The 72,089-nt window shown below is 37.9% G+C and overlaps 5 protein-coding genes and 1 long non-coding RNA gene across 9 annotated transcripts; 2 read left to right on the forward strand and 4 right to left on the reverse strand.

Annotated features, from left to right (window-relative positions):
* Positions 1-3,403: 3,403 nt before the first annotated feature.
* Positions 3,404-7,191, reverse strand: LOC135643640 (serine/threonine-protein kinase STY13-like). Of its 3 annotated transcripts, none has more exons than XM_065160852.1 (3): positions 7,015-7,187; positions 5,756-6,826; positions 3,404-4,027 (listed from the first exon to the last, which is right to left on the reverse strand). In XM_065160852.1, exons 2-3 carry the CDS (start codon positions 6,670-6,672, stop codon positions 3,691-3,693), a joined length of 1,254 nt encoding a protein of 417 aa, XP_065016924.1. In that variant the 5' UTR covers positions 6,673-6,826; positions 7,015-7,187; the 3' UTR covers positions 3,404-3,690. The 3 variants fall into 3 exon arrangements, with proteins under 3 accessions (XP_065016924.1, XP_065016923.1, XP_065016925.1); XM_065160851.1 differs by having other exon boundaries at positions 6,901-7,187; XM_065160853.1 differs by having other exon boundaries at positions 3,921-4,059; positions 6,901-7,191.
* Positions 7,192-9,159: 1,968 nt separating this feature from the next.
* Positions 9,160-22,170, reverse strand: LOC135643360 (cycloartenol synthase-like). 2 transcript variants are annotated; one of them, XM_065160198.1, is made up of 19 exons: positions 22,037-22,170; positions 21,693-21,920; positions 20,698-20,883; positions 20,285-20,374; positions 20,003-20,197; positions 19,539-19,623; positions 18,811-18,977; positions 17,376-17,564; positions 16,579-16,692; positions 16,313-16,435; positions 16,097-16,219; positions 15,936-16,034; positions 15,811-15,867; positions 14,053-14,099; positions 13,827-13,970; positions 13,294-13,471; positions 12,061-12,141; positions 10,022-10,105; positions 9,160-9,409 (listed from the first exon to the last, which is right to left on the reverse strand). In XM_065160198.1, the coding sequence occupies exons 2-19, from the start codon at positions 21,888-21,890 to the stop codon at positions 9,290-9,292; spliced, it is 2,280 nt and encodes a 759-aa protein (XP_065016270.1). In that variant the 5' UTR covers positions 21,891-21,920; positions 22,037-22,170; the 3' UTR covers positions 9,160-9,289. The 2 variants fall into 2 exon arrangements, with proteins under 2 accessions (XP_065016270.1, XP_065016272.1); XM_065160200.1 differs by lacking the exon at positions 10,022-10,105.
* Positions 22,171-22,692: 522 nt separating this feature from the next.
* Positions 22,693-26,868, forward strand: LOC135642640 (gamma-glutamylcyclotransferase 2-2-like). Its single transcript, XM_065158937.1, has 9 exons — positions 22,693-22,953; positions 24,036-24,332; positions 24,416-24,492; positions 25,453-25,509; positions 25,586-25,642; positions 25,731-25,771; positions 25,887-25,958; positions 26,040-26,119; positions 26,533-26,868. Exons 2-9 carry the CDS (start codon positions 24,224-24,226, stop codon positions 26,694-26,696), a joined length of 657 nt encoding a protein of 218 aa, XP_065015009.1. The 5' UTR covers positions 22,693-22,953; positions 24,036-24,223; the 3' UTR covers positions 26,697-26,868.
* Positions 26,869-27,476: 608 nt separating this feature from the next.
* LOC103991764 (proteasome subunit beta type-6) lies at positions 27,477-33,525 on the reverse strand. Its single transcript, XM_009411311.3, has 8 exons — positions 33,330-33,525; positions 33,119-33,195; positions 31,622-31,677; positions 31,267-31,339; positions 30,698-30,809; positions 29,594-29,667; positions 28,517-28,591; positions 27,477-27,980 (listed from the first exon to the last, which is right to left on the reverse strand). Exons 1-8 carry the CDS (start codon positions 33,430-33,432, stop codon positions 27,846-27,848), a joined length of 705 nt encoding a protein of 234 aa, XP_009409586.2. The 5' UTR covers positions 33,433-33,525; the 3' UTR covers positions 27,477-27,845.
* LOC135642641 (uncharacterized) lies at positions 29,102-29,486 on the reverse strand. The gene is made up of 2 exons (XR_010498021.1): positions 29,348-29,486; positions 29,102-29,230 (listed from the first exon to the last, which is right to left on the reverse strand). It is a non-coding gene; the product is annotated as an uncharacterized LOC135642641 (long non-coding RNA).
* Positions 33,526-49,491: 15,966 nt separating the features above from the next.
* Positions 49,492-50,495, forward strand: LOC135642733 (uncharacterized). Its single transcript, XM_065159124.1, has 2 exons — positions 49,492-49,710; positions 49,804-50,495. Exons 1-2 carry the CDS (start codon positions 49,543-49,545, stop codon positions 50,350-50,352), a joined length of 717 nt encoding a protein of 238 aa, XP_065015196.1. The 5' UTR covers positions 49,492-49,542; the 3' UTR covers positions 50,353-50,495.
* The last annotated feature ends 21,594 nt before the right edge of the window (positions 50,496-72,089 follow it).

Here is a 72,089-nt window from a genome sequence, read left to right on the forward strand (position 1 = left end):
AAATAGAACATTCAAGTATTATAAATCAAAATCGGAGAACACTTTTTTTGCAATCAAAGGGTGCTAATAAACAAATCTAAATATAAAATAGATCTGAAATACTTTTACGATCAAAAGTATTTGATTTCAAAATTTGATTTTGATACCAATTGTAAGCATAAAAATCATGATCATGTCACTATTATAAAAAAAAAATTAATACCAAAAATTAAAATCAAATAATGATGTATCAAAATTTTTGATGTGTACCTTTGGATATCACTCAAAAAGTCTTTATTCGATTTGCAAGCGTACAATCGTCGAATTCAAAGGTCACAACGATATTAATATGTAAGAATAACTAGACTCTTTTTTTCCTCTCTTCATATCCTTCGTAGGATAATGAATTAAAGATAAAAGAGAAATGAGAGACTATAATCTCTCAATAATTGATTATTTTATCTCGAAGAGGTCAATTTTTTTCTATATGCGAGAGCAGAGTATTTAAGATGATAATTAGAAGATTCCCTCCTATTAAGGTAATCTTCTAAGAAATTTTACTATAATTAATTTTTTTTATTAGTCGATAATTAATCAAAACCTAATTATATCTATAATATATCTTAAATAATTTAGGTAGTACCATATAATATAACAAAAATATATCATAATATTTTTTAAATAAAGCTATACAATAACACAAGAATCTATGTTAATTTCTACCTAACATATTCTTTCTTCTCCTACTCTCCTGTGCTTTCCGAAGAAAGAGTGTTGTAGATGTTAAAATCAATGAATAATTACACCAAAAAGATAATATATTTTTGTAAAGTAGCATGCTTTCGTAGCAGTCGGACGTTTGGCCATACACATTGGAGGAGCCTCGCAAGCCAGCAATTCCCGCGATTGACTCCTACGTCTTTTTAGGCTCCGAAGGCCCTCTTACGAGCGTACGGAATGTCTGCACTACGGAAAGTCAGAAGTCTCAGCGTAGACAGGAATATCTGCAGTCAACGCCCAGCGACCTGAGCCATTTTTGCGCCAGCGACCCTCTTTCGCTCTCTCTCTCTCTCGCACAGGCTCAAGTTGTAGTGCATGCCATCGTTATCTGTATGCTCAGAATTCCCAGCCTGCAGATTTTTTTGTCTGATAAGGGGACAAAAGGTTCTGAGTAGAATCTACTCAGCAAGTCATAGCCAATCAAAGACTTCGCCCTCTAACCTCCTTTTAGATATCAAGAAACCCTTTGTTATCTTATTGGAAATAATAATATAATGCATAATATTTACATCGATGTAGGATATCAGAAGAATCAACGTACATAAGTCTACGTTTACTCGGTTTGTGTGTTGTGGGTCTGTGCTGCATACGTATCTTCAAGTAACCAAACACCATATCTAAGGGTCCCACTTGAGCGTGCAGACGTATGGAAATTATCGACAGCAGCTCTCTCACTTCCGTTCTATAATAGCGCATTACGTGGAATCAATTTGTTCTTGTTTAGTTTAGCTAGTAGTTTAATTATATATTATCTCATCTAATTAATTAATGTTTCGATCTTTATATTTTCAAAACTTATATTGGGATCCTTATATTTATAAAAGTAAAATATTTAATATCATTTCTTTTTACTTCGTTGATTTTGTTGATGAAAATATCGTAGAATTTATCACTGAGCATGTGTTGGTCGTGCTTCACTTCGGTTTATCATTGAGCACATATAATATTTTCATCAGCATAATTGATAACGTGAGGAGAAACATGATTAAATAATTTATTTTTGTAAGCGTAATGATTCAAATATAACTTTTGAAAGTATAAAAACTAAAATATTAATGATAATTAATTAAAGGAGATAATATATAAATAGCTTAGACCAATTATTATTCAATAGCTATCTCAGTGATCTTCTAGGTTTCATAAATTGTCTGAGTTTGATAAGAAAAAGTGAAGCTGCTGAAGACGATATCTTATCGTAATCCACGTCAGCACAAAACAACAGCCAGAGACAGTATCGCCTGGTTCTTCAATGCTTTCTGCAACATTTTATGGTAACTTGATATCTAGTCGCAAAGAATAGCTTCTCTCAACTTTTCTTAGAATGCATTTGGTGGTGCCATGTTTAATTTGACCATTTGTAGTGGATGGTATAAATGACAAAATGGGGTAAAATTGTAGGAACTTGCAATCGGGCAAATTGTGATGAAACATGTATCAAATTCAAGAAACAGAGTCCGTTTAAGAACTTTGTTTGCTAACATTGTTGGTGGCAGACGCCTTTCTCCCCTTGCATTTAGCTAAAGAAGTTTGATGGGTTTTTTGTTTGGATAATCTATAGCTTACTCTAAGTTAGTCGCGATGTTCTGTTCCTAAGGTGATAATTACAGTTCCAATCTCCTTTGTGGCAGATGATTGAATGGACCAAGAACATATCACTTCACAATAAATAATCACGTTGTTGATTCTCAATCTAAATGGTGTCAAGAGTGTTCATGTCTGGAAATTCCTAACCCTTTTCCTTATCCTGCCACCAAGCTTTATCCGTCGTCCTTTCTAAGGACAATGTTATTCAGGCTACTACCAGTCTCAAGCTTCAGTTGTGTCAGTAGATTCATGGCCATGCATTCCAATCCATTTTAAATTTATTTGCTTGGACAATACAAGTGACAGAAGCATTGGTGACTTACCAAATGATGTATCTTGTTTGATGGTGCTTTTGTAGGTTTTCTCTACATCAAGCCATAATTACATCTATATATATATATATATATATATATATATATATATATATATATTACCAAAGGCTTTACCAACCAACTAGACTAATTGATAAGGTATAGATGAAAAAAATTTTGAGAGCCTTTGATGGTTTTAACTTCAGATAAAATTTTCCTCATTGATGATAAATGTTTCTTTGTAAAGCGAATGGAGAGAGCATAAAAAACCAGTTGTGCAGAGAATGATATGAATAATTAGAGATAAATCATAAATGATTATTGTTACGACACTATTCAATTCTCTCTCTCTCTCTCTCATGCTCATGTCACCTTACGATGGAAAGAACAGAAAAGCCATCTCACCTGCATCACCAAGATGAATAGCCTCTATATAGTCTTCTCCGTTATTGAGAAAAGCAGCATCATGAAGACACTTGAGTAGGGAGGTGAACAAAGGGAAAAATGAGCTACAATTTTAGAGGTACATGTAATGCACAGCTGACTGTCAACATTCATACCAGTATTTTTGTGAATATGATTTCACAATTACCTGGTTAAAGACAGAAAATGAATGCAAATCAGTAATACGCTCCACATTGGCTTGCACTGCACCCAAAGTAACATCAATTATAACCTAAAAACTCACCCATCACATTGTCATCACTCGTACATGACCCGAAGAAACCAGTGTTGGTAGAAGTAGAGGATACACAAATGATAGAACTTGTTGTATTCAACCGATTTCAGAAGTCACAACAATGACAGTCGATCTAGTGGTAAACCTCAAGCTAATATTTTTCATTTATACCTATACAACAGAAAGATGAACCATCTAGTCCAGACAAAGATCGAAATCACCTATTTCACTTTGTAAGCAAAGGAATATCCATGATTGTATTTTGAACTGTGACCTTCTACAAAGGCGAATCAACCAACCTTCTCTTAATTGTCTTCGATTCAGAAGGTGTTTTTCATGCATGAATCACTACCTTTCTCAGTCGATGGCCATTGGTTGTATGCAACACCGGAAGCGTGCTTTACGAACAGTATTCATAACATCCTCTTGTGCACTTTGGAGCATTGTGATGATTTCAGAGAAGGAAGGGCGCACATCAGGGTTAGCATCCCAGCAGCGGGTCATTATCTCATTGAGCGCAGGGAGGCAATCTTGTGGTATAACCGGGCGCACTCCCTTGTTCACGACAGCAAATGCTGCTTGCACTGCTGTCATATTTGGAAATGGAAGCATCCCTGTAATTAGCTCCCAGAGAACAATGCCAAAGCTGTAAACATCGACTTTCTGATTGTATGGTCTGTGTTGTATCATCTCCCTGAGAATAAAGTGTGTGGTCAACAGATAATTCTGCATCAAATGATCATGTCGAAGCACCAAAATTAACAAAAAATTAAATAAATGCGTTAAAAAGATAGAGAAAACAAACATAAAAGTCAGTAGTTTGAATATTGGTAGTCATTAGATCTAGAATATAATCATCGTAATTAGTTTGAGAATAAATTTATCAAATTAGTAAAATATAAAATTGCCATACATTCTTTGTGGATGTACAAACCACCAGGTTTTAGGCAGGATAAGACACAAATTACAATTAATCAGTCTAAATTAACCTTTGGGTACAGGTTTTGACTTGCATTGGATTGAGAAGTATACTAGAGAACATGACACTAAATAAAAAGAGCTCCAATCTAAAATTTCAGATCTTTTCACACATATCAGTAATAAAACTTGTGAGAGAAAAAGCAAACAACATTCATAAGCTAATCAAACTACCTACAGGAACTCGTGCCTAACAAATGTGTTTGCTAATAAAAAATTGAACAAGGAAAAAAGTGTTCAATCCAATATAAACTTCACTAATCGTATGAAGACACCACAGAAAAATCTGCTAGCATATAAGAAATGAGCAAGCATCAGAAAAAGGACACACATAAATTGTTAACCGCAAGTCTGAAGGAACTTCCATAAGGATGACAGGTCATACGAACATGCATGGACAGATGATGATACAGTGATGAACGATCATATGCTTCAACAATATTTCCAAATACATATATCATCATGAAACCAGGAGTGTAACAACTGTTAACATGTGAAATTTGCTAGTAACAATTAAACCCAGACTTGTCAAACAATACACTAGTTCAAGGCATGCAATCTATGAATCCTCAACAGATTAACTCGCTCCCAGTTAAATAGCCTAGGACCAAAGATGCAACAGAGTCGACAAGCACCAGAGCAGTTTAATTTTTGGTAGTCTGTATACATAAAGGTTAATATTGAAAAATATTTAAAGCAGCTAGAGGTCATGCATTATCTTGTCTGTTAATCCATCCACATGTCAGTGATATATACTAAAGCTACTAGTATAGACCGATGACCAAGCTACAGAACTAATATTTCAATGGCTTATTTAGTTATGAGTTAAACAATTTTGGCTTTCACCCACATAGAACATCTATTAGACCACATGGTGCTTTCGTACAACTCAATTGACAACAGCAGAGATGCTTTGCAGCTCGACTGTACTTGAAACGTCTACCATGGAACAAAGTGCATAATTAGTCATGCATTTGATGCTTGCAATTAGGGCAAATGTCAGGAGTTGGTAAATCAATAAAATAAATTATCATCTTAACCAATAGATATGATAAATAACATTGTGGTGTGCATGACAGAACAAAGAGATCATTATCATGAAACTCAAAAGAGAAACCTAAATGAAGTTGCATGCTTGAATATGATTGCTCCTGAAACTAATATTCTTCACCCATGTAGGCAGTAGAAAAGTACAATATATTCTACTAAATGGTCTCACGAATTTTGGGTAATAGCAGACTTGAGAACTCCAAGCATACATGTTGGTAGATATAATGGCAGCATGGCCATACACAAAAGAAGAAAAATAAAAAAGCCAACTTGAACATAAAAAGATCTACAGCCATGGATATGAATGGATGATTAAAATAAGCTTGCAACCCTTAATAAGGACTTTAAGATGTTTTAAAGATGCTAAAAATCTAAAGAATGCAAGTTCACATACGGAGCCATCCATCGGTAAGTTCCAGTTTCAGGTGTCATCCCCTCAGTCTTGACCTCAATGCGGGCAACCCCAAAATCAGCAATCTTAATCGATTTGTCCGCAAATATAAGTAGATTGTCAGACTTGAGATCCCTATGTATAAATCCCAACCCATGCACATACTCCATACCCTTAGAGATATCCAGTGCTTGCTTGACGGCCAGCTTTAGAGGCACGGACCTATTCTGCCTTCTCATGAGAAACTGCCGCACTGATCCACCCTTTGCGTACTCTGTCACAATGCACCACACCATTGGCTTCCTGCATGCCCCAATAAACCTGACAATATTTGGGTGCTTGAGATTTGCAAGCATCATAACCTCTTGCCCAAACTGCTGTTCCATCAACTGTGCCCTCTCAGGGTCATTCTCCGGCTTTTCCAACAACTTAATAGCAACATCTTCTCCATCATAAGTGCCCCTGTAGAGCTTCCCAAAAGCTCCCTGAGCAAAGGCCACCCCCATATTCAACTTCCTGAGGTCGATGGTCCACTCATCGTAGTTCTCAAGAGACTCTGTAGAATATCGTGGGTCCATCAAAGCCTGAGCCAATGCATCCTCATTCATAGCATGAGAAACCCTTCCGGGTCGCAACACGCTGTGCCCCACCGAGAAGTTGGCCCCCGGGAACAGGCGGAGTCCATTATGATGCAGAATTCCAGTTCTCGAGTTGTTCGATCCGACGCTGCTGTTCTCCAAGGACATGGCAACGGATCCATCACAAGTGCTCGTCTGCAGGCTTCCAACACTATCCATGGACATGTTGGAGCCTTCATCGAGCTTCCGATAGAACCCCATATCATAAAAGCCGTTCCCAACAATATTGCCGCCACTGCCACCACCAATAATAAACCCAGAAAATTTTGAACCCTCCGCCATTCACAGTCGAAGCAACAACCAAAAGCCCACAAATTTCTTCAAGAAACCCTATAATTCACTCGATCCTACCACCAAAAACTCAATTTATACACCAATTCAATCAATAAGAAGTCCCAAAAGACTCCATAAAACGATCCCAGTATCTCATTGACACCTGTTATATCCAAATCGAAACAAGATTAAGACACAGGGATCAATCTATTTCATAGGAACAACCAAAGATAATACCTCGTTTACAAGATCGACCAATCATTGCCGAGAATCAGGACGATCAAGAAAACCTATAAGCGGGAACAAGGAAGCTATCTGAGCATAGGAAGCACCGATTCGAGCAACACGTACCGCAATCGAGACTGCACAGTGCGGCGCACGGGATTGAGAAGGCGGTCGCCAGGTCGGCGGAGGAGAGGAGGGTTGATTGAGGGGTTTTATGGGGAGATTTGGGGTGGAGGAAGACGACGACCAGTGCGGTCGGGGAGCAGAGCCGCAAGCTTGATATTTTGCTTTCCCTTTTGCCTTTTCTTAAACCTTCTTCCGCACCTAATAATATTATTTATTACTACTAATTATTTCAAGCTTTTAATTTTGAAGATTTCTATAAACAATTCAATTGTAAAAAACTTTAATATTCTCAACATATCACTTAATTCTAATAAAATAAACTCATTCCATACATTTATCTTTTCTTCCTCTTCTTCTTTTTCTTCTCTTCAGCATCTTTTATCATCGTTGACGTAAAATAATGAAAATGATAAATAATTAAATGGAATAATATAAAAATAAAAATAAAAGAAAGATATGAGAACTAATTTTTTATTTAATATTTTTAAGATTTAAGATATCATATTGCAAGTCCAGTGGATCCAGAAGATGTCCATTATGATTGGTAATTGACGAGTTATGAGAAATAAGAATTTGATTGATAATTATAAAATTATATTTTATATTTTTTTAAATGGTTGCCATGTTGAAGCATGGGATGGGGTTGCCGATAACCATGGAAGTCACAAGGGTTGTAAGTACGTTAGGTTAATATAACGCCCGTTGTGCAAATGTCAACTGATTGACTATGCACTTTCACCTCCAACTTGAATGTCGTATTATTGGATAGCTTCTTCCTTTTGTTTCTGCCAAAATCATATAACATACGTGTATTTGTTTCTAAAATTTCAAGTCTAGCAGATACATAATTCCTAAAAAATCATAAAAATTGTGCATCCGATACAGTTTTGCCATTAATCTTCAAGAGTTTACTATTATTTTAGATCGACTTTTGGTGATTGTGCTGGCGAGAATATTAATGGCGCTTTACGTATTTTATATTTTTATTTTTTTTAACTCAAACTAATTACTATTAGTTAAAGGTATTCAACAGCATTATGAGATCTATACATTTGCTATATCAAACATATACATACACGTATATTTAACAGGAAGTCAAAGTCGAAATATGGGTTGCAATAAGTGACCGTGTTTGCCAAAAACAGTCGATCTAAAATAGGCATGCTTAAACTCTTATCTAAATGGATATGAACACCAATATTGTATGATTAGGATAAAGCACAAAACCAATGACCAGCATGAAGACTTAAAAGCAAGCATGACAAGCAAATCACTGCAGGAAAAACAATAATACCTACAAAACAAACCATTTATCCTTTTTTTTTTGTGTTAATGCACTCTTAGGTAACAACTTTGACATAAGTATGTGTGGCATAGAATAGAACTACACACACATCTTTATTTGAAATCCAATGCATAGAACACAGACACACATGTTCATTGCATCGAGTAAGTCCCAAAACAATGTGCCGATACAAATGACTATAATTTATGCAACATTTCAGTGACCATGTCAAATTCACAAGCAACAGATTCAGGTTACACAGGGGTTCAAAATTCACCATTTCTAATACACATATAAATATGACTCACTATTTGATTGGTGCACATTTCAATGGCATCCATATTTGGCAATACTGGGGAACCAGAACAGGTTCATTAATGCATCTTCTTTGTTTTTTCTTATTTATCTTGAAGAAATCAGCACTTGCCACTTAGGTTAGGTGCAAGCAAGTTCCTGAGAACTTATACATACACAAGACTTCTCGTTCTACTGAATCAAGGCACACAGTAACAGGAATGTTTTCCTTCTGAAAATAAAGCAATAGGCGAAGAGAAAAACAAAAGAAAATAACTGTCTGTTGAAACTATCCCTTAGTCTCTCGAATGTGCTTATGAGAAATCTAAGCAACAACCTCCAGGCCTCCTTTAACAACAAAAGAAGTATAATGATGTCCTACTTTAGAATTTCCAGCAATTTGCCAATGTTCTAAGCATGGCATGACAGTTCTAAGATTCAATGTACACTACAAGCCTAACACCTCCAACTTGCACTTTCACTTCCAGATCATGAAATCCATATGCAAGATCAATTAAACTGTGGAACTAAAAGTTGAATGACTGAAACAAAATTGCTTTGGGACCTTAACAAAATAAAATCGGACAGATGACATTATGCTGACGAGAAATCCTGAATTATTCCAATCAAAACATAGCAAGAGAGAAAACTCGGTTGTTATTAGAGCTTGAACATAATACTGCAAGGAAGAGAAACTCAATTGTTCTTAGGGCACAGGACACGGCTTCGATATTCTCCAAGAGCCCAGATTGGAAATATATTTCGATATGCTGAATAACTGATCATGCAGTTTCTGTTGAAGACCCCCATAATCTCCTGCACAAAGAAACATATCATAAGTAAAGAAAGCAAAACACATCTAGGTTCTTAAAGCATGCTGGTGTGAAAAATTCCATCATGTATGAATGGGTCATGGAATTTTTTTAGTTCACTGACTCCAGCTTAGAAAAGTAGACCTTGGTTCCTTCCAAGTGTTTGGAAGACTAGGCTTTTCTTTTTCCTCTTGGTAAAAAGCCAAGCTAGTATTTGCATTAGAGGACTTACATCAGTATATTTATCTGTGGAGATCGTGAAATATAATTGAATATGGCAACCATAATTAAATAACTCAAGATTAGTGAAGAGAAAATATAATCAACAAGTAGACCTGAGCAGGGGAAGGAGAAAATGACAATTTTCAATGAACTAATTTAATAAAATATACATGTGCATGACAACAATAGATGTGCCACTCATGATCATGGATAAATAACATACCATCTAATAAGTTTCACAAACAGTAGATCCATATTAAAATTATAGTTCAGTAAATCAAGATATGCATGAACAAGAATTGGGAAATTGTAGTGAACCATAAATCTAGCTTTAATAATTGTAGCATCCATTTTTGCATTTGCTTAAAGCTAGCTAGGATGATAGATGTCTTACTTGTTGGGGAAACTCGCCATTCTCCATCTGCATATTTATTAAAACTTTTGCTGCTCGATGCAATGGTTTTGGATCTCTCTCACACTGCTCCAACATAGTTATGAAATTTTAAAATCTTAGAAAGGATCTCCTTCACGTGGCAAGTCAGTTGTTTAATCAAGAGACCAAGTTATATTACATCTTACGCATCATACAATACATTTTGCCATAAAAGAACTGTTAAAACTTGCATGTGAATAGAATGTGATAATAACGATTCTAGCAATTCTGGCAGCACAAGTACCTTATAGTTGGCAAATACGTACCACATTCAGTATTTTTCTTTTCACATTGTCTTTTGAACATACCATATTTAATAGGAAATGTTGCACTGTTTTTTCATATATTTTGTGGACTTGTTTGTACTAGAATTATTGTGACCAAGGATTTAAAATTTGGCTGCAAAGGAGTGTTAGCAAACTGTTAGAATGCTGCATGGTAGGCTGCCTTGCCATTGCAACAATACAACAACGTACCACAAAGTCCCAGCAATTTGGGGTCACTTACATAGATCTTCTCTTGCCATCGAGTTCCATTGAGGGCACTATCACTAGTGAAACAAAGTGACATCAAATTTTTTATTTTATCATTTCCAATAAAGTTTACTTAGATCGTCCTGATGGAAATATTTCTTGTGTAACCTTTTATACTGAGCCCACAAATCCATTTTAGCATCCTCACCTCAACGTCACTAACTATATATGTGTTGTTTTCTAGCTAACATTCAGATAATATACCTCTATTGGAACTGCTCTTAATTGTTCATGGATGTAATAGTTCTTACATACTATCTTTATTTTTAATGCACATACCCACCTTAGCATTCTAAGCAAACGTAGCTTTTTGTATATCACGTTTTCTAACATTTAAATTAGTAGAACTTAGCTAGCCTTACAATTGGCTTATATATATATATAATCTAAGGTGCAAATCACAATCACACAACAATCATGGTACAAATCACCACTTTAACTATATAAACAATTCATCAATCTTCCCTCACCAAATAGTATATCAACCACTACCTCAGCATTGGCATGGTGATTTAGCATGTCATCTCATCCACCAGCAAAAACAAAGAGCACTTGCAAGATTATATTATTCAAGGTATGCAATACCGTACTATACCGATGTTTCGAAGTTGGCTCAGTACGGTACAGTACCATATATTGCTCGGTACACCAGGGTGTACCGAGTGGTTTTAAATATTTTTCCTCTTATTGTAGCACTGTAGCAGTGCTACAGTATAATGCTCTAATACTGTAGCACGTTCCGTCTGATAACAGGTGATCCGCGTACCGGTATGCCATCGGACTGATACGTACCAGGCGATACTATTCGAAATTGTATACCATGATATTATTTACATCTAAGTTTAAAGAAATACAAAACCAACACAGAAAGTTTCATAAAGCAACATATATTGCATATGCATCTTTACTACAGGTGACAAATGTCCAGTTAATTATGTTCCGAGTGACATTGAATTTCGGATTTTACTTCTTAAGTTTGATAAAATGAAGGGGACACTACCTCATTGTTAAAAGGAAATCTCATTCTTTCATATGTAGACTATTGTAATTTATCATGACAAAATATATTGATTGTCACATGTCCTAAATTAAAAGTTGCTTAAAAGTTAAAACTGTATTGATATCTTCAAAGACAGGTCAACAACAAAATTTGATTTACTAATATCGACAACAGCACAAGTGTGATGGAGATATAAAGGATAAATTTATCAACTAAAGTATGTAAAACATGTGCAATGGTGGTCAGGAGTCAAATGAGATTTCCGTATATACTGATGCATTATCTTCTATCAATTTGTCTACAATGTCAAATGAAATCCACATAGATGGCATTATAGTCAACATGCAAATACAGTGAATCAATGGCATATGTATTCATAATTAGAGTGGAAGGATAATATGCCAAAAGAAAAGTCATTCTGGTACATAACTGTGGATCCATATATGCAAATAGAACAGGAAACAAACCTGCCCAGCATCAATTAGAGTTAGCATAGCCCAACCAGTATTCACTGCATGAGTTCTGTTGCCCTCAATATTGGTGTAGACCTGTTTAAAAGATAGTGAGTTCTAAAAATTTGGTTTATGGATAAAGGAACACCCGAATGAAACTCAATTCGGTCAATATGTATAATCCTGACATCTATTCCAGATCATGTAAGGATGCATTTCAACAATTGATACATGTACAAATGAGATTGGTAGATAATCAACCAAGCCCCAAATAGCATAAATGAGTGCAAGTAGGTGGGATACAGGTTGGGAAAATCTTGCCAAAGCTAAATAACAGATAGCTGATAAACTTATTTAGAATATTTGAATTTCAGCATGTTTTAAGTTGTGCTCTGTTTGACTTCATCAAATAGATGGGTATTCAATTGATCACTAAGACCTGAATCTAGCTATGCTTTTTAACCTAATTAACTAATTAAGCAGACTAAAAAACATACTGTAGTAAAAATTACATTGAGCAAAACCAATCTGTAGAAATGAGAAGACAGATGAAAATTTATGTTGCTACATGCAGCTTTAGCAAGTTACACTTGAACTGACAAGGTATTGGCAAAAATAGACACCTTATGGCCAAAATGAACAAATCAGTAATGACATTGTTAATGTAACTTTAAGACCTAGGGATAATTGTCTTTCTTGCTAGAATATAAATGGTCAAATCTCAAATGTCATGTTAACATGCACTCTGAACAATAGACCGAAAAAATGGATAACTAGGTTAAGATCCAACTGACCAATAATATCTGCATCAGCCTTAGTGAGCATCCCAAAGGACCTGCTAAAGAATTTTACTTAGAGGACAACAGATACCACACTAAAGAATCATTAGTTTTGTTTTGTTTCTTCCAACTCCCTTGGTGGTCAGTTCAATGTGGAACTAAGGTCATGAAATGAACTGATAGTAGTTATAAATTTTTGACTTCTTTAAAAGACAAATTTAAGACATGCAGCATCAAATTTTTTCTATTATCAAAAAGTAAAACATTGTTGAATGCTTTAGCAAAGTGATGATGCTGTCGATTTTTGTACAAAGGCAACGATAGAAACTTGACAAGCAGAACTACTGTTTATACATGACTCATAAGTTGAAAGAGGAAATAGCATCCATATATGCAGTAGTGATGCTGCAGGCACCCATTCAGGTAAGAAACTAGGGAAAAAGTCTCATTAAATAAGTTGGAAGCAAACCTTATCTTGACATGAAAGGTAGCTCTCTCCCCAGCCACCAGAAGCCAGTTGTTTAGACAACAGGAAGTTACATGCTTTTCGGATGCAAGAGCTGCTCTCATATGTCCTTCCAGCAGCAACTAATCCCTTCACTCCAAACCATATGCCATAGGTGAAGCAAACACCCCAAGATCCATACCTGTTAGAAATAGTTTCAGCAGTCTGCTGCAAAAATAATAATATAAAAGACACTTTTTAATTGAATGTTTGTGTAGACATGTCACACAAATATACATATATATAAGTATATAACAATATATTATAGTTCTGAAAGACAGATTTTTATAGGCAACAATAAATGCAACAATGAATACATATAATCTTCCCTTGCCAGTGGCCAAGATTGCATCTATAATTCATTGAACCTTTTAAATGAATGCGCATATAAACATTGCGAAAATATCTATACTGACACAACAAGGCAACTGATGACAAATGACAGCATAAGAAAACAAATTTTGTGTAGGGAATATAGACAACAAATAAATGCAAACCATGAACCATCAGCTTGCTGAATCTTTTCAATAAAACGAGCCGATTTTGTGATGCAATTATCTATCTCCTCTCGCCGATGGCCAGGGTATAACTTTTTAAATGATGTCAATGCCTGAATTGCCGCTGACGTACATTCAACATATCTGCAAGTGACATGTACATTAAACAAGATTTCCTAGATTAAAGAAGATTTTCTATTAAGAATTACAAGTAAAGAAATCTTACGGATAATCAATAACAATGTCTCCAAAAGTTTCAGCAGGATTGATAATCTATGCAGAAAATAGAGGCATCTCAGTAAGTGAAGAGAGAAAAAGAGAGACAGCAATTGTATTGGCCCTTCCAATAGCATGCTGCTAAAATATATACCTTATAGAAATGAAGAGAACAATTTAAATTGACATAAGTCCTGTCATATTTTATGTCATAAACATAAGATTTCTCTGATAATGACATTATTTGTAAAGTACCATAAATGTAACAGTTATAAAAAAAGAGAAACCATGGCATTTCAAAATTTGATTTGCCAGTATATGCTATTTTTATGCATGCAACAGAAGAATGCTGGAGAGGGACGATATCCTCAAGAAAACTCAATGACAAGGTGTTTTTCCATGAACTGTAGGATAATAGCAAGCAGCAGTTGATTATTTGTTTTTGGAAAAATTAAAATATGGGCTTTACATTTATCTTCAAAGGCTTCATTTTTTTTAGGGAGATTAGAAAATAGATCCTTTAGAAAATTTTTGATACCAATGGAAACTGAACAAGAAAATTTATGAAGATGCATTGAACATATATGAACCAATGCTGGTCAAGAGTAGTGTAAGCCTTAGAAGTGAGATTTGAATGATTCTTGAACACTAGACTCAAGTCAACAATATGGTAGTGCAGCTATGCAAGGGACATGACTAGAATTTAGAAGCTGATAAAAACAGAGTCAGGATTACCACATGAAAATCAAATGTCATTTTTACACTAAAATGAACCAGATATGCCTATATCTCCAGGATTACTTTGAAATCAACCCATTGAACAGATAGATTCAGATCTGTTGCAAAGAATTAGAGATGCTCACAAACACAAAGTGCTTTGGCCTTCCTTACACAGTGTGTGCTTGGCCACCCTTTTAAGAGTCCAAAAGAGAATATACATACATACAAACATATATATATATATATATATATATATATATATATATATAATAATAATAATGGAAAAACAGAGAGGTTCTGTGGGTTAGTTTGTTTCCCACTGCCAGAATGTAACTAAGTTGAAAATGGCTGAAATACAATTGTCATCTTCACTGTTACTACATGGTCTTAGCCCATGATGCCTAAGCCCAAACCATGATTAGTCTCTTCATTATCAACCATCTGATTTATGTGATGAATGAGATCAAGTTAGATTTTAATTTTTAAAGGGGTAATAATTTCATTTTTTTACAAACAGAAAAAAAGATCAATCAGCAGAGAAGCTTTTCCACACTTTGAAATGAAAAGGAGCCTTAACAATTAGACTTCAAAATATTGGTTTGTTGATCCCATCCTCCTTTTCTGTTTGTTTCTTTTCTTTCCTCTGGTATTTCTGTTCTCTTCCTCTGTTGCATTCTTCTTACACCTCTTCATCATTTGAGTTAATGATCCAAAAAATCACTTGAGAATTTAGATGTCAGTAAATAATAATTAAATCTCATGTTTAAGTATATGGGCATTTCTAAGATTATTTTTCTTTATTCAAGTGTTGTGTGTCTCTTCAATAAGGTATGTGCACCTCGCCTCACACCTAGGCTGCAAGAATCTTTGGCACCTCAAATCACCTTGGATCTTTGCCAAATTTGAGTACAAGAATAAATGATAAGTTACAAAGAATCCTTAAGCGATTATTGTTCAGTTCATATTACAAAAATAAACTGGAGAACCAAAAGCGGCAACAGAAAAATGCAGAAAGTAAACAGCAAGGGAATATTTGTGAAGTACTTACCTCCAACCAGGCATAGGATCTTGTAAGTTCATAAGTAGCAAAACCACCATCCTGATTCTGCAATAATGTGATAATTAATGACAACCTATTGATTTGTTTTATATCTGATTTTCAATTAATGTTACCATCAGTGAAAGGATAACATTGACGGCATCATAAAGCTTCCTTCCATCAATCTGATAGCCAACAATTTCTGGAGAAATCTTTGATAACAGGAGTGATGCCTGCAAAAGAAAAAAATGATAAAAAAAATATAATTATTGCTCAATAATAGACATTGAGATACCTTAAGTCCTTCTGCAGTGCAATCTGATATAGGCCATCCATGATCTGCAGTAGAAAAAGGCCATGCACCTTTAGATATGTGACGGTACCAGGAATTAAGATCACCAGGGCAGTCTTCAAGAACCTTCCAAATTCAGGAGCAAGTTAAATGTGAAAATACTAATCTGATTATAACAGTAACATAGAAAAAAAAAATCCGTATTAAAAGATGCTAAACCTGTGTGTTTTTAACAAATTCATGTGCCTTCTTAAGAGTAGGACCAAATTCCTCAGATAGATTAGTTGAGATAATAGCCTGAACAGTGAAAGCTGTGTCCCACAACTGGCTGCCATTGTAGCCCTGAAAAAACAAAACCAAGAAATTTGAAAAATGCTCTCAAAGAGTTGTGCACATGAATTGTTTAAATATGTTGGAGATAAATTGAAAAATGATGCTAGGAAATGCAAAAAAATAGAATATATAATTTTATTAATCTTTCAGACCTGCATTTTCATTCCATCTTCAGCCACCCACAAATAATCAGATACTCTTGGAAGATGCAGCTTGAAAGCCTCTGAATTTGGTTCTTCAATCCAGCAGCAAAGCATATTAAGTACCTAGTTACATAAATTTAGTAACCAACAACTCAGCCACATGATAGCTGCATGAAATTTTTAGATAAACTCAAGAAGAACATTATGAAACCCAACTGGTTTTAGGTTTCTATAAGTCATTCTTATTAAATTTGGGACACTAAACTTTTGATCAATAGTCATTTAGCACTAGTAGTGCAGTTATATGATGTTCTTTGGCATAGAATAATGACAAATAAGAATTATCATAACAAGAAATAAGTGGTGGAAAGGGAAGTGGTAGCCAGTCATGAGACTCCCAATTGGGTTCACAGTGAGACTCAAAACATAAATCACACTATTCCAGAAATCAATGAAGCTGTTACCAAAGCTAGTGCAACACATACCAAGCTTATTTTGTTTCAAATGAAAATGTACAGTTCAAATGTTCCAGATATATGGGTCTGGCTCATGCATATTTGTTTTTTCTTATATTAAGTCCCAAAGTTATACATATCATGGTTGATCGTATATTTGTTTGTTTGTCAACAACTACCAATGACAATAAGAAGCCATAATGTCCCTAATATTTGAGGTAAGTCACATGGATATGTTCGCTCTCCTGGAACTCTATTTCTTCCAAAGCTTCCAATTTTATTTTAATAGTTCAACAAAATCTACCAAACAATAGCTAATCACCTTGTCTTAAAAGAAATTTTCATGCTTACCTTGTTTACAGGACCGATGCAAATATACCTAGTATTCTCATCCTCATAATGGATATGCTGCATAGCAGTATTTATAGCCTTCTCTCTCAACTTGTTACCAGGCCAATGCATTAGAATAGGTTCAACAATTTTATGCAGAGATGCCCAAAGGATATCTTGTATCAGCGGATGTGGGTAATAAAGATCTTCCTGATAAAAATAAAACATCAAAACCCATAAGAAACAAGCATTTAGTAAGTACTTAAAAGTGATAAGATTATAACCACCAGCTGTAGAGTTTCTCTATCTTTATTGATCCCTGGTATATGTAAATCATATTTAAGATGTTCAAGAAAAATAATGATGTTGAGATTTTAGTGCCGATTATTGAAATGTTAAGGGACTAAAACTCTGCATACTATAATCATAGGGAAAGATCACTATGATAGAGGTCTACGATAAATCAGCTAACAAGCATCAACTAGGAATAAATCTTTAAGTGTCAATTACATCCTCCAATCTTTGACAAATTTTCCTATATGAAACAAGCCCAACTTAGTTAAATTCTAAATTGATCTCTAACCAAGGCAACTTGTGCAAACGAGGGACAAACTAATGCAATAGATAAGTCAGATTAAGGAAATCTACCATTGTAAAAGGGCAGTCCCAAAATAGTTGTGATATATAGTATTAAGGATTGCCATCTTGTAAAGCATGCCAATACCTTCTGGCTAGGAGTTGAATTATGTTGTGCCAACTAGCATGCCAATACCTTCTGGCTAGGAGCTGAATTATGTTGTACCAACTAGCATGCCCTCGGCCAGAAGAGACCAAAATTTAAAGAAGGCATATCTCAGCACCTTTAGAAAAAAATCTATTGGGCACAAGTAAATACATTATTGGCATAGTACATTTAACCTCATTCTGCCATGTATTGATTGGCATGTTAATCCTTGTAGGAGACAGTAAATACTGGTAAAAGTAGTAAAATCATATATGGGAGTCTTATAGAGTGTAACCATAGTATGGATTGCTTCAAGAAAGAATCACATACTAATAATGGTTTAAGAATCGCCTTCAAGCATTGACTGTTGTGCTGAGAATGCCCACACAAATTAACATGAAGCACGGCTATGTCCTGAATGTGGTACCAAACTATGAAACATGTTCATATTCCCATTCTAGCACACAACACTGCATGTGAAACACAAATTGCATAACTTGTGATGCCATTGAGCAGCTGGCATTCCTGAGGCACTTGAGATCTTTGCCTTGCCTTTTAAGTGCCAATATGCTCTCTTGTTCCATTATCTATGTTGACCTCTCTCTCTCTCTCTCTCTCTCTCTATATATATATATATATATATATATATATAGGCAAAGATACATAGGTTAGACCATTAGAGATAAATCCTACTAGTAGGACAATATGCTTGTGAAAATAAATGTCACCAACCTTTGCACACTCATTCCGAGCCTGATTCCAATCAATTTGGTCATATGGAATATTATATAGCTCCGTTCTTAGTGATACAACAGTTGGTGTAATTGGACCAACAAATCTCTTTCCATATATATATGACATGGGTAGATAAACCATCCGACAGTGGCACCACATTCGTCCTACAAAATAAGACAACAGTATATAAAAGCATAAAACTAATAGACTTTAAATCCAGAAATTATATTGGTTGGCATAAAAAATTATTAATAGGTCAATGAAATGCCAAGTTAAAAATAGTATTCACTGCTGGAGTTTTGATGATGCAATTTGTTAATCTTCATTGAAACACATAACTAGTATGGGGCAACCAAAGAAAATATGTATTTTCCTAGTTGTGGTTTTGAGAATAAGTGATGGTTCAAGGTTGTTCATATTACAAAGTTTTGAACATAATTTATTATCATATGCATTTGAAGGCAAGAGGCAGCCTCAGTTGTGACATGCACAACCAGAACAAAGCAGAGGCTACAGTTATATGGAAGAAAATGATATTTTAATATGGGAGTACTGGAAAGTTTATGTAATAAGGAGAAGATCAAATTCAACTCCATAAAAAAGCATCACACAAGCTATATTTCGTAGGAAGTTGTACTGCTTAAAGAACAGGATTTGCCTATGATTTTTTTTTTCCCATGCAGTTTCTCTTGTTCCTTATTTTGTATTATAGCAGATGTCCGCACCTGGATGTACTGGGAGGAAGTATGGCAGTAACCACATTTCTGGGGGCAAAGGATTGTTACCAGACCAGTCAAACACACCAAGTACCTAAAATAAAACACAAACATCAAGGATCTTCAGCTGTATTTGTGACCAAAAAACTAGTATAAACGAGTGACAACAACTCATTATAAGGTGGTCAGGGATTTCATTACCACCAATGGCAACATAGTTGTTCAATATGTTTTTTTCTTGGCTGGACTGTGGGTGATCTGTGAATTCCAGTGGTTGGTCCAACAAGAATGCAAAGCATGTGGTGCAATTGGAAAAATTAATGGAGTGGTGCATGGTTTCTGGTGTGGTGTGATTGGCCTACATAGGCTGACTTCTGCTGTGGGATAACTAACCCAATTATGCAATCCATAGCCTTCAGGTTCTTATCGATCAAAAGAGAAAAACATGGAAAGAAAAGGAAAGCATCACTTACAGAGAGCCACATCTTCCCCCATGATGTTATAGCAGTTGCACTGCCATGGTCTAAGATCCAGTTTCGCCCTTTTTCCATTGCCCCAAACCCACCATCAGATCCTTCTCCAAGCAATCTCAAAATAACATATGTCAAAGCTGTACCAAACATAGTGCTTGTACCCTCAATATGCAAACCCCAGCCTCCATCTTTATTCTGCAATGCATGATTCATAACTTATAATTACAATTTACGAAACAAAAATAAAATGAATATTCTTAAAAAATAAGAAAATGTCAATGCCTGGTGGTTGTATAGGTATCGACAGATCTCTTTCTGATGTTCTGGTGTCAAAACAGTATTTAGGGCTCCAGTGACATACAAAGTTATGATCTGCAGAAAATGAGCCACAGTAGATATTAAGACTTAGTTGTCTAACGATGGAATCCTATTTCTTCAATGCTTTATATTCATTCAGCAAAATGTACATCCACTAGTTTTCCTGCTAGCTTTATTTGACAAACAAACTAAAAAACATCAAGCTCTTCACTAATGTTAAAGTGAATAAAGATAGTATGTTGAGCACATAGATGAAGCAAAAAAACCATTTCCATATGAAAATAGATAACCAAAGGAAGAAAATTTTCAGAATTATAAAAAGAACCAAAAGGATTCAGTTCTAAGAATCTATCTTATCCACAAATAAGAGCAAATACCAATCCTGGCAGAAGGAACATTGGGCCGCCATAATCCCCAGGCCAGTGTCCATCATGTGCTTGGAGGGTAGAAATTCGGCTGATAGCCCTTCTTAAGGACGTCAGAACAGCTTCTTCTGTGACATCTTCATGGTCTTGTAGCTTGATGATAGGAAAGTCCAATTCAAGTGGATTCTCCTTTGAAAACTGCATTAAAGTAAAAAGAAAATGCTAAATAAAACTTTCATCTGCACAAAACAATGCACGTTCAAAAGGGAAAAGAGAACCCTTAGTTCTCAAGGAAGCCAAAGTTCTCAAGGGTTGAGAACCAAAATTACATTAACATTCATTTCAGCTACGAAGGACGGATGAACAGATATTTCTACTCAGAGAAGGGAATCCATTAATGAAAATAATTACAAGTTGCCGGGTGAAGGTCAGAGTCCAAGATAATAACTTGTAGTACATAAGCCACTTGGTTGTGTTTCTTCTATTTAGGGTAGGAAGGCAGCATATGGAAATCCATAAAAGATATTGACATTGCTTTTCTTCTTGTTTCTTTTATGCTATGTAATTGGCATTAGCCATAGTGCAGGCACTGGTGAGACCTTCCATAGATCAGTATGTTCTGCCTTGGTACTCAGCACCACTACGTGAACTCAGAACAATCAAGGCACCATTGTATTATTTTAGACCATAAGCTATAGTGCAAAACTGAAATTTCAAGATTCGTACTCCAGTAGTCACAAGATAACTTCCAGAGTTCCAAGTCATTAATTACAAAGATAAATTTCCTAGATGTGCTTTTTATAGGCTTAGACTCGGCTGGAACGATAACCAAATTAGCAATTTACAAATGGATATAGAAAATCATACTTTAACGTTTCGAATCTTGGACGCCTTTCTGCAAGTGATGTTATGCAACTATTCCACTATTAATTGCAGCTTTTCTACCTTTTCTTCTTTTGTAACCGACCATAGAATTAAGAGAAAATAAAAACCTTTTTTATCTATACCTGCAAGCGCATGAGGAGATCGGAGCTGTGCTTCTTCTCGAATCGGTTCTTCCGGAACTCCTCCCGGACCCTCTCCACCTCCGCGATCTCCTCGGGCGTGCCCAGACTCGGGTCGAACTCCCACACTTGCCTTCCGATGTGGTTGTTGTTGGTCCGCAGCCACGGGCCGATGCCCTCCGCGATCTTGAGCCTCCACATTGCCGGATCCAAAGGGGTCGCCGGGAAACCCTATTCAAGATTCGCTCCAAGAATGAGAAGATGGAAAGACCGACCCGATCGAGAAACCAATGGTGGTGAGGATGGATTGGTAGTTTGGGAGAGGACGAGGCGCTGAAGAAATTTACCTTCGAGGTAGGTGAGCTTCACCGGTTGGCTCGGTCTCGGACTTCGATGAATCCAAAGCACCGTGGGAAAGGCGATAGCGAGCCCGAGGTAGCGGAGAGGTACACACGTTTATGGGGAGGCGTTGGGAGATGTCCCACCGCGGGGATGAATCCACAGGCTGGACTTGCTCAGTCTGCTTTCACGTGGGGCCTACGTGAATAACGAGGCGACGTGGTGGGTTAGTGGGCCGTGTATAGGAAAGGGTGCGTTTCTAGGTAGTGGTAGCACTTATCGTCCTTGGAGATCGAGTTCGGTTGACTGTTTCATCACGTGGGACTGTCCACGTTTGTGTCACAAGTAACAAAAGATTTCGGACTCATGTCTCACCCTCCCGGATACCCTCGTCTGGTGATGAGAGTAACTGTGGGTCCCAGAGCCCGCATCTGTAAAAGGCCACTTTTGTATGGTTTGGGCCGAGTGGGCTCATTGGATTGGTCCAATAGGTCGGATGAGAAGTGACGCAGATGCGAGCCGGGCTGTTGTTCATATTGACCCAGATTTGAGAAGACATCCGTCATTTTGACGTCAAGTGCCTATGTGAGTATGACACGCCTCTCCTATGCATACGTGGCCTCCCGCTCTTATCTCTGTACCGTTCTGCTTATAATGACCACCGCCCACGTCACCTCGCTCTCTTCTTCCTCATCCTCCTCTCCAAGCCCAACCAAACCCACGAGAGAGGAGAGGAGAGAAATAGAGAGAGGAAAGAGCGAAGAGGGAGAGATCTAGGGTTTTCATCTTGGTGAAACCCTGTTCTCTCCGACCCTAAGCATCCTCTCTCTCCATCTCCATCTCCATCTCCATTGCCGCGGCGATCTCCCAAATTCTCCCCTTTCCACGGTGATACTCCAAGATCTCTGAGGCTCGCGGCGTCATGGTGAGATAATCGTCTCGAGGACTTGTTCTTAGTGAGACCTGCCCGGATCTTGACTTTTTCTTTTCTGATCCGCGGACAGATCATCTTACGAGGCAAGATAAGTGATTTGCCGTTGAAGATCGTAATAGTTCGCATTTCAAGCTGGATCTTGTAATCGTAGCTCGTCTTTCGCCTAGTTATCTTGGTGCTAGCATATATTTTTAGCTGACGGAAAGTTCTTCGTATATCCAAGAGAAACATTTCGTGTTGCTATCAAGAAAGCTGCAATGCTGCTAATTAGGGTTGTTCTAAGGTTTTCTTTATTCGAAATAGCTTTACGAGTTGTCTTCTTGGAAGGTGATAGGCGTTATAGTTCGACCTCCTTTGTCTATTGCAATTGGATGTGTGACTGATTTTTGGAGCCTTTTCTCTTACTTTCTCGTCATTTATTTTGTTCTAAGAAAGACAGACTATACAGTGTCCAGCAACCTGTTGATTAGGAAACATTTAATGTGAGGTAAGAGTAACAAAATAAACAATCTAAGTCTTTTCTAGCAACTGGTCAAAGTGGGAAATATATGGCTTTAAATAAGGGCAGCAGGAAATGACCAAGATTTAGAAAGGTCCAGAAACTAGTCAAATTTAGAAATGATTAGCTCCATAAAGGATAGTTTATGATCAGCTATTAATCAAATCATTTGATTTTGGCTGTTTCATATGCTGTATCTTGTCAATAAAACTTTATGCTGAACTATTTTTTTCCTTTATATATTTCTACATATTTGAACTCTTCAAAGGAGAGAAACTTAAGTAATGCATCTTGTTCAGTCAGTGGTAGCTTCTCCTGGTTGTGGTCAACAAGTGCAACACTTCACTTGGCACCGCAGTCATTGTCGTGATAAGTTAAATTGAAACATTTGTGAAACATTTGTCTTCTCTAGTGGTGAAGTATACATCTTTTTTATCATCACATTCTTTTGGTACTTTTGTGTGCTTCAAGATGTTCAAAAAAATTAATAATGCAATTGGTCCTTGCATAATAAAGATATGTCCAAGAGATCATTACACATGAATGACTTTCAAGATCTATTTTGTTAATGCAGGTAATAACAATGGTGAGAGGGTGAACCTTGTTGCCACTGTGAGATCCCTCCTTTCCAACTGGTTGACCAAGAATCGAGTGACAAACAAAGCTCCTCTGCTTGCAAGGTAAGGCGGGATACGGCGATCCTCCCCAAACCCGTGTTGGTGGAAGGCACGTGCATTGAGCTAGCTCTTTAGATAAATAAAAATGGTTCTGTGGGTTTTCGCATATGGATCATTGGTCTGGAACCCTGGATTTGACTTTGACGAGAGAATAGTTGGGTTCATCAAGGACTATGAGCGTGTCTTTAATCTTGGTAAGTGTTGCCTATCCATAAATAAGCCAGCAGTCTGTATAAATTTTGATGGGAAAACTAATAGGAGTTCTTTCATCTTACAGCATGCATAGACCACAGAGGTACACCAGCTAATCCTGCCAGAACTTGCACATTGGAGGCAAAGAAAGGAGCAGTCTGTGTAAGCATATCGTACTTTCTAACATGTGATGTTGAGTCAGGGGACTATATCATTGCTTGATTTGTTACTTGTATTTCAGAAATTGACATTTTAGGCGCTTGTTAGACTATAGGAATATATATTTGTTGAGTTTTTGCTTCCCAAGGGAGGAATAATTAATTTTGATTTAGCATGCACAAGAACATTACTGTCACAAAAATATCTATAGCATTTCTGTGCTGTTCTCCATCTAGTAGATTGAGACTGAAATGATCTATTCCTGATTCATGTTTAAATCTTAAGGTATGATTTAGCATGCATAAGCATCTCAGTCATTAGAGTTTTGATGGCATTTCTGTGTTGTTCTCTAACTTGCATACTCAAACTCAAAAGATCTTTGCCTGATTCATGTTCAAGTTTTAAGGATCATATGCCGCTGTATTGTTAAGGAATTATCCAATACTATACTGTAGTATTTTAAAATTAAATTACTCTAAATGAGAATGGAAATTTCAGAACTCAAGACCTATTGGGCTGCATTATCTACTTGTTTGTAATTTTGGCTACAGAGGTGTTGAATTTTGTGAAGTGTAATATTATTCTTTAGTAGCCTAAGCAAAATTTGACGTACTTCTTCATATTTCAGCCATGAAATTTGCAACTTTGGCCTTGATATATGTGGTCATAGTTCTCCCCATCTTACAAAAGATATACATGGAGGACCTGAAGTATTTATATTCAGACAGTTTGTTGGAATCATTCTTATTTGGTTTTTTTTTCTATATGTGGAAAGCATGTGAAGTCTGTTCTGGAGTAAATAAAGTAATCTACAATAAGTGACTTTATAGATTCTCATTACCAGTAGACCTGCAGTTATGTTTGTGGCTTGGCTGTTCTTAATTTGGACATAACAGCTTTCCTATTTATCCCTTGAAATTTTATTCATACTTTTGTTATAACAAGATCTGTGTTATCTGTCAGTGGGGTTCTGCATATTGTGTTAAAGGAGACAGAGAGAAGGAAAAGGCAGCAATTCAGGTGATGTTTATTTAGTTTGTCATTTCTGATTGAATTCTTTATTCATTGTATATGTAATATTTGCTGAACATTTCAGTATTTGGAGAGAAGAGAATGTGAATATGACATGAAGGCATCTGTAGACTTTTACAAGGTATAGTCCAAAACTTATGTCATTCTCTTTTTGCTTGTTTTTGGCCTTTTGTTTTCCCGTTCTTTTAATGTGGCGTCTATTCCTTTAGGAGGATGATCCAATAAAGCCAGCTGTGACAGGCGTTCTTGTGTAAGAAACATACTCTCTAATAAATCTTCTTTTCTCTGAAATATAGCATTGATGTATTTTCATGATAAGCTGCTTTTGTTTTTAACTGGAGTTTGGGTATTCATTTCCTGTGCAGTTTCGTGTCCACCCCTGACAAAGAAGCCAACAGGTACTACCTAGGTCCAGCTCCACTGGAGGAAATGGCAAGGTAATGCAGTAGATATCTCACTAGAATCCATCTTCTTTCGCCTCTTTTACTACAATAGCTCGACTATCTGCATAATTTCAGGCAAATTGCTACTGCAAGTGGTCCTTGTGGGAACAACAGAGACTACCTGTTTTTGCTAGAAAAAGCACTGTATGACATTGGTAAGAACCATCTCCCAGAACTTTTGTGATAAGTGTTAGATGTGTCTTTTAATCTCCCCAAAATGTCATTGTTAATATCATATCTAGTGCAATGAAGGATGCCAATGTGAATTAAAACATGGAACAGCCCAAGAAGGATGTCAGGCAGTCAGCTGTTGTGAAACTTAAATTGGACGGAATACACCATATTTTTTTATGATTGATTGAATCTGATGGATACATTCATTTTAGGGGTGTGACTTTTTCATCCTTCACAGTGCACTAGAGCAAATAGCTGTCTGTATGCTACTTTAATGATCTTAGCATACAGTATATCCTTTTTTTTTCCTACACTTTGAACAGATGTTTATTTGATTTGCTCTTATATAGAAGTCTAGTAATCAGTTGATTATATAGTAAGAGAACAATTGCAGGTCACGAAGATGGTAGGGTGATTGAGCTGGCAAACGAGGTCAGGAAGGTGCTTGCCAGGCTGAAAGAGAAAAAGATTGCAGCCTCCCATGCCTCGATCAAGTCTCATCGACCCCGTATGCAGCTCTCCCCACTCCCGGAAACCACTGTGGTGAATTCAAGATGAAAACGAGCAGTCTTGTCTAATTAACGAAGCGAAGGAACATTATCTCAAAGCATGCACGAGCTTCTCCCTCTTATTTGGTACTAACTCTATCTGCTTCAATTATCTGTTAAAAACCTTTTGAATGATCAGCTCCTTCAGACCTGACTTAAATTACTTTTTTTATTCTGGGATCTATGCATTTGCTCGTGCCACCTTCGTCGAGATGGGAAGTTAAGTTTCGGGTGAGGCTTTTGTGAAGAGTCACCTATTTCATTTTTTTTTTTTTTTTTTTTTATTTTGGTATCTATGCATTTGCTGGTGCCCACCCACCTTCTTCTAGATGGAAGTATCGTGTGAGGCTTTTGCGAAGATTCACCTATTTAATATCCATGACGGCCTAATGTTTGAAAACAAATAATAATAATGATGATAATGATGATGGTATAAATTCTTTATCTGTTAAATTAGCAAATGCCTGAGACCATGGAAATAAATAATAATAATAATAATAATAATAATAATAATAATAATAATAATAATAATAATAAATTTACTTGTGTACCAATATTGGTAAATCTTGCCTCCTTTTCTCATCATTTCTATGGCTACTACATCTGAAGGAAAAACAAAATTAGGTGCTATGATTTGCTGGTGCTTCATCGTCATCAAAGGTGGGAAGTACAAAGCATTTCAGATCATCGTGTATTAACTGTTGTTGTATAGACCCCCCTGAATGAATATGAAACGGTGGTGTGTGGGTGGCCTAACTAGCATTATCTTAGAACGAAGAGACTTGTTGCATGTATAATTTGTTCACATTTCATAATATTTTTTTGGCTACATAAAACACAAGTTCATCTTCACAAAACGAATCCAGTCATATTCGTTCGTTAATAATGAGACCGTGCAAAAAGATGGATTTAATTTGCCCACTGGTGGAGACGTGGAAGAAGGGGCATAAGGAAACACGTCCACACGCTAGAGACAACATTCTTTTCACGGATGCACTTAGCCAAGTCTCGCTACTGCTGTATTCCTCGAAACCCAACAAGAGTATATTGGTGAGCTGCCTATCTACTAAGCAAGCAAACACCAATTTCGAAAGGAACATTGATGGCATCCAAGTCGAGATAGATTCTAAGAACTGGAGCAACTCGGGAGACCAAGAAATCATGTGCTCATAGGCTCGGGGCTGCTGCTGGCCAAGAGGATGTCTAGTAGCGAGTTGTGTGGCTCCAGCTCTTCATGCCACAGGGGGAGCGAGTCGCCGGTGTAGAAGTTCTTCGTAACACCATCAGCATTGATCTGCAAATCCACAAGCAAAATGAGTGCAACAAATATGAGCTACGCTGAGGCTGCAGAAATTTTTAAGTAACCACGAACTACTTATGCATGAGCTGAAGAATTGAGACTTCTCCATAGAACAAAGAAAACTGAATCAACATCCATTTGTTTAATGGTTTTAGCAACAACCAACTCGCAGACCAATCAATCAGTTGATCTACTAGATTTGGCATTTTCCAATGAAAATGTGAAAATCAATTACACTAACAAAAGTCAGCAGGAGTTTCTTCTTGAAACTAGCTATGAAGGGCATGGTGTCAGATTCAAATAAACACACTTTGCAAAAGCTCAAGGTAACAATTTGGGTTGCTTAAACAATTATTGTGAAACCATTAGAAATGAAAAGTTATGCAGATATGCCTTAGAAAACAAAAGCACCACGATTCATCTTTTTGGCACCCTTCTAATCAAATACAAGGGTAGAATCTTTAGCAGGAATCCATGAAACCTTTGCACGAAAGTTAGTTTTGTATGATATACATAATGAAGATACTCACAGTAACAGTACGCACAACACCTCCACTGGCCCCATCACGTGCAATAGCAAGAGAAACTGCCTTCACCACTAATTTCTGCATTTTGGAAAAACAAAGCATCATAAAATCACAAGATAATTTCCTGCTGATGATAGTTAAAACAACCAAAAATTGTCTGCATATAACAGTGCAACAGACAAGCAAATGAAGAAAGATTAATATTTACCATAAATCATTCATGCAGGAACATTATCATATTAAATCAGCATCACTTAAGTAGTAATTCCTGACAGGAAAGATCTGTACTTCTTTTAAATCAAAATCATGATTTGCCTACAGTTGGTCTGAACAGAAATAATTTCTAGAGAAAAAAGAAGCAGCAGCTGTTTAACCTTGGTAGGTTTAACACTTAAAGCTAGTTGGTTAATTACATTTGTTCTTTCAGTGTTCCCATCTTCCAAACAGAAAGCCAAAACATTATGTAAAAGTACAAAGTTTAATAAACTGACCAGCAGCATATACTAAAATTTGCTATTTAACTCCTTTCATAGTTCTGAAGGGGAGGACAAACAGCAAGTATATTAAACAATGAATGGTAACAATGGAGGACAAGTAATAAGAAGGTTCTGATTCCACATGGTTTATTATAGCCTTATGTAAGACTTCTTGTTATATCCTTTAGGAACATAAATTTACAATCTTGTACTTCATCAATAGTAGATTGTGGATATGTGCCTAGACAAGATAGTACAACAATAAAAGATCAGTTCATGAGCACTCCCTTGCTTGAACTTCAACTTGAATAAAGAAATGTCTTGTATGCTTAACAAGATACAAAGTGCCTTGAAGTACCCGTCATCTAGAATTGCCCAAACATCCTGAGCAGCAAGGGCAACTAACCAGACTGATCCTGCTAGAATTGGAGATCTAGATCAAGAGTATTTGATGTGGTGATAATAAATAGCTATATAAGCTGCCACCTACTCAAGACATCTGACAGAATTTGATCTGTAATTGTGTGATAACACAGGAACAAGATCTTTTGCAAATCATATTGACACTAGAGATATCAGGCACAAAAGTCAATATTTTGCATACCTCTGCTTCATCTTTGCTCATTCCTTCCTTCCATGCTTGATCAAAGAAACCATAAAGATAGGTTGAACCAGATCCTGTTATGAGTACACATTTATATTCAATAACAAGGTCGACCAATGGTATTACGAAAACAAGAACAAGGCACCATTACACAATATCTAAATTCTAAGGCTAATGACACTCAAAAATCTCAAAAACATTCATAAAACAATGTGCTTTGACCTTCCACTATGTGTATCCTGCTATTTACTTGACTAAAATCAGAAATGCAGAAAGTCCCCAAACATAAATAATAAACATAGACCACAAATTCCTACAATGTTTGATGTTATTGTCATTTAGTTTAGGCGCAACTGCTCCATCAGCCATTAATCCTTTGGCAATGCATATTGATCAAGTGGTCTAACCTCAAGTATGTATGCATATATAGTGCATGTAGCTATGTACTAGTAAATCACTAAAATTTAACATAATATTATTAGACACACAAGCGTAATCAGCAATTTTAGCTATGTGAGTAGGAGTCGAGCATTATTTTACCATCTAACAAATGCTTTTTGGTTATTTGTCAGCAACAATGTTGTCATTTCAAACGGTTCATAAAAATGAACCATATTACCAGTGACAATCCTATTAAAGTTGGTTATTTGTCAGCAACAATGCGAATTTATCTAATCTATTATAAGAATGTTCATATTAAAGTAGCCCAATCCTGACCGTAGAATGGATCAGATCAAAATTGGGGCATGCCTTACAGAAGAAGGACTAATACGCCTGGATTTGGGCTGAAATTGTCAAAAAAAAAAAAAGTTTCTTAATATTCTCATGAGCCCACTATAGGGATCCATTTTCAGCACTTATGAATGGCATATCACACAAACTTTTTGCTTGAAAACTATAATGATACTGAATTTTCAAAATCAAGCCCTGCTTTGCAGCATAATCAGTATCCAAACTTTTTTGCTTGAAAACTATAATGCTACTGAATTTTCAAAATCAAGCCCTGCTTTGCAGCATGTAGTATTATATATGAACTATGCATTATGCAAAACGAAGCAAACGAGAATAAACATCCATTTCAAGAACACTGATTGTGATACACACCTCCAATAGCAAAAGGTTGCTTCAAGATTGTCCCTCCAAGGGGCACAGAATATATTTGACCTCCTTCATACTTATCCCATCCACCAACAATGACACCCATTTGCAGCATGTTCTAGAAATGTTCATGACACAAGTTAGACAATGTATATACTATGTTGCGAAAAATAATTAAAAGCAGAAATACAAAAGAAAATGTATGCAGCTAATATAAAAGGATCAGTCAGTTCAATATTTCATTCAACTCCTTTTTCATGGATAAGGTATGAGACAAAAACTAAAGCAAAATTAGTAATAAGAGGTCCCATATTTCATATTATGATACAGCAAAACACATGGAATGGTTCAAAACTGCATAAAAGGAGACCCAGTCTAATATCAACTTTATTGGTTTGGCATTTAGTAATGGCACAAGAAGATAATAATCTCACAGGTGTATAGTTACATGATATACTTCTTATCATACCATTGTTTATGTAAAATAAATAAGCACCATAATTCTAATTTATAATAGATTAACACTGACAACAAAAATAAAACTTTTTTCTATAACAGAAGTAAAATGTTGATACCTTGTTTTGATATGACAATAATCTAACTAGATTAGCTGCCACCTTGACTGTCGCAGGCTGCCCAAGTTGAATTCTGAAACAAATATGGAAGACCAGTTAAACCAAACCAGCATTACAGCAATAAAAATAATCAGCTAAACCTCTTCATGGATACTTGGTGATAATCCTTGGCAAAATTCAAAGAATAGAGTTTCTGTTGATAAACTAATTTCAAATTGTAAGCTCCACTTGATAGCTTATGATATAAATCCTTACTAGAGTTGTGAAATTAATAAAAAAAAATGGTTTGAAGTATCTATTAAGTGGATTTTTTGTTAAACCAGAAAGAGAAAGAAGGGAACATTGATAAACTCACGTGTGTTGATGAAGGAAGTATCTGACATAATCAGAGATAACCTGGGAATCAGCGGCCTGAAAGGAATCACGAACTTTTAGTAGCTTGCTTTCGTCAAGAAAAAAGTCAGAAAACTAGGTAGACTAAGTAATGATGTCTCGATAAGAAACTGATTATTCAATAGTTGATGATGCTTGTATAAGGAGAAGCCTTAAGTTACCAAGCAGCTTGTAGAAGGAGAAACCTTAAGTTACCAAGCAAAAAGCGGATATTGATTAACATATAAACTACAACAAAAAAAAAATTCTTCTGAAATTATAATGAAACAAAAAGAATATATAATGCATCATAGGGTTAGACCAGGATTTTGGTTTACTCAGTTTTAATTAAGTATATTATTTATTATTTTATCTAATAAGTTTCAAGTTTATCTTTTCTTTGACAGGTAAATTAGGGCACAACTATAGATCTTAGGGTTCTAATTGGAGTTTTTCCTTAATAGTTGACTTAACAGAGATGGAAAACAAGTTTATCTTGGGAATTTAAGAAAAGGAAACGGAGATTAAATGTTACAACAGATTGAAATTGTCTTGAAGCCAGGAGAGAATGCAGCTGATACATACGATGCAATTAGCTGCCTGATTGGCCTCCATATATGTTGTCGGACTCTTGTTGTAATCTATGCTCTTACCACTACCGCTCAAAGTTATGCCTCTTGACATCCAGTATTTGTCTTACAGATGGTCCAAATATAATTTGTTGTCTCAAATATAACAAATTAATAATACGATAACAAACACCACAGTATATCAAATGCAAGTAGAAACAGCACAGTTGAAAATGGAGAGAAGATTACTTAAAAATAGACATCATCTGCAACTGCATTGTAAGGTCCCAAATTTTTTTCCATACACTAATATGCTCAAAACTAAGCAGAAGAAGAAGAAGAAGAAGAAGAAGAAGAAGAACTACTAAGCATGGCCAGGAACTAACGGAATTTAGCTTTATAAACACACTCATAAGACCATATTTTTTTCCATACACTAATATGCTCAAAACTATAACTGCATCCAACAAATAGTTCAGCATGTCATAGATAACATTTGCATTGTCATTTTGGAAAGGTTAAAACCATCTTAACTACATGTTCCAAGATAAGTCCTCTTTACATAGTGATCCACTTAATATCCACAGAATATATAACACAAGCACGAATTCTGTTTCTACCAAGAACACGAGAAGCAACACACCGAAACTCACACCGAGGGAAGGAATTTCAATAATAGATCAATCAGACAATTAAAGTTTCTCTAGTAGTAGCAAATCGACCAGGCGCGTACTCAAAACAAGACAAAGGAAAACCAATTAGGCTGTAAAGCAATGTCAGGAAAACCGATTCCAACACCAATCGTGTCAAATTGATTTGCCACAATCAAGAAACGAAACCAAATCAATCACTAGCAAGATGCGATCTTGATGCATGCGATTCGCGCGCAAGAATGTAAAAGCAAGAATTACCGATCCAGAACGGCAAATGTAGACATTATCCGTCAGCTGGGTGATCTTATCCGACGCCCGGTTAGCAACGTACATCCCTGTGGGCAAAATCCAAACACGTCAAGAAAGGGACAAAAACAAGAGAAAACCTATGAGAAACCCCACTAAATCCGAAAGAAACAGTTGCGGTAAACAAAGATTTCAATAATTTTCTCCTCGCGTAGGCTTGGACCTGTGCTCGTCCTGGAATCGGCGCCGAGGACGACGCCGCCGTTGTATGTGACACCGATGATGGTGGTTCCCATCGAATGGGGCGCGCTGAGATCAATATCCATCGCAGATACCTACGGCTAGAACAAGAAACGAGAGAGGAGGACGAGAAGGCCCAAACCCTAGAAAGAAGTCTTTACATCGAGCCGAGCGAGACATAAAACGAGGACGCGACGGAGAAACGAAAGCCATCCGTCACGTAAAGGTCACGTGATAGATAGGCCGGGTCTAATGTGGTCAGATAGACGCCCAAACCCGGTCGGTCAAAAAGCGGTTCGGGTCACCATATATTTGAACCCGACCCGATTCGTCCCGATCTGACCCAGAACATTTGGCGGTATGGTTTCCTTGCATGTCCATCTTCTTGAGCTCGGGTTGACGGAGAAGGTTTCCCAACGATGGCATGCATTTTGACGATAGAAAAGTAGACGAGTTAATTCCTTTATTTTATGTACTGTTGTTACATGTTCTCTTCCATTTTCCATGGTCAACTTTTCCATCCTCTAAAAGTCTACTTCGATGGGCAATTGATATGAAGATCATTGTAGTGTTTAGCATCAATATGTAGGCATCGATGTTAGTAAATGTTGGTTGGTTTATCTTATAAGGAAATAATAAATGCGGTAGAAAGTTGTTAAGAGGCTCAAGAATGATGGCAAGGATGACAAGCTTTGGTTGAGGCTATAGAAGGTGGAGTTGTATAGCATAAAGAATAGTAAAGAAATTGATTTCATTGTTATACGTTGTAATTTATGCATGTTACGAGATGAATCAAAATCTTAAATCAAAAGTAATTATAATAATTCTCTCTGTCTAACTTAGGGATGAATACAATAGTCAAGGATTTGTGTAGGTGTACTTCCGATCAAAATCACAGATATGAATTGGTGCGAACATAATCATCCAACATTTATTATTTTCTTATAATATATATTGGGCCCATTGCTATGTTGATTTTATTGTTGTACGTTATAATTTATATATGTTACAAGCCCAATCGATGTCCTAAATTAGAGGCAATTATAATAATTCTCTGTCTAGCTTAGATATGAACGCAATAGTCAAGGATTTATATAATGTGTACTTCCCTTAGTTATTGTGATTATAATCATAAGTATGAATTGGAGTGATCATAATCATCCAGTATTCATTATAATCCCCGTAAGATTCGTGTTCCATCAATCTTGAAAGGTTGGTGAGTAAATAGTCGGTGTGATAGTGACTTTGCAAGGAGTTAAAGAATTGATCTGTTTGTGGATGTGACTTACATTATTAAGTTTTTTTTTTGAGAAATCTGATCATGAACAAAGTAAAAGTCAAAGACTATATAATTTATCCAGATTGAACTAGCAGATAGATAATAGCACCAACATTATCATAATGTTTAGTTGATGGGGATGATTATGAAATTTAAAATTCATGTAGCAAGTTTTGCACCCAATTAATCTTAGTAGGGAGACTATGATACTCGGTCTTTGTAGAAGATTTTTTTTGTTTTTTGAATATAAACTAATTGAGTTGGCTCTAAGATCATTATGATTCCTTGCTCGATCAGCATCACAAAAGTATAAAGATTTAATAAAGACTCTTTAAGAATTAGAATGACATATATTAAAGTATTTTTCAAGTAATAAAAAATTTACTTGATTTTACTTTAATAATTTGATAATATTTGATGCATGAATTGAGATAATTTATTATTATAGATAAAATATCTACTCTAGTTAAAAAGAGATAATGTTGGACACCAAAGTGTAGAGTGATAAATGACAGCAACGTTTAGAGGTGAGCCATCGTGAAGTTTCAAGGGAGATGATGTGAGTATAGGATTGAAAACTTCTTTAGCATCATTCATCGTAATCTAGTCAAGTAAATTATGTATGTAGCTGTGCTGATGAAGAGTCCCCAATGAGAATGGTACTATCTCTACAATGAACTAACATCCTTTTGGAGAAAAGTATTAGAGAGGGTACTTATGAACTGATATACAAAATTATTCCTACATGATATTAACAATGTATTCCTAGGACTCTCACTTATACTGTTTATAAGCAATAATCTCTATAGTTCATTAACTATGACTTTCTTATACAAGTTAGTAATGTTGGAAAATCTAGGGACGTGATCACATATGCAGTATAAGCACAAAAAATAAAAATCTTAAATTTCTCAAAAGATATTTATCGTCGTATGAAAATTAGTGAGCAAAATCTATGAAAACCATCTGTTAGATAGTTGTATTACCTAGGGAGATCATATTGCTACTCATAGGTGCCCTACAAGTCAATCACATGAGTGATTGCACGAGTGACTTGACATGTAGTCTTATTGCTTATTATTATTATTTGATATTTTATCACTTTATATTTCCTATTGCTTGAATATATTATGATGTCTATGGATCTATGCAATGAGAATCAGATCATGATAATGAGATTGATTCGTCTTTAAATATAAATCTTAAATAATCACGGTCATCGGTTACTCGAGAGGGACATCGAGATAACCGGATAGACCGGTGTGTTGTATACTCGTCCATATAATAGATGCAGCTGGTCTCATAGCTGCTCATGTGGGGACACTATAAATACAGTACATGTGCTCATTAGAGAATGAGTTCACTGATTGATCCGCTTACAGAATGTTGGATGATTGATGATGCCTTATTGTTAGATAACGATTCTGTGGTCCTAGTGGTGTATCTGGTCCTTAGACTTGAGATACCAAGGATGTCCTGTATAAGTACTTCACTCTTTGATACCGGATTTATAGGTCTGGAGGTTTCAAATTTAGCACAGCCGGTCATCGAGAGTGGTAGCCAACCTTATGTAGACTATTAAGTGTCGATAGAAGATCATTTGCTCTCGGTATCATGAGAGGAATATCTCATTTGTTCTTACTAAGATAAATCCCTAGCTAAGATCATTCGGATTGAGAGAGAAAAAGTTCTTAAGGAGAATCCGAGTAGAGCGATACTCGAGTAGAAACCATATGGGTCTGACAGCATCATGCTCGGTATACGGTCTTTGGGATATTAGATGGATGAAGGACTATAGGTATATGGTAACTAAGGACAGATAGATCTAATGGATTAGATTCCCTTGTATTGTCTGGGGACTGCGGTGTAATGGCCTAGTACGTCCGCAATCGATGAGTCGAGTGAATTATTATAGAGATAATAATTTATTAAGTCATAAGGAGTTCTGACAGGTATGACTCACAACTATCTCGATATTGAGCCTAGAGGATTATACATATATGGTAGGCAATACGATGAGTAGAGGTTCGGATATGAGATTTCCACCGAAGCCCCTATCTTATTAGACATCCAATAAGGCCCTGAATTATTGGATCCTATGGATGAGATCCAATAAAAGCTAATGAGAGATTATTAGATACAGATATACTAATCTGATATACTTCAGTAGTTGGATGGAGATCCAATACTCAATAGAGCATGATCCATTAGGGTTAAATTGATAAAGGACCTCTATAAGTAGGAGGGAACTAATGGTTCGTAGGCTAAAGTCTCTTTGAGTTGTCATCTCCTATTCTCCTTCTCGAATAGCAGGCCTAAAGATTCGAGGAGCATCGTCATAGCCTTGCTATGTGGATCACCACTAGAGAGGAGGACGCTTGACCTCCTTCATCATCTCCTAAAGATCTATAGAGATTTAAGGATACACGATCTCCTTAAGTAACACAATCTTTAATATACGCAGTTTTAAGTTCTATGAATTTTATGTACCAATCTTCTCATGATGATGAATACATTGATGAAAAATTTGGGGATTTTGTTTTTCATGTTCTTTCGCTGCGCATGTGAGATCACCCCCCAGATTTCCCTATACATATATCCCTAAATCCATACAGATTTGTAGGAGTGGATGAAGGAGGTCAAGCATCCTCCTCTCTAGCGATGATCCACATAGTAGGGTTGCAACGATACTCCTCAAATCTCCAGACCTGCTATCTGAGGAGGAGAAGGGGAGAGGAGAATAGGAGGTGACAATTTAGAAGCCCCAGCCTATAAGCCTTTAATTCCCTCCTATTTATAGAGGCCCCCAATTAATCTTAATGGATCCTACCCTATTGGGTACTAGATCTCCATCAATTACTTAAGCCTCTTAGATTAGTGAGTCTCTACCCAATAATATCTTATTATCTTTTTTTGAATCTCATCTATGGGATCTAATAATTCAGGAGCTTATTGGATATCCAATAAAATATAGGCTCTAACGGATAACTCATATTTGAACCTCTAGGCCCAATATCGAGTTAGCCGTAAGTCATACCTATCAGAACTCCTTCTAGCTCAATAAATTATTATCTCCATAATAATTCACTCGACTCATCGATTATGAATGTACTAGGCCACTACGCCTAGTCCCTAGACGATATAGGGGAATCTAATCGTTTGGACCTATTTATCCTCAATTATTATGTACCTATAGTCTCTCATCTATCTAATATCCTACAGACCATATAGCAGGCACAGTGCTATCTGGCTCATATGATTTCTCCTTGAGTCTCGCTCTAATCGAATTCTCCCAAAGAACTCTTTTTCTCTCAATCTGAATGACCTTGGCCAAAGATTTATTTGAGCAAGAACATATAAGATATTCCTCTCATGATCTGAGAGCGGATGATCCTCTATTGACACTCAATAGCCATTGTAAAGTTGGTTGTCACTCCCAAAAATTGGTTGTACTAGATTTGGAACTTTCAAACCTATAAGTCTAGTATCAAAGAGTGGAGTACTCATACAGGACATCCTTGATATCTTAAGTCTAAGGATCAGATATACTACTGGGACTACGGAATCATTGTCTAATAATAAGGTATAATCAACCATCCAGTATTCCGTGTGCGGATTAATTAGTAAACTCATTCTCCAATTATTACTTGCATTGTATCCCTAGTGTCCCCGTACGAGCAACTATAAAACCAGTTACCTCTATCATATAGATGGGTATATAACACAAAAGTCTATCCAATTATCTCGATGTCCTTTTTGAGTAACCTATGACCAGGATTATTTAGGTTCTGTGTTTAAAGATGAATCGGTCTCATTATCGTGATCTCATCACGAGTTAATTCACATTGTACAGATTTATGGACATCACAATATATATGCATATATGTAATAAGTAATATAAAGTGATAAAATATTAAATAATAATAAATATAAAGAATGTGTATCATATCACATGTATCATTACTCACGTGATTGGCTTAGAAGATACATATGACCAGCAAGTAAATAATAAAAAATCATCTATTAACTTTATTAGGCACCAAGAGCATGGTATATTGAATTACATAAATATTTAAAATTATATAATTTTGTCAACCCAAAATATGATTTATCATTATTTATTGTCCGCAAAGGCAAGATTACTCTCCTTTTATTAATATATACAAGTGACATTATAATTACATTGAGCTCTATTGATTTTATGCACCAGTTCATAAGTGTACTCTCACCATTCTTCGATGATCTTAGTTCGTTAAGCTACTTTCTTGTTATAGAGATAGTACCAATCTCATCATTATTTTTCTTATCACAACAAAAGTATATATATAATTTACTTAATAAGACTAAAATAGATAGTGATAAAGAAGTTTTCAATCCTATGTAAATATCACCTCCCTTAGTTTCATGATGGCTCATCCCTAGTTGATATTATCCTTTATTATTATATACTTTATGCCTTATGATATTCGAGCCATATATTTCATTTATAGTCAAGAAACTATCTTAATTCATACATTAACCATCATCAAATCGGAGTCCAATTAAGTGAATCATTTATTGATTAAAAGATATCTTCACTTATGACCTCCTAATTCATAAAGGATCTTCATTAAGTCTTCGTACTTTTGTTGATGTTGATTGAGTAAAGAATTATGATGATCACACCTCTACCTCTATCATTTTTCTTGGAGTCAACTCAATTAATTAGAGTTTAAAATAAATAAAAAACTACTACTCGATTTTCTATGCAGGCCAAATATCATGTTATTGCCTCTATTAATATTGAGATTAATTAGGTGCAAAACCTACTATTAGAACCCTTGTAGATTCTAAGCTTGGGGTTGATCTCTTTAGGGGATCGATCTCCTTAGAATTCTATAGGGATTCCTTCCTCTAAGTTGCTGCTCAAAGGCTGTTATAAAGATTCATCTATTTCTTATCAAAAGAGGATGAATATATGACTATTTATAGGGCTTCTAAACCCCAACTCCTAATAGGACTCCTACTCAAGACTCCTAATAGAACTCCTACTTCTAACAACTCCTAATGATTCTCTAAGAAGCAACCTCTAAACTAATCATATTCTTAGCCAGCTTCTTCACCTCTGTAATAACGATCGACTAGGTACGTTTTACATGAATACCCCTTTCAATTAGGACTCTCTTAGCTAGAGTCCTAATAGACCTGTCCTCTTCAAATCAGCCTTGTCCTTGAGGCTAATGATTCATGAATTCTGAGAATTTGATCTTCAAGTTGTTATATTTTTCTCAAGTGGCATCTTCTGCTGGTAGGTTCATCCACTATATTAGTACTTCAGTAGTGGGTCATCGTCATCGAGTCACGATCTGTCGATCAATAATGACACTCGGTTGGGTTTGAAGTTATCTTTAGGTAGTCATATTTGGTATATAACTTTGGGTTGTCTCATTTTATCCCAGCTTGAGCTTTAAACACAACACATGGAAGACTGGATGGATTCGAAAGCTAGCGGGTAAGTCCAATCTGTATGCTACCACTCCGATCCGCTCCAAAATTTTGTAGGGTCTATAGAACCGAGGTGAAAGCTTCATAGATGCTATGGTCTGGATTGATGTTTGCTTGTATGGTTGGAGCCGTAGGAAGACCCAAACTCCTACTAAAAATTCTTTTTCGCCTTTGTGTTGATCATATTGTTATTTCATTCTTGCTTAAGCTGCAGTGAGATTATCTTTTAGTAACTTCAGTATTGTGTCTTTGTCCTGTAGTTCCCTATATACTTATTCTACTTTAGAGGTGCCCAACACATATTTTGAGATCACAAGGGGAGGTCGGTCATATATAGCCTTATAGGGAATATATTTTGTGGATGAATGATAAGTTGTATTATACCACCACTCAGTCGAGGGAAGCCACTTGTACACTCTTTGGGCTGGTCATTGGTGAAGCATCTGAGGTATGTCTCCAAGCACCTGTTCACTACTTTAGTCTGGCCGTCGGTTTGTTGGTGATACGTCATACTTATTTTTAATTTAGTGCTCTGCATCTGGAATATCTTTGTCCAAAATCTACTAATGAAGATCTTATCACGATCACTTATAATAGATCTCGACATCTCATACAATTTTACGATATTCTCTATAAAGATTCGAGTAATACTAGAAGCGGGATTACGAACAATGAAAAAGTGAGCATACTTTGTAAGGCGATCCACCACGACAAAAATTATACATTTTCCTTATGATGAGAGAAGCCCTTCGATGAAGTCCATTAATATATTAGTCCATATTGAGTCTGGGACGGGTAAAGGTTGTAGTTTTTCAGGACTTGTCACTATCTCACCTTTATGTCGTTGACATACATCACATTGTGTTACAAATTCAGTAATAATATTTTTTATCCCTATTCAATAAAAATTTTGCTTAATTCTCTTATAGGTTCTAAAGAACCTAGAGTGCCCGGCCGCAGGTGTGGAATGCATCTCTTGAAGGATAGTCTTTATGTAAGTAGAATTTGGCACAGGCACCATGCGTCTCTTATAGCACAATTCTTTTAAGTCCCAACTATAATAAGCCATGTAGCTTGGTGTTTCCTCTAATTTTTTTATGATCTTACTGGTATCCAAATCTTCCTGTCATTCTCTCTTAATATCCTCAAGGAAGTTGTTGGTCGAAAGTGAAACGATCGAAAATTCAGCTTGCTCGGGTAGTCGTGAAAGCACATTTGTAATAACATTCTCTTTCCCCATTTTATAAGTTATTTCATAATCAAATCTAAGAAACTTTGTTACTCATTTTTGCTACTCGGGGAAAGATATCTTCTGCTTCAAGAAATATTTTTAGGCGTTTATGGCCAGTCTTGATTTAAAAGCATCGCCCAATCAAGTACGGTCTCTATTTGGCCACCGCATGCACAATCGCGAGCATCTCCTTGTCGTAAATAGTCATCATGAGATGGGAAGGAGATAATGCCTTACTGGTATAAGTGAGAGGGTGGCCATCTTAATTAATATGACACCAATTTCGACTCCGGAAGTATCGGCTTCAATAACAAAAGTCTTGCCGAAGTCGGGTAGCACTAGTACGGGAGTTGTCGTCATTATGGCTTTAAGTTCGTCGAAGGCGGTGGTGGCTTTATCCGACCATTGGAAAATATATTTATTTAGTAAAGAAGTAAGAGGTGCATTGATCTTTCTATAGTTTTTCACGAACTTGTGGTAGTAGCCTATTAAACCGAGAAAGCCATGTAGCGATTTTATGTTCCTCGGGGTCGGTTAGTTCTTCATTGCTTCAATTTTGGAGGGGTCCACCACCACACCTTCATTTGATATGATATGCCTAAGATATTCCACCTTATATTGAAGAAAGCTATACTTCGATTTTTTGATAAAAAAACATGTTCTCGCAAAATCGTCAAAACAAGTCGTAAGTGTTGAAAATGACTTTCAAGAGAAGGGTTGTAAATAAGGATATCGTCGAAGAAAACTAGTACAAACTTACGAAGATAATTCCAGAAAATATCATTCATAAGGCTCCGGAAGGTGGAGGGAGCATTGGTGAGACCAAAGGGCATTACCAAAAATTTGTAGTGGCCGTTGTGTATTTGAAATGTAGTTTTTGGTATGTCTTCTTCACACACTCGTATTCGATGATACCTGAATCGAAGGTCTAGCTTTATGAAGACTCATGCTCCCTTTAATTCATCTAGCAATTCATCTACTACTGGAATAGGGTATTTGTCCTTGACGATTATGTCGTTGAGAGCTCGATAGTCAACGCACATTCGCCATGTTCCGTCTTTCTTTCATATGAGGAGCACTGATGAAGAGTAGGGGCTGCAACTTAGTTGAATAACTTCTGTATCCAGCATCTCTTTTATAATCATTTCTATTTTATCTTTCTAGAGAGGTGGATACCGATATGGCTGAGTATTTGTTGGAGGTTTGCCCGAAAAAATTGGTATATAATGATCATGCCGACAGGCAAGAGATAGGTTGCGTGGTTCGTCAAATATATCTGAAAATTCAACAAGCAAAGGAAGTAGGTTTGAGTCTTCAAATTCTATTGGCTCTCCCTTAGTTTGCTGCTCTAGTTGTAGCAAAAAGTCATTGTATGCTTTGTACAAAACCTTCTCCATTCATTGTGTGCAAATCGTCGTTACGTTGCCCCCACGTTTCTCGTGCAGTATCACTTGTTTCCCCTTACTATAAAATTTCATAATTAGTTTTATAAAGTTCCAGGAAACATCACATAATGTCGTCAGCCATTCGATGCTGAGCATGACCTCATAATCATCAAGAGGGAGGAGGAAGAATCTATAATTATCTCTTGGTCCTATAGCAATAGTTTCACCCGTGGGCACCTATGATCATACTTCAAAATTCGTCCGTCGACGACCTTAACATCAAACCTGCTGTAATTCTAAATAGTAAGGCTTTCATACAATAGTCTTTTTGTTCATAAAATTATTAGTGCTCCCGGTGTCAATAAGAATGGTGATAGGTTGTTGCTTCAGAAGTCCTCTAACTTTCATCGTTTGCGGGTTCGCGTAACTGACAAGGGAATGCATCGTAATATCAACCGACTATTATTCTTCATCCATGACCTCTTCCTCATGTTCTTGGACCTCCTCCTCCACGTCTTCAAGAGGTTCAATCAGTAGGAGGTGACCCCTTTTGCAGCGATGATTGTGGTTCCACGGCTCATCGCGATGCCAACAAAGACCCTTTGCTGATCGGTCATGTAGTTCTTCTCTTGTCAATTTTTTGGGCAGCGAAGGATGGCTGGGAGTAGAAGGAGGTTTATATGCTGTGAGCCTAGGAGAGATTCTCATTCTCCAAGTATCTTGGTTGAGTCGTTCTTCTCGTATTCGGGCAAAAGAATTCACAACTGTCACGGTACTGGGCTGTCACGCCTTAACCTCCCCTTTTATCTCTAGCTTGAGTCCTTCGATGAATATTCCTAACAATTGATGGTCAGTCCAATCACGAGTAAGGTAGGATAACTTCTCAAACCTGATTTAGTACTCTTGAATTGTAGAGTTTTGTAGAATCTTTGCTAGTTGGCCATTGATATTTTCATACTCCGTAGGTCCGAAACGATTCAATAGTGCGTTCTTAAATTAATTCCATGTGGGAGCCTCATGATTATATTCCAGCCAATTGTACCATTGAATAGTATCTCTTTCAGGGTAGATGATAGCAATTTCCACCATAGCATCATCCGACATTCGGTAGTAGCAAAAGTACTGTTCGGCATGCGAAATCCACCCCGTCGGGTCTCCTTTTTCCCATCACGGTAAGTCCACCCTCATACATGGATGAAGCATGTCCGAGGGCTATTCCTCCTTCTCTGAAGGTCTCTTTAAACTCTCTTCTCACTGAAATTTGGTTGGACTCGGGGGTTATCCAATTCTGAATTCTACAAACAAAGCGCGTAATTTATCCTCTAAGCATGATTCAAACCGTGATTCAATCAGAGATTCCAATGCTTCAAATTTGATATCAATTGGATCTTGAGAAGCCATAGCATATGCCCATAGATCAGAGATGTCTCTGTCTTTTTTCTATTGACGAGTTAATAGCATGGGGTAGTGGAAGGTTTAGAAAAATTGAGGATCACGGAAAGGTACTGTAATAGATTTTTACATCTAAAGTGTAGCAATTTGGACGTAAAAGGTTAGTAGTTTATATTAAGATTGTTTTGATGAAATCAAAGGAAAATATGCTATTAGGAAGTATCAAAGCTGTCATAAAAATTTTGTAGAGATTTGGATAGGAAAAATACAATAGCAAGATCAAACAAACTATGTTATGCGGTTGGAATTCTATAGTGCATCTGTAGAGATAAAAACTTTGCGAAGAAAAGTTTATGCGGTAATATAGGAATGATTTTTTTTAGATTTTTGAATAAGAATAATTAAATTACAGCAGTAGTAAAGTAGAAAACCATAACCTGTTACAATTCATAGGGAGATCAAAGGATGATCCGCGGTGGTGGAGATGATGGTGGAATTCGACAATGATCTTTTAAGCAATTGTGGGAATTACTTTGAGCAACTGTGGAGGGCTAATGGATAGATTTTTAAATAAGAATAACTAAATTATAGTAACAGTAAGGTAAGAAACCAGAACCTATTGTAATTCATGGAGAGATCAAAGGATGATCCACGGTAGTGGAAATGATGGCGAAATTCGGTGACGACCTTTTAAGCAATTGTGGGAATTGCTTTGGGTAGTTGTGGAGGGCTGATGGATGGTTGTGGAAGGGTAGCGAGACGCCAAGAATGCTACTCTGATACCAAGTATTAGAACCCTTACAGATTCTAAGCTTAAGGTTTATCTCTTTAGGGCATTTACCTCCTTGGAACTCTATAAGGGTTCCTTCTTCCAAATTGTTGCCGTAAATATTCATCTCTTTCTTATCAAAAGATGATGAATATATAACTATTTATAGGGCTTCTAAACCTCAACTCCTAATATAACTCCTATTAAGACTCCTACTCAATTAGAACTCATACTCAAGACTCATAATAGGACTCCTACTCAAGACTTCTACTTCTAACCAACTTCTAATACTTCTCTAAGAACCAACATCTAAACTAATCTTATCTTTAGTCGGTCTCTTCACCTTTTTAATAGAGGTCGACTAGATAGATTTTACATGAATATCCCTTTCAATTAGAACTCTCGTAACTAGAGTCCTAACACCTACTACGTGAACTTTAGATTTCTCAATCATCCCTTCCAATTATATATTGTGATAACATATGTACTACTTATCTATATGCTAATCTAGTCTTTCACTATCAACTTTCATTTTGTTTCTAATCAGATTTCTCAGCTTTGTTTAAGTCACGTCCACGTAGCTAAACCACTCGCAAACTCTTTAACAAAGTCACTGTACACCAACTATTTACTCGACATTGTTTTAAGATTGGTATACAATTATGAACACCAATCATATATATATATATAAAATGTTGGATGATTGTCATCGCACCGATTCATATTTGTGATTATGATCGCGGGAGTAAAAGATTGGATTAGAGAATAATGCATTCACAGCAACTAAAGGAAGTACACCTACACAAATCCTTAACTATTTAATTCATTCTTAAGCTAGATATAGAGAATTATTATAATTAACTTTGATTTATGATCTTGATTGATCTTGTTAACATGTATGTATTATATCTTGTAACACGTATAATTTCTATATATCCCTACTATTCTTTATATCTGAACTCGGAACGTAATGCTGACTATTTATAGAGTGTGCAATAAGTTGTAATGACTTGAGCCTTAATAATGAACATTATCTTTCTCCATAGCCCTTTGATCTTTTTATTCATATGTTTGGCCTTCATTGAGCTTCATCGTGGTCTGAGATCTCGTCCGATGTTCTTTGTTTACTACATCTATCTGAACTTCTTTCTTTTTATTCGGTTTCGACTATGTCAATCGGAGTTGGAAGATGTCGGTGTTGGTTTGCATGAAAGGAAAGAAGAAATCTTGACGGTCGAGCACGAAGGAGGTATTGCTGGACGATGAGCCCGCAGCAGGCATGGTGGTTCCCAAAGGATGCTTTGTTGTGTACATGGCGGACGAGATGAGGCGCTTTGTGATCCCGTTAAGCTACCTTCGCCTGTTGACGTTCCGTTCGTAGATGGAGAGAGTGGCAAAGGAGTTTGGCTTCCACCATGTTGGCGGGCTTCAGATCCCATGCGAGGAGGAGCACTTCGAAGATCTGCTCAGGTTTTTGGAGGAATTGAGATCAGCGAAGACGATGAAGAAGAAGACCAAGGATTTCATTATGACCATGCAGTATATCAAAGAAAAGAATGATGACTACACATGTGCATAGATTACATAGACAAACAAACTTCATGTATCAGAAGGACCTCTCTCTCTCTCTCTCTCTCTCTCTCTCTCTCTCTCTCTCTCTCTCATAAAAGAACTTGTCAGAAATCCGAGGTCATCAAGTTTGATAGATAGATGATGGGTTGTCATACGACTATACGAACATCATCATGTTTCATTTCCAGGGTTCAGTGCTACTTGGGAAATGACAATGGAGTCACTAACATCAGCATGACCAGCTTTGGTTAAACGGGTTTGAGTGAACATGTAATTATGGAATAGGTAAAGACTGTATTATATATATATATATATATATATATATATTATCGTAAGTGTTATTTGGTAAAATTATATTTTTAAATTTTATTAAATATTATTATGTGATAAATTTATCCTTCTAATTTTTAAATATTTATTCAAAAATAAATAAATATTTTTTATTTAAATTAATAAGAAAAATAAAATAAATAAATAAATGATAATCTTACAAAAAAATTTGTACGAGCCAGATATATAATAAATAAATAAATATATTAAAATAAATATTTAAAAATAAATAAATAAAATTTTACTTTATAGAAAATATAAATCATATTGACTTCCCATTAAATCAAGTCGGTAATCTTATGACTTTAAATAATATCATAGGATATTTTAAAAATTTTAAAAATTATTTATAATAACATCTCACGAATATTGAAATGCTAATGCTATCTCGAGATAGCATTAATATTTGAGCATTTACAATATAGCATCTACACGAAATGTGATTTAAATTTTCAAGAATAAGTCATATCATATCTCAAGTATGTTCCCAAATACACCTTTAGCCATATGTTGGTCTCCATCGGGCTGAACGATGATCGATCGAACTATGATTGCAACTCAGATTTCACCGAACCCGACTCCAAGATACAAATGGATCAGCTACAGTGGATTGGATCAGCATTGGGTCATGTTTGGAGCATGGAATTTAAAATAGCTCCACAATATGAAATAGAATTACTAACACAATCTGGTGAATTATAATTAGCTAAAACCCAAAAGCTTTTAGGTTTGTTCTCTAAGTAATGCTCTAGTTCTTAACATGTCATTTTTATTTTAATCAATCAAATTCACTATGGACAAACACATAAAAGAAAACATGTAACGCACAAGAAATACTTCTAATTCTTAGCATAAGTTTTCAATAAAAAATCTAAGATATTAATAAAGAAATATATAGATTATTTAATTTTAATATTACTCAATATATGAGTTTCCAAAATTAATTAATTAACATTGACTAATTCATAACTCGAGCAAATAAGATCATACTAGGAATAATAATATTCTTATCTAAATCATAGGAGAGGGAAGAACTACAATTAATGTCTGAGTATATATATTTAGCATAGTTTAAAGAAGTTAATGAAGGGCTTATGATGTCGAAGTACCAAAAGAAAAAGATTGTAAGGAGGACTCTCTGCCTTTCTTCCCAACTCATAGAGCTCTCCAGAAAGAACGACCAAACCAAGTGCCTCTTGCATGGAAAGCATATCTCCCTCCTTTGTGCACTACTTTCTGCAAGAGGAGGGACAAGAGATTTCTTTATAGGAAAGAGAAGGATGAAAAAATATATATATATATGTATTAATGAGTGAAAAATAAAGCAATCTTCATATGTTTTGGACACAACATAGTGTCCGGGTTCATGCATCAGCATGATCCTTTCGCTTTACAAGGCTTGAAAGGAAGATGGAGACCCGAAGTGTCCAGGTTCACCATCATCAACCTTCTTGGGCGATTCGAGCTCCAACTCCATTGATGCCTCCAATGAACAAGTGTGGTTGGTTCCATGAGGATCCCCAGGCACATTCTTGTGATCTGAACAGTGCATCTTTATCTTCAACAGGAAGCTTATGTGATCCACATGAGCATGGCGTAGAGAGCTGCCACAGATTGATTGGCATCTGCACCTAATTGGGCATGCTGTTTGACACATCATGCAGCCAATTACAAGGATTCCCAAATGTTATGTTATCTTATCTCACAAGTGGTTTGTCTCTTCCACTTCTATCTCATCGCTCCCACTTAGAGTGAGACAACTACTACTAATTAAGTCAAGCCACGTTTAAGACACCTTTCCATCTCACTAAAATACAATGGCCACTAACTCACATTGACGATTGGGTGGTCTTACATATCTATCCTTGCAAATTTCGACAAACTTCATATCTCCCCCTAATTTTGGCTATAAATGCATCTACATTTGACGATTATATCTGTAAATATAAGGTTTTAGAGGGATGCATATGCTAATATTCAACTACGCCACGAAATATATGCACAGATATATATGCCTACATCCCACCATCACTAGTGGCATTTATAATTGGACGCAGAATAGAAGTGGACCAAATCGTTGTTAGGCCACTCAACTATAAAATCCTGCCCATTCTCGGGGTTGAATATGACATCTAACGTAAAGTAATGGAGGCATTGTCATTTACCACTTGAGCCAGAAACATCAACCATTTATGTTCATGTTGGATGCCATGACCTACAGGAGCGACAAACTTCTTAATTTGATATGTTATGACTATTTTAGGTCTTTTATCTTCTAAGGAATTCAAGATCATCAATCCTTCTCAGAAGTAGGTTGCTCTTCTTTCTAGAATTAAGACACCTCATAGAGGAAAACCTACACCAAATAGTAGTGTGGAGAGACGATATCATCTTCCATTGCAGATATTAAAACATTCCGCATTCTGATGATCATTAGCCTTCTGAGAGAAAGCTTACTGAGCATTAAGAAATCATTCTTATGTAGCTGCTGCCTTTGATGTCCAGTTTTACAAGCCAATGGATCTGAAAGTTCTACCCACCATCCACTGAGAAGAACACATCAACCTTGCTGAAGACACAAATACTGGAGCATCATCGAACAAAGTGTCGTTGCTGTCAGCCATGTCGTCTTGGTGGTGCGGAAATGGCCCCACATCCATCTGCATTTAGCTGGCCGTGTCTATAAGTACCGGGAGCTGCAACGCGTTGGTTCGCTGGAGCAACAGGAGCTACCCTAAGGGAGAGAAGTAAGGAATGGAGTGGAGGAAGAGCTATTTGGATCTCATACTGGTGCCCTTAGGCCTCCTCTTCCCCATCGTCTACCACCTCTGGCTGTGGCACAAGGTGCGGTCGCAGCCGCTGCGTACTATAATTGGAATTAACTCCGCCGGCCGGCGTTTCTGGGTGCAAGCCGTGATCAAGGTTCGTGACCATCTCTCTGCAACCTACAAAACTCTTCTGCGGTGTTCTGTTGATGACGATGAGAGATTGTTGTTCATGTGAATCTTGCCGTAGGACAACGATAAGAAGAACATTCTGGCGGTGCAAACGATCAGGAACACCATCATGGGATCGACCCTCATGGCCACCACCTCCATCCTCCTGTGCTCCGGCCTGGCCGCCGTCATCAGTAGCACGTACAGCGTCAAGAAGCCGCTGAACGACTCGGTGTTTGGTGCGCATGGGGAGTTCATGGTGTCTCTCAAGTACGTCGCCCTCCTCCTCATCTTCCTCTTCGCCTTCCTCTGCTACTCCCTCTCCATACGGTTCGTCAACCAGGCGAACTTCCTCGTCAACGTCGCCTGCGGCCTCGACGACGAGTGCCCGGTGACCCCCGACTACGTGTGCGATCTGCTGGAGAAGGGCTTCACTCTCAACACGGTGGGGAACCGGCTATTCTACGCCGCGCTGCCCATTCTGCTGTGGATATTTGGGCCTGTCCTCGTCGTCTTCTCATCGCTCACCATGGTTTTGATCTTGTACAACCTTGATGTCGTGTACGAGGAAGAGAAAGGTGGTGTGGGTGTGATGATGGAGAAGATAGGAGGGAAGGACTGCGTGTAAGCGACGTGGTGGGAAGGGTGGCGAATTGGGATGGTGGATGAATGGTGCCTTTTCTATTCTTGCTGATACTTCTTTGGTGCAGAGGGATCCATTTATCTTTAATCTGTATCCTTCATCTAAAGCATGCTCTGAAAACTTGCTTCCCTCTGGTCACTGCTACATTCAATGCTTGCTTAGTTCATACCTTGGAAGAAAGAACAGGGAACATTGCACCTTTAGGGAAGAAGGCTGATCAAAGCCCAAAAGAGCCCAAGTATGTATAGCATGTCAAAGGAGATAACTCTTGAGCTATGAGTTTGGTCACTAAGCAGCTTATTCCTCTCGTTAGTTACTATTTTGGCTTTGCAAATTGCTGTCATCTTCATCACCCTCTCTATACTTCAGCTTTTACTATGTATCATCTACTATAAGTTGATTGTGGTCAGAAAGCTTTGGTTCTCCCTTGCTGTCTTCAACAATGACACAAGTGCCTATAGCATATAGTCCAAATCAACCCCACTTGAACTTTCATTGCAGCTGAGAGTCTCTTTTGCTGATCTAAACTCATCTCAGATTTGAACTGGGCCTCTGTGTGGCCAAATTGTGAGAAGTAGTGTTTCTCCCACAAGTCACATTTAGGTTGGCTCATGAGTCTACCTTGTCATAGGTTAAGCTGATACACACCTTTTGTCATGTCACTTTGGTGTTGCCGACTACAACAGCTTAGAAAGCCGATATGAAAAGTTAAATTTGTATCATGTGTAATCAATTATAATACTCATAATTTATCCTTTCTCAAATATAAATCTAATTACCTCTCACATAAATTTCGAAGAAGTTAATATTTTTTCTATTTCTCTCACTAGAGCACCTAAAGTATACCTCACATTTTGCTATTCTCCTATTAAAATCTAGATATATATGAAACTCTAACTCTCTCTAAAAATCTCCTAAAATATAACTCATGAGTATTCAAAGTATACTTGATATCTTTCTCTCCCCCTAAGTCAAACTATGATTTTTAAGATTTTCTTCTTTCCGAAGGACTCATTTTCATATTAGGATTCTTTATTATCTTCATTCTTTATTATCTTCTAATACTAGTTCCAGAAATTTTAAAATACTTATCAATCTAGACACTTGAATGAATTCTTTAATAAGTTAGATCTGTTAAGTTTGAACAACATACCACACCCTAAGAAACTTAGAGAAAACATGTCTAATAATTCAGTTTTTTATCCACTCTACTTCAAGAGTTCTTTTTTCGATGGACTAATTATATATTGTCCCCTATGATTAGCTATATTTAATATTTCGATCCTGACATTTTTAAAAGTTCAATATTTGATCTTGTTTCTCCTCACATCATTTATTTTGCTGTTGGAAATACCGCATGTGCTATCACGTGTGAAAAATAACACTAAAATAGGATTAAAAAGATAATTTTACAATACTGTTCTTATCGATATTAATTTTTTCTTTTGTAACTTCTATAAAAGCAACAATCGAGAAACCAATAGTTCTATAGTAGCCGAGGAGACAAGATCATATGAGAGAGATCCTTTCTATCGAGTATTTCACTTTTCAACAAAAACTCTAAAAACAGAGAGAAAGGTGGAGTAGTTGTATCTCACTTCGTATCCTAACAAAACTTCTCTCTTGATTTTTTTTTCCTTTGGACGATGAGAATAGTATTATAAAATTATTTTTTTAAACTTATTTTAGTATCATTTTTCATACGGGATAATATGTGTAATATTTTCATCAATAGAATCGATGGTACGAAGATAAATAAAATTAAATATTTAAATTTCATAAGTATAAGGATCTTAATTTAAATTTTAAAAGTATAAAAATTATGATGTGAAAGAGAACTAATTAAAGAAGATTTTATCTAATTAGTTGTTTGCTCTCCTTTCGAAACCCATGGGAATAGCCATGCAACAATCAAATTCCAAGGGTTGCTTAGGGAAAAGGGAAAGTTATGACTGGTGTTAGATCTTGAAGGCTTGCAAGTCAAAGTCGGATACTGGATGAGAATATCCCGAGCTGATTGAAAGCAATATGCAGTCTCTCAAAGACCACTGCATTGGGAAGAAGTGGTGAAGCATACAACACACTCTTAGTCTCCCAATAGTAGGCATCTGCACAAACACTATTCTATAGCACCAACCCTGGTTGGGCAGCCACCGGCATGACCGACCTCATGCCCCAAGGCACCACTAGCCTCCCTTTCAACCGACGTTGGTGGTGGAGGTGGCTTTCCTCATCGGCTGACACTTAGCACCAAGGTAGCAGTAGGCAGGCAGGTGTTCATCACCCAGGTGGCTTTCCTCATCGGCTGACCGACCTCTGTTGCTCCACCTTCCTTGGCACCTGGAGCAGTAGTTATTTTAGTCACCATTATTATGGCTCATGGACTGCAGCCACCATAAGGAGGTGATCCTCCATGAATTCAAGTTTCACAAGAAGTTTGCCGTGATATTTTTAGCATGTTTCTGATGTTGGAGTTTGGGCCCTCCCTAGTTGCAGTCAATGGCCAAAACCAAGAACATGCTTCAAGCATTAACGGAACAAACATTACATTGCAAGAATCAATTTTTTGTATCAATTCTTTGGTGCATATGAATCTTCAATAGCACCGTATTGAGACATGAGAGCAGCGTGGTCGGTCATGTCATGAGCCGCGCCAACGAGTTCATCCTCATTACGACATACAGTTTAGTGTTGAATTAAGAAATAGGTTAAGAAAAATATGATTTTATTCGTTTAGGATGAGATTTTCCTTGATCAATCACTTAAATCTCGTAATCAAATCAGTTATCTGAGATTGTTTCTATCACCAAATCAATTATTCAAATTTGAGATTGTCTCTATCATAATCTTCGAAATGATCTTCTTTCATGCCCGCAAGATTAAACTTTTGTCAACGATGTCAATCTTGGACCGATGTAATTGAAATATTTTATAGGCAAGAGGCTTTTCAAGAGAGTCTACTAGTTGGATCAACAATATGTACATGAGAAACACGTAGTTGACAATTGATAACTTGATCTCTAACGAAGTGAAAGTCGATAGCAATGTGTATCATGTATGAGTGGAACATTGGATTAACACATAAGCAGGTGATACCGATATTATCATAATATATTGTAGGAGTGAATTTGGAGTTGATGTCAAGCTCCTGTAGCAGATTGATAACTTAGTAGTTAGTTCTACAATAGTTGTAGTGATGGCTTGGTATTCAGCTTCAGTGGTGGACTTTGTGATAATTTTTTTTTCTTAGAATTATAACTGATTAGATTTACACCAAGGACTACAATATAAGCTAATGTAGATGTTCTATCATTAATGTTGCCTATCCAATTAGCATCAACAAAAGCATGAAGATGAAGTGATGAGTGTTTACAAAGAAGAAGTCCATGATTAAGAGTCCTCGACTCATTTTACTATAGACCAATGGAGGGTCGATACATAAATTTATGATAATTTATTAACTGCAAATAAAATATCTGGACATATGAGAGGTAAGTATTGTAAATAACCAATTACTTATCAATTCTATATACGATGCATGGCTGCTATCATATAATTTGAGTGATTTAGTACTAGAGAGTGGTGTGACAACTTCTTTAGATTTCTATATATTTGCTTTTAATAGTATATCATAAATATACTTTTTTGAGATAGAAAATGTCCAAAAGATATGAATGTTATTTTCACTTCCAAAAAGTAGCTTAAGATTCTCAAATCTTTAATAGAGAATCGATCTGCCAACTACTTCAAAAATTATTTGATCTTCATAGAATTATTATATATAATAATAATATCATCCATATATACTAGTAGATATATATAGTATTTCTTTTTTGTTATCGTAGAAATAGCAAGGCATTAAACTTAGAGTTGATGACACAAAAAACGAGTCAAGTTCGGTATACCAAGCTCTTGGAGCTTAGCAAAGTTCATAAATAGTTTTTTATAATTTACAAATATTACTTGGATATTAAGGGTGGATGAAACCAATAGGTTGCTATATAAAGACATATTCAATTAAGGTACACTACAAGAAAGTATTATTAACATCCAATTGGCATATGTCCTAGCCTTAAGTGATAACCAAACTCAAGATAAGTCATATTATTGTCGGTTTAACAACTTGACTGAATGTTTTTGTGAAGTCAACACTTGATCGTTGGTGGAATCCTTTAGCCACTAGACATACCTTGTATTTGGCAACAGATCCATATGAGTTTCGGTTAATTCGAAAGATCTATTTACACCTGGTGATATTTTGTATGTGAAGAAATGATATAAGGGTCTATGTGACATTATAGAGTAGGGCATCATATTCTTCACATATGGCTTTGTGCTAGTATGAATATTTTTGGGCTTGGGTAATGGTTGTGGGTTCAATAAGTTTAAGTGAAGAGTTTCTGGTAGCATGGAGGTTGAGGATTTGACATGGTTTGAAAATATCACTTTTGGAGTATATTATCATACGATGTCTATGTGCAATAGTATGTGTCATAGGTATAGGAATTGGTGGAGAGTTATTGACACGTCGTTGATCAAATTGATACACTTCGGTATCACTTGGCCAAAGAGAGGATAAAAACATCAATTATGGTGCCAAGGGTATTACTTTATCGGGCATTATAAGATAAGTAGGTGAAGAAGATTATGATGACTTCATATTTATATTTGAGAGGGTATAAGCATGTATAGTTAGTAAAATAATATACGAAAATGACATAAAGTCTGAAATTGTCAAAAGAAGTAGTTGGGGTAGAGCTTCGGACATCGATGTAGGTAATTTCAAATGGTTTAAAGTAGGATATTAAAAATATTCTAAAAGATAGTTTATGACTTTTATTATTAAGACAAGCATCACAATGAGTTGAAACTCTACCTGATTTGGAAGTTGGAAGAGAGTAGCAAGAATGTAATTATTGTTGGATAGAGGGTGATGGATGACCAAGACGATGATGCCGCATATCAATTGAAGCAGCAACTACAGTAAGAGCGATTAGATGAGTGATTTTTGAAGTTGATAGTCACTCATAAATATTATCTTTATTTTGGTTTCGTACTAAGAATGCCCTCGTGCTTAAATCTTTTACAAGAAATGAGTCAGTAAATAATTCAATAGTGATATTATTTTATTTACAAAATTAAGAAACAAAAATAAGATTCCCTAAGGTTCATATAGAATATCATCGAGTGTAAAAGTGATGATATGTAAATTAAGTATAGTGGAATTAGTGTGAGTAATAAAGATTCTGTTACCGTCACCGACGATGATATCTTTATTGCATCCATAGTCATTGTGGATGGATAAATTCTATAGATCTGAATTAATATGATGAGAAGCATTAGAGTCAATAACCTAATTATTTGGATGAGTATTTAAAGTAGCTATGATATTTGCTTAAAGCCAATTGGGTGTAGTAGTAGGTTGGGTCAAGACCAACAGACTTTTGTTGAGTGTCCAATTTTATCATAGAGCTGACAAATGACTTTTCATTGATTATTATTATTGGGATGTTAGGACTATTGATAGTTGTATTGTAAGTTGTTTCCTGAGTTATTTGGATTGACGTTGCCACCATGATTGAAATATTGATAGTGTAATGAAAGATGATAACTCTGCGTGTTACCTATGTGTCCAAGAGGGGTATCTTATTCGGTCCTTTGAATTTCTTATTGCTTTGGTTATTCTTTTTTTTTAGATTTTTGGCTGACTTGAGTTATGATAGTTAGTCTTGTTATCCTCTCTTCTCTTTTTAGATATGTTTCATGATCAATCAACTTGTCATATAGTTCTTCAAAAGACATTTGTGAGTCTCATGCCTGAATTGCTATCGCCAATTTTTTATATTCGTTTCCTAGCTGTTCAAAGTGTAAACAATAACTTCTTCATTACGCAGGGATGACATATTAAAGCTGAAGTCATATATAAAAACTTTTATATTTTATATATAATCAACAATAGTACTTTCCTCTTATATTATTTTCATTAGAGTAGATAAGAGACTTAGTACACGAGTACGAGAGCGATTGGTGAGGGTAGTTAGTGCTTTGTAAGCTAATCACTTGAGTGATGACACGTGTGACTTGACACATAATCTTTTTTCTTATTATTATTATTTGATATTTTATCACTTTATATTATCTATTGCATGAATATATTGTGAAGTCCATAAATCTGTGCAATGAGAATTAAATCATGATGAGATCACGATAATGAGACCGATTCACCTTTAAACATAGATTCTAAATAATCTCGGTCATATATTACTCAAGAGGGATATCGAGATAACCAGACAGACGAGTGTGTTGTATATCCATCCATATGATGGATGCAATTGGTCTAATAACTACTCGTGTGAGGATACTAGGGATACAGTGCAGGTGCTCATTGGAGAATGAGTTCACTGATTGATTTGCTCATGAAATATTGGATGGTTGATGATACCTTATTTGTTAGACAATGATTCTGTCATCGGGACTACGACGTAGTGACCTAGTACATCTATAGTCGATGAGTCGAGTGAATTATTATGGAGATAATAATTCACTGAGCCAGAAGGAGTTTTGACAAGTATAACTCATGGCCAGCTCAATATTGGGCCTAGAGGGTCACACACATATGACAGGTATTGCGATGAGTAGAGGTTCAGATATATGATATTTATTGGAGCCCCTATCTTATTGGATATCCAATAAACCCTTGAATTAGTGGAAGACAACGATTTCGTCATCCCAATGGTATATCTGGTCATTAGAATTAAGATACCAAGGATGTCCTATATGAGTACTCCACTCTTTGATACTAGACTTATAGATTTGGAGGTTTCAGATCTAGCACAACCGGTCATCGAGAGTAGTAGCCAACCTTACGAGGGCTATTAAATGTCGATAGAGGATCGTTTGCTCTCAGTGTCATGAGAGGAATATCTCATATATTTTTGCTCAGGCAAATCCCTAGCTAGGGTCCTTCGGATTGAGAGAAAAAGAATTCTTCGGGAGAATCTGATTAGAGTGAAACTCAAGTAGAAACTATATGGGCCTAATAGTACCATACCTAGTATACGGTCTCTGGGGTATTAGATGGATGATGGACTATAGATACATGGTAATTGAGGACAGATAGTTCCAAATGATTGGATTCCCTTATTTCGTTTGGGGATTACGGCGTAGTGGTCTAGTACGTCCACAATCGATGAGTCGAGTGAATTATTATAAAAATAATAATTCACCGAGTTAGAAAGAAGTTCTAATAGGTATAACTCATGACCAGCTCGATATTGGGCCTAGAGGGTCATACACATATGATAGGTATTGCGACGAGTAGATGTTCATATACGAGATTTTCATTGGAGCCCTTATCTTATTGGATATCCAATAAGCCCTTGAATTATTGGATCCTATGAATAATAAGAGCTAATAAGAGATTATTGAGTATAGACCTACTAATTTAAGAGGTTTGGGTAGTTGGATGGAGATCCAGTACCCAATATGATATGATTCATTAGGGTTAAGTTGATAGGGAGTCTCCATAAATAGGAGGAACTAAAGACCTATAGGCTAGAGGTTCTTTTGGCTGCCTCCTACTATTCTCCTCTCTCCCTCTCCTCCTTATATTGCAACCCCTATTTGGAGGCTTGTGGACAACAAGAAGGGGTAACCCCTTCTTAATTGCGTGGTGCACGTGAGGAAGAATTTTGGGTAGTGATTTGAGGAGCATCTTCGCAACCCCTACTGTGTGGATCACCTCTAGAAAGGAGGATAGTTGACCTCCTTCATCCTTTCCTATAGATCTATAGGTTTTCAGGGATATACGATCTCCCTAGCTAATTCTCTTATACGTAGTTTTTTAGTTTCGTAGGTTTTTGCACACCAACTTTTGCCCGACGATGAAACCTTCTTTTCTGCGGGAATTTTGGGATTTTATTTTTTTGTTCTTCCACTATGCATGTGATGTCACCCTAAATTTCCCAACAATTTATAACTTCGACCATGCGTTTGCTATAGTATTGCATAAAGATATTAGTAGTGCTATGGATCTAATAACTGAGGCTTGAATTACTTGTATACCATAAGATGAAAAATAGGTTTTTAAGGCTTGGTATTTACCTCCTCTATCAGAATAAATTGTTTTAACGGTAGATTGAAAAAAGTTTTCAACCAACTTCCTAAAGCGGGTGAATACTAAGACTGAAAAAAGTTTTTGACCAACTTCCTAATGATGATAAGTCGAGGCGGTGAAACCCATGTGAGCGAATTGTCACGAATGGTCGTCGTGCACCCGCAACTCCATTCAATGAACCGTTCTTCACTTTCATCTACATGTACAGCTGCTTGGCAGCATGTTTTGGCTTGATTTTAAATCATTTTACTTGTAAAAATATAAGTTCGAATAAGTTGCTGCGCTACAGTGCAACTACTCACCGAACCAAGCAAAATAGCCCAAACAGCTCCATTTTCACGTGCCACGGGCTATTTTCTGCAGCCCGCTGCTGCATACGAAATGTCAGCCATGTTAGCACCCTAGTGCTAGTCATAGGTGCCCAGCAAGCCAAAAGTGATTGCACGTGTGACTTGATACAAAATCTTTTTTCTTATTATATTTTGACATATATCACTTTATAACTATTGCATATATATATATATATATATATATATATATATATATATATATATATATATATATATATATATATATATTGTGATGTCCTTGGATTTGTGCAATAGGAATCGGATCGAGATAAGATCACAAAAATGAGATCGACTCACCTTTAAACACATATCCTAAATAATCCTGGTCATAGGTTACTCGAGAGAGACATCGTGATAACCGGACAACCTAGTGTGCTGTATACCCGTCCATATGATGGATGTAGCTGGTCTCATAGCTGCTCGTGTAGGGACACCTGGGATACAGTACAAGTGCTAATTGGAGAATGAGTTCACTGATTGATCCGCTTACGGAATGCTGGATAGTTGATGATGTCTTATTGTCAGACAGCGATTCCGTAGTCCTAGTGGTATATTTGGTCCTTAGACTTGAGACACCAAGGATGTCCTGTATGAGTGCTCCACTCTTTGATGCCAGACTTATAGGTTTGGCTGTCCCAAATCTAGTACAGCTGGTCATTGGGAGTGGTAGTCGACCTTACGAGGGCTATTGAGTGTCGATAGAGGATCATCCACTCTCGGCATCATGAGAAGAATATCCCATGTATTCTTGGTCAGACAAATCCCTAGCTAGGGTCATTCGAGTTGAGTAGAAACCGTATTGGTCTGACAGCACCATGCTCGATATACGGTCTCTGAGATATTAGATGGATGAGGGACTATATGTATATGGTAACTGAGGACAGACAGGTCCAATGGATTGGATTTCCCTGTATCGTCTGGGGACTACGGCGTAGTGGCCTAGTACGTCCGTAGTTGATGAGTCGAGTGAATTATTATAGAGATAATAATTCACTGAGTTAGAAGGAGTTTTGACAGGTATAACTTACAGCCAGCTTGATATTGGGCCTAGAAGGTCACACACATATGGTAGGCATTGCGATGAGTAGAGGTTCGGATATGAGATATCCAACGGAGCCCTTGTCTTATTGGATATCCAATAAGCCCCTGAATTATTGGATCTCACGGACGAGATCCAATAAGAGCCCATGAGAGATTATTGGATAGAGATCCAGTAATCTAAAAGGCTTGGGTTATTGGATGCAGATCCAATACCCACTAGGGGAGGATCCATTAGGGTTTGACAGGGGACCTCTATAAATAGGAGGTATTCAGAGCTTTATAGGCTAGAGCCTTTGCTTGCCTCTCCTATTCTCCTCCCCCTCTCCACCTCAGAGCAGGCCTGGAGTTTTGAGGAGCGTCGTCGCAGCCCTGCTGTGTGGATCACCGCTAGCGTGGAAGACGCTTGACCTCCTTCACCCTCTCCTAAAGATCTGTAAGGAAATAGGGATATACGATCTCCCTAGGTAACATAATCTACTCTATACGCAGTTTTAAGTTTCGTGGATTTTGCGCACCAATCTTCGCACGACGACGAACATCTCGTTGGAAATCGAGGATTTTGTTTTCTTGTTCTTCCGCTGCACATGTGATGTCGCCCCCAAGATTTCCCAACAGTAGTATCAAAGCTAGGTTGTTCGTGCGACAGATTGGTTTTGAACTGCGTGTGTTGTGTTTTGAAGAAACTTTTGACGTCAAAATCGTTGATGCAATAACGAGAAAGGACAACAACAGTTACTGCTCTCGATCTATGTGCGTGCAGCGCAATCGCAAGCAGGCATCACAGGGGCTGCGTCTGCAGCAGTCGGCCGGTGGCCTGCTTGTAGTAGGCTTGCGTCTGACGGGGCTGGCAGCTCGCAGGCAGAGGCGCCTGCGACCGCTTCTCCCGCGGGGTGCGGCGCCGTAGGGCAGTAGCGAACGCTTGGCGGGACAACACCACCTGCGGGCGTTGCCCCGCGGGCAGAACCGTGGAGGCGGCGGCGGCGCCCGCAGGAGCGCCCACCTGCAACGGCAGCGCCTCCAGCGGGCGTGCCGCCTGCAGGCGAGGGCAGCGCCCTCGCCCCATCGCATAGGCCGCCGCCAGCAGGGTGGCGACGGCGGCGGCAGCAGGGGAGTAGTGCATTAGGGCATTCTTGGGCAAAAAGATAGTATTACCCCTATGAATTTTAGAATTTAAATTTTATCTTTTTATCCAAATTATGAAAATACCCCTATGAATTCAAAAATTTCCTATATGTCCCTGATTTCATAAAATACTAATTAATTAAAATATTTAGTTGATTATTATTTTTATCATTATCTGGTAGTCCTACATGATGATGATTATTTATACATGTGATGTATGATGTGTGGATATGATGTGTGTACTTGTGATTATTATTATTGGGGTCTGCGAGCCTTTATTATATTTCTCGTTTATTATCGGGCTTGCTTGCCTATGATTAAGTTGTAATCACATGAGCAGGCGCAGCGGGAGCGTGGATGCGATAGCGGGGCCCACGAGACGAACGATCGCGATGTATGAAGATGCATCGAGATGTCGACGGAACCGACGAGGACGAGATGGACGATCACATGGCATGAAGATGCATCGTTGCACACATAGATCTTGATGTGAGTGATTAAGCCTACTGGCTCGGGCCTAATCACATTAGGTTGTGGTCCATGATCATCTGGTGTGATTGCTTATACACATACTAGATATGTATATATATTTGCATGCGATGTAGATATATATTAAATATGTATATGTGTGATATATCATATTAGGAGACCAAATCATAGAAACATCTCTCTCGATAATATTAACTCGATAAACGTGAGGTAATTAGATTGACCCACGTGGCATTCTATCGTTATAAGTAGGAACCGATTCCCGGTGTAGGTTGAGTTGGTCGAGTCCCTCGAGACTCACCTATATCGCGATTCGCTATCTTGCTTATGATATAGAGATGTCACCGGTGACCTGAGGACATGGTATGCTTGGTCGAGTCTCTCGAGAGTATATCATCAAATCAGACTCATCTTGTAATGAAGGTGTTGACTTAACCGAGCATCATGGTTGGTCGAGTCCCTCGAGACCATGGTGATTCGGAGGCCGAACAGGACGGGAATCATAAGGAGTTATGATCGGTAAGAGTTGCCTACCTTTTAGGCTTAGTGTGATTGGTCGAGTCCCTCGAGGTTACACTAAGACGCTGATTGGATCCTGATCCCCAGTAGAAGTTTGCCGGAGACTTTCGTTTCACGTGCTAAGGGTGTCGCGTGACTCGTTAGTAAAATAGTGGGAGCATATTAAGGTAGAAGTCCATATCTTGATAGTTTATTTCTTGCAAAATCTGTATGCTATTCATTTCTGCTGCATCTTTATTTTCATAAAATGTCGCTTTCAAATCCCTTACGTGGCATACTTGATGTCAACCATCTCACTGGTCAAAATTATACGGATTGGCTCCGTAACTTGAAAATTATTCTCACGGCGGAGAAAATCATGTACGTCCTTGATAAAGTGATGCTTATGCCCGAAGAAAGGGCAAGCGAGGATGAGATCGCTCGCTACGTGAAGTACATTGATGACTCCACTCTTGCTCAGTGCTATATGTTGGGCTCTATGACTCCTGAGTTATAGAGACAATATGAAAATATGTATGCTAGATCCATTCTCCTACATGTCCGTAAATTGTTTGAGGAACAGGGAAGGACTCAGCGATATGAGATATTCAAGAGCCTCTTCCGCGCTAGGATGACTGAGGGGACACTGGTTCAGAACCATGTCCTAAAGATGATTGAGTGGATAGAGAAACTCACAGGTCTAGGAATGGTCCTAAAGGATAACTTGTGTGTGGACATTGTGCTTCAGTTCCTACCAAATTCCTTTTCACAGTTCATAATGAATTTTAATATGAACAAGCTTGAGGTGACTCTCCCAAAGCTCCTCAATATGTTGAGGGAGGTAGATAGTACTATTAAGAAAGAGAAGCTAGGTCTTTACACTAGTGAGACCAGAAAGAAAAGGAAAGCAGAAAGGTCCCTTAAGAAGGGAAAGGGCAAGGGCAGACCAGGTAAAGCAAAAGTTGCTAAGAAAGACCTAGCAAAAGATAAAGGTCAGTGCTTCCACTATGGTAAAGATGGGCACTAGAAGAGGAACTACAAAGAGTACCTTGCAGAAAGGGCAAAATAGAAGCTTGGAGAAGCTTCAGGTACATTCATGAATGTAAATGTGTCCAAGAGGAAACGAGATGAGATGAACAGTGCATACCTGTGGCATTGTAGGCTAGGTCACATCCATGAGAGAATGATTCAAAAGTTGCTAAATGATGGATATCTAGATCCATTCGACTATGTGTCATATGCAACTTGCGAGCCTTGCCTTCGTGGAAAACTAACCAACTCTCTATTCAGTGGAACTGGAGAGAGAGCCACTGAGCTATTGGAACTCATATATAGTGATGTATGTGGACCCATGTCAACTCATGCCATTAGTGGATACTCCTACTTCATTACTATTACTAATGATTTCTTAAGGTATTGATAGGTGTACTTAATGAAGTACAAGTCCGGGGCCTTTGAGAAATTCAGAGAGTATAAGAATGAGGTGGAGAACCAGATTGGAAAGAGTATCAAAATTCTTCGATCAGATCGAGGAGGTGAGTATTTAAGTACATAATTTACTCAATTCCTCAAGGACTGTGGGATATTAACCCAATGGATACCTCCTTATACACCTTAGCTCAATGGTGTCTCTGAAAGGAGAAATCGTATGCTATTAGACATGGTACGGTCCATGATGAGTTTCGCTGACCTACCCATCTCATTCTAGGGATATGCCCTAGAAACCGCAGCTTACCTTCTAAATAAAGTTCCAACTAAGTCGGTAGTATCTATACCATATGAGATGTGGAAAGGGAAGAAGTCATAAGATTTGGGGCTACCCTGCCTACGTTAAAAGACACAACCCCGATAAGTTAGAATCAATGACAGAGCGATGCAAATTTATAGGATACCTCAAGGAAACTTGTAAGTATTATTTCTATCATCTCGAGGACCAAAAGGTTTTTATAACTAAGAGAGCAGTGTTCCTCGAGAAGGAACACATTCTTGGCGGAGATAGTGGGAGAATGATAGAGTTGAGCGAGGTTGGAGAACCAAGCTCAAGCACCACTCTATAGCCCGAGTCTATTCAGGTACCTAATACACAAGTTTCAACTTTACGTAGGTTTGATAGAGTATCCCATCCTCTTGAGAGATATGTGGGACATATTAGAGGAGAGGATGTTGAGGATATTGATCCTCAGACCTACAAGGAGGCTATTATGAGTATAGACTCCAGGAAGTGGCAAGAAGCCATGAATTCTGAGATGGATTCTATGTACTCCAACAAGGTTTGGAACCTAGTTGATGCACCTGAAGGTGTTGTACCCATCAGTTGCAAGCGGATTTTTAAGAAAAAGATCGAAGTAGATAGAAAGGTAGAGACCTATAAAGCAAGGCTAGTGGCTAAGGGGTATCGTCAAAGGCAAGGTGTTGACTACGATGAAACCTTCTCACCCGTAGCAATGTTGAAATCCATCATAAATCTATTGGCTATTGCAACACATTATGATTATGAGATCTGACAGATGGATGTGAAAACCGCATTTCTCAATGGGAACCTCGAGGAGGAGGTGTATATGATGCAACATGAGGGATTCGTATCCAAGAACTGCCTAGATAAGGTGTGTAGGTTGCTTAGATCCATTTATGGACTAAAGCAAGCTTCCTGAAGTTGGAACATAAGATTTGATGAGGCAATCAGATCTTATGACTTCGTTAAGAACGAAGATGAGCCTTGTGTGTACAGGAAGGTAAGTGGAAGTGCTATCACCTTTTTGGTGTTATATGTGGATGACATCCTGATCATTGGGAATGACGTAGGAATGCTATCCATAGGAAAGGCTTGATTATCTATACACTTCTCCATGAAGGACTTAGGGGAAGCATCCTATATCTTGGGGATTAGAATTTATAGAGATAGATCCAAGAGGATGCTTGGCTTGTCCCAATCCAAGTACATAGAAACCATTGTCAAAAGGTTTGGCATGGAAAATTCTAAGAGAGGTCCCAAACTGATGAGACATGTGATATCACTTTCTACGAGTATGTCCCCAAAGACTCCAAAAGAAAGGGCGAACATAGATATGATATCTTATGTCTTAGTAATAGGGTCTATCATGTATGTCATGCTATGTACTAGGCCTGATATGGCGTATGCTCTGAGTGTCACGAGCAGGTATCAAGCGGATCCAGGCTTAGAGCATTGGAAAGCAGTAAAGTGTATCCTTAAGTACTTGAGAAGGACTAAGGATCTTTTACTAGTATATGGAGGTAGTAGCCTTAAGGTTGAAGGCTACACAGACTCAAGTTTTCATTCTAATGTCGATGATAGCAAGTCGAATTCGGGATACGTGTATACCTTGAATGGAGGAGCAGTGTGTTGGAAGAGTTCCAAGCAAGATACTACTGCTGACTCGACCACAGAGGCAGAGTACATTACTGCATCAGATACAGCAAAGGAGGGAGTCTGGGTGAAGAAGTTCATCACAGATTTGGCAGTCGTGCCGGGTAGCGAGGAGCTGATCTCCTTATATTGCGACAACAACGGGGCGATTACTTAAGCGAAGGAACCCATGTCTCACCAGAAATCTAAGCATGTTCTGAGGAGGTTCCACCGTATCAAAGAGATCGTAACCCGAGGAGATGTAGTAGTGGAAAGAGTTCCATCCGAAGATAACATTGCAGATCCACTAACAAAGCCGTTGTCTCAGATTGTCTTTGAGCGTCACAGGGGTCTGATGGGGATCAGCTTTAGGTCAAATGGGAGATTGCTAGTCATAGGTGCCCAACAAGCCAATCACATGAGTGATGGCACATGGGACTTGATACAGAATCTTTTTGCTTATTATATTTTGGCATATATCACTTTATAACTATTACACACACACACACACACACACACACACACACATATATATATATATATATATATATATATATATATATATTGTGATGTCCTTGGATTTGTGCAATAGGAATCAGATCGTGATGAGATCACGAAAATGAGATCGATTCACCTTTAAACATATATCCTAAATAATCCTGGTCATAGGTTGCTCGAGAGGGACATCGTGATAACCGGACAGATTGGTGTGCTGTATACCCATCCATATGATGAATGCAGTTGGTCTCGTAGCTTCTCGTGTAGGGACACTAGGGATACAATACAGGTGCTAATTGGAGAATGAGTTTACTAATTGATCCGCTTACGGAATGCTGGATAGTTGATGATGCCTTATTGTCAGATAGCGATTCCGTAGTCCTAGTGGTATATCTGGTCCTTAGACTTGAGACACCAAGGATGTCTTGTATGAGTGCTCCACTCTTTGATACCAGACTTATAGGTTTGACTTTCCCAGATCTAGTACAGCTGGTCATTGGGAGTGGTAGTCGACCTTACGAGGGCTATTGAGTGTCGATAGAGGATCATCCACTCTCGGCGTGATGAGAGGAATATCCCATATGTTCTTGGTCAGGAAAATCCCTGGCTAGGGTCATTCGGGTTGAGAGAGAAAGAGTTCTCCAGGAAAATCCGATTAGAGCGAGACTCGAGTAGAAACCGTATGAGTCTGACAACACCATGCTCGATATACAGTCTCTGGGATATTAGATGGATGAGGGACTATAGGTATATGGTAACTGAGGACAGACAGGTCCAATGGATTGGATTCCCCTGTATCGTCTAGGGACTACGACGTAGTGGCCTAGTACGTCCGTAGTCGATAAGTCGAGTGAATTATTACAGAGATAATAATTCACTGAGTTAGAAGGAGTTCTGACAGGTATGACTCACGGTCAGCTTGATATTGGGCCTAGAAGGTCACACACATATGGTAGGCATTGCGATGAGTAGAGGTTCGGATATGAGATATCCGGTGGAGTCCTTGTCTTATTGGATATCCAATAAGCCTCTGAGTTATTGGATCCCATGGACGAGATCTAATAAAAGCCCATAAGAGATTATTGGATAGAGATCCAGTAATCTAAAAGGCTTGGGTTATTGGATGCAGATCTAATACCCACTAGGGGAGGATCCATTAGGGTTTAACAGGGGACCTCTATAAATAGGAGGTATTCAGAGCCTTATAGGCTAGAGCTTTTGCTTGCCTCTCCTATTCTCCTCCCCATCTCCACCCCAAAGCAGGCATGGAGTTTTGAGGAGCGTCGTTGCAGCCCTACTGTGTGGATCACCGCTAGAGAGGAGGACGCTTGACCTCCTTCATCCTCTCCTAAAGATCTACAAGGAAACAAGGATATACGATCTCCCTAGGTAACACAATCTACTCTATACGCAGTTTTAAGTTTCACAGATTTTGCGCACCAATCTTCGCACGACGACGAACATATCTTTGGGAATCGGGGATTTTATTTTCTTGTTCTTTCGCTGCACATGTGATGTCGCTCCCAAGATTTCCCAACACCTAGAACTACCCGGGTGGCACCATGGGGGATGAGGCTTCAGTATAGTGTTAGGCATTAAACAATCTTTCTCAAGTTCACACGTTACCTTAACGGGAACTTGTTGTCGCACTCGACACCCGGTAAGAAGTTGTTTGTGGACTTGCAGCTGTTCGTTTAACCTTCTAATGTCCTTGTTTTCCTCCTCTCCCGTTTTTCTCTTGTGTATGCAAGGTGCTCGTTGAATTTCTTGTAAAGCTTCCCCTTTTCACGAGATGTTGGGACTTGTCCATCGCTCGTTCTTCGAACTAATCAACTTTCTCTTTTATAGGTCCTTCGGGACCTGTGAGAGGTTGCAAGTGGGCTGATCTTTATGAATGCATATCGCAAGGGCGAAGCGTGACTTAGGCAATGTAAGCTAAGTTCGCATCTTTGCCGCAAAGGTGTCTTGCGACTTAGGCAATGTAAGCTAAGTTCACGTCTTTGCCGCAAGGGTGCCTCGCGACTTAGGCAACGCAAGCTAAGTTTGCATCTTTAATACAAGGGTGCATCATGGCTTAGGAAATTCTAGCTAAGCCCATGACATTGTGGTATCAGAGCGGTCAAGCAATTCAAGCAAGCAGCGAAGGAACTTCACATTTTCGCTATGACAAAGCATCATGGCGAATCAAGCAAGATGGGGTAAGCCGGACCCTTGGCCTAAGTAGCCGCAGGTGGGTTGTAAGTGCATACTCGCTCTCATATCATTGGAGCCACTCAAGTGGAGCAAGGTAGCGAACATGACGGGTGAGAAGTTGGCTACTCTCTGCGAGCAGAGGAGGCACAATCGAGAGTCCCAACCGGGAGGAAGAGCCATAAGGAGAGACTCACATCGGCGAAAACCCACTTGGATGTTCTTGAAGAAAGCTTGGAGGAACTCTACCATGGCCAACGAAGGCTTGTTGGGATAAAGAGCTCGCAAAAAGAAGCAGAGTCCCGGATCGACAAGGTTGAGGCCCTAGTCGACCGATTGTCAGATGACACCAAAGACTCCATGCTACACTTGCAGGAAGTTGTGGCGGATCTCACTTCCAAGGTGACCATACTCACGAGGGCACTGAATGCGGGAGGAAGCAACACCCATGTTGCACCAGCATAAAACTTAAGAGCACTCGAGCCGCATTGTTATGGAGGTACCCGAGATGCCAAAGAGCTCGAGAATTTCCTGTCCGACATGGAACAAGACTTTCGAGCTATGAGGCCTGATTCTGAAGAAATCAAAGTTTCTATAGCAACTATGTATCTAAATAGAAATGCAAAACTTTGGTGGAAAACTCGTTGGGAGGAGATCCAACAAGGTCGGTGTCGAGTTGACACATGGGAGGAATTGAAGCGGGAGTTGAGAACTTAGTTCCTATCAGAGAACACAGAGTTCATTGCAAGAAGGAAGTTGAGACAACTCTGCCAAAATATTTCCATTCACGACTACGTGAAGTAATTTTCTGTGCTAATACTGGATATACAGGACATGTTCGAGAAGGATAAGCTGTTCAGCTTCCTCGATGGTTTGAAGCCATGGGCTCAACAAGAACTACATTGAAAGAATATCGCTGATGTGATTGGGGCAATTGTTGCCGCAGAAAGGCTTACGGACTTTGTTTCCTTTGAAGACCCGGGAAAAAGGAAACAATCTTTAAGCAATCACCCTCCAAAATATTCTCGAGGGAAGGAGCTCGTAGGCAAACAAAGGAAGAAGAGTTCCCATAAAGGGCCAAGCCCGAAAGGCAAGGCCTCGAAACCTAGCGGATGCTTCTTGTATGGAGGGTCGCACATGGTGAGAGAGTGCCCTTAAAAACTGGCACTCAATGCTTTAATAGCTTCCATCCACACCCTCCCGATCGGACAAGGGCAAGGTTGTCACTCTTAGTTCGAGTAGTTCTGAATCCAGCAGCGATGATGAAGAGTTGCAAGGACCCTGGATGGGAGCAATGCATTTGCTGAATACCATACGGGGTCAAGTGGGGGGAACACGAAGATAAGGCTACATAAAGCAGGAAGTGGCAAGCTGATATACATAGACATAAAGCTCAATGGCCAAACGACCCATGCAATAATGGACACGGGCGCTACCCACAACTTCACTGCCGATCAAGAAGTAAAGTGACTTGGGCTGATCTTGGAGAAGAGTCCAAGTAGAATGAAGGCGGTGCACCCGGTGGCCAAAAAAATCTTCGGGTTGGCAAAGGGAGTTCCCATCAAGATTAAAACATGGAGCGGGAGCACAAACATGATGGCGGTGCCACTGGATGACTTCCAAGTGATTCTTGGAATGAAATTTATGCACGCAGCGAAGTTAGTGCCAATGCCGTTCCTGAACTCCCTATCTGTGATGGGAGGTGACGACCCCTGCATGGTTCCCATCTCTTAGAGAGGAGCTAGGGAACCCCAACATATATCGATATTACAACTGACAAAAGAGGTGCGAAAAGGTGAATTAACATCCGTGGCTGCTACGAAGCTAGAGCCACTTGACGAGAAGGCCATTCATGAACCTGCTATGGTGGCGAACGTCCTGAAAGAGTTCATTGACATTACGCCACCCGAGTTGCCAAAGACTCTTTCGCTACACAGAGGCGTGGATCACAACATCGAGCTAGAGCCAAGAGTGAAGCCTTCAGTGAGACCACCCTACCACATGCCCTCGCCAGAGTTGACAGAACTCAGAAAGCATTTAGGTGAACTGCTAAGCGATGGTCTCATCCATAGTTTTAAAGCACTATTTGGAGCTCCAGTTCTCTTCCAGAAGAAACAAGTGTTAGGACTCTAGCTAGGAGAGTCCTAATTGAGAGGGACATTCATGTAAAACTGTTATGACTTTAGCTAGGAGAGTCCTAATTGAGAGGGACATTCTGTTAGGACTCTAGCTAGGAGAATCCTAATTGAGAGAGACATTCTGTTAGGACTCTAGTTAGGAAAGTCCTAATTGAGAGAGACATTCAGGTAGGAGGTTTTTTCTTAGAGAAGAATTAGGAGTTGTAAGGGAATAGGAGTCTTGAGTAGGAGTCCTATTAGGAGTTGGTTAGAAGTAAGAGTCTTAAGTAGGAGTCCTATTAGGAGTTAGGGTTTAGAAGCCCTATAAATAGCCATGTATTCCTCCTCTTTTCTCAAGCAATAGATGAATCTTTTCTGCAGCCTTTGAGCAGCAACTTGGAGGGAGGAACCCCTATAGAGTTCCAAGGAGGCCGATCCCCTAAAGAGATCAACCCCAAGTTTAGAATCTGCAAGGGTTCTAACAACAAGATGGGAGCCTCCGACTATGCGTCGATTACCGAGCCCTTAACAAAGTGACGATAAAAAATAAGTATCTCATCCTACTCATCGCGGACTTGTTCGACCAGTTGGGCAAAGCCAAGTATTTCTCAAAACTCGACCTCCGGTCGGGGTATTGCCAGTGCGCATTGCTGAAAGTAACGAAGCGAAGACTACTTGCATGACCATGTATGGAGTGTTTGAGTTCTTGGTGATGCCTTTTAGCTTAACCAACGCTCCGGTCACGTTCTACACTCTCATGAACTAGCTATTCAAGGAGTATTTGGATAATTTCGTTGTCGTCTACTTAGACGATATCATTGTCTACAGTCAAATGCTCGAGTCAAGCACCTTCGGATAATTTTCAAGGTTCTCAGGGAGAATACTTTGTTCGTGAAAAGGGGAAAATGCTACTTTGCTCAAACATAGATCTTATTCTTGGGGCATCGAATTGGTGATGGCTTCATTCGGATGGATAAATCAAAGGTGCAAGCGGTTACGGAATGACGAACTCTAAATAAGGTGCTAGAGTTGAGATCATTCCTTGGCTTCGTCAACTACTATCGACACTTCATAGCGGGGTATTCGAAGCGTGCAACTCCACTGACGGAGTTGCTAAAGGAGCAGCCTTGGAGGTGGTCTAATAAATGTGAGATTGTATTCCAAGATCTAAAGGCTGTTGTATTGAAAGAACCAGTGCTCAAATTACTGGACTATGGGGAGCCCTTCGAAGTCCATACAGATGCTTCAGACCTCGTTATTGGAGGAGTACTCATGCAGGAGGGTCATCCGGTGGTCTATGAGAGCCATAAACTCAACGAGACCGAGTGGCGGTATCCAGTGCACGAGAAGGAGATGACAACAGTGATCTACCGTCTACGAGTTTGGCGACACTACCTTCTTGGATCGCGATTTGTATTAAGGACAGACAACATCGCTTTGAGTTATTTCCAAACTCAAAAGAAACTCAGCATGATGGCAGGACTTCCTGGTTGAGTTTGATACAGCAATAGAGTACAAGCCCGGAAAGGCGAATGTCATGGCCAATGCATTGAGTCGGAAAGTGGAGCATGTGAATGCTGTACAATTGGAGGGCAGAGGCCAAGCAAGTTAGTTGCACTCCAACTTCCTTTCCAGGATAAGGGATGGACTATATAGTGATCCCCAAGCAGAAGCCCTGATACAGCTCATTAAAGAAGGCAAGGCACGACGGTTTTAGGTCCAGGAGGGACTCATTTATACCAAAGGGAATAGAGTTTATGTTCCTCGAGTGGACAATCTAAGATGTGAACTCTTAAGAGAGTGTCGCGATTCCCTTTGGGCCGGACACCCAGGCATCCATAGAACCTTGGCTCTCGTGGAGAGGGCCTTCTATTGGCCGAAGATGGGGACTGATGTGGAGGAATATGTTCGAACGTGCCTCACTTGCTAACAAGACC

Source organism: Musa acuminata, chromosome BXJ3-7, assembly GCF_036884655.1.
Source record: "Musa acuminata AAA Group cultivar baxijiao chromosome BXJ3-7, Cavendish_Baxijiao_AAA, whole genome shotgun sequence".
NCBI classification, from domain to species: Eukaryota; Viridiplantae; Streptophyta; class Magnoliopsida; order Zingiberales; family Musaceae; genus Musa; species Musa acuminata.

Coding starts and splice junctions, on each gene's coding strand:
- LOC135643640 (XM_065160852.1), bottom strand. CDS start 6,672: ATGGCGGAGGGTTCAAAATTTTCTGGGTTTATTATTGGTGGTGGCAGT. Junction 4,028..5,755: donor ACTTACCGATGGATGGCTCC/GTATGTGAACTT, acceptor CTTTATTCTCAG/GGAGATGATACAACACAGAC.
- LOC103991764 (XM_009411311.3), bottom strand. CDS start 33,432: ATGGATATTGATCTCAGCGCGCCCCATTCGATGGGAACCACCATCATC. Junction 33,196..33,329: donor CGATTCCAGGACGAGCACAG/GTCCAAGCCTAC, acceptor TTTTGCCCACAG/GGATGTACGTTGCTAACCGG. Junction 31,678..33,118: donor ACATTTGCCGTTCTGGATCG/GTAATTCTTGCT, acceptor GATTCCTTTCAG/GCCGCTGATTCCCAGGTTAT.
- LOC135643360 (XM_065160198.1), bottom strand. CDS start 21,890: ATGTGGAGGCTCAAGATCGCGGAGGGCATCGGCCCGTGGCTGCGGACC. Junction 16,436..16,578: donor AAGATGGAATGAAAATGCAG/GTCTGAAAGATT, acceptor TTGTTTTTTCAG/GGCTACAATGGCAGCCAGTT. Junction 9,410..10,021: donor ATGGCGAGTTTCCCCAACAA/GTAAGACATCTA, acceptor TTCTTTGTGCAG/GAGATTATGGGGGTCTTCAA.
- LOC135642733 (XM_065159124.1), top strand. CDS start 49,543: ATGGAGTGGAGGAAGAGCTATTTGGATCTCATACTGGTGCCCTTAGGC. Junction 49,711..49,803: donor GGGTGCAAGCCGTGATCAAG/GTTCGTGACCAT, acceptor ATCTTGCCGTAG/GACAACGATAAGAAGAACAT.
- LOC135642640 (XM_065158937.1), top strand. CDS start 24,224: ATGGTTCTGTGGGTTTTCGCATATGGATCATTGGTCTGGAACCCTGGA. Junction 25,510..25,585: donor AGGAAAAGGCAGCAATTCAG/GTGATGTTTATT, acceptor TGAACATTTCAG/TATTTGGAGAGAAGAGAATG. Junction 25,643..25,730: donor CATCTGTAGACTTTTACAAG/GTATAGTCCAAA, acceptor CTATTCCTTTAG/GAGGATGATCCAATAAAGCC.